Genomic DNA, 72,089 nt, shown 5'->3' on the forward strand with positions numbered 1-72,089 from the left:
ACGTGGCTTCAGCGGAGGGAAGATGGAAAAGGATCGCTTCTGAAGTTTGTTTTTAAAAAACTAAAAGCACATCAATACTGACCACTGCTCACAAGTGAAAGCACATCTTTAGATGTGCTAAGTCTCTGGGGATCGTTTCATCTTAGGTCACCTTAGGAAGCCTTCCTGAAATGTTGGGTCCGGATGAGAACGAGGCCAGAAAGACCTACAATACTTCAGGACCAATCCCTGGCCGAGACAGTATCTTATTTCCAATTTTCTTTTTCTTTTTTTTTTTTTTTCAAGGCAGCAACCTAAAGACATAGACTCGCTGCCATCTGCCTGCACCCCACTCCTCCCACCCAGGCTTCACCTTTCTTATAAGAGATGCAAAGTCTTTAAGGTTCATACCCAGATGTCTCAATTCCCCTGCCACCCCCCGCCTCCCTTCTCTTAGTCTAGCCAAAAGGATCAAGGAAAAACAAAACCTCGGATCCCTGAAATATAACCCAATGGGTAGGGTCAGTTCCAGGAGTAGTGTGGAAGGGACATTACCAGGACTCACTTGGGAAATGAGAGAAGTTTTAGGGCTTTTGTATCTGAAAAGAACAGAAACCTATCCATGTGTACTGATGGGCTAGGAGAGTCCAGATCTTAGGGAGTGGCGGCCTGGACCTTATTGAGCACCTCCTTCAAGACAAAGGAATATTGGTAGGAAGACTATATGGAAAGAGGGCACTGCCATTCAAGTGGCATCCAAAAGTGACAGTGGTCTTTTCTAGAAAAATATTAATCACCAAGCTATCAGCTAGGAAAAGATATGTTTTGGTTCTCATAGGTAAATAATAATAATGAGACATGACATCTGGCCACTAAATTGTGACTATTTCTTCCATTGTACAAGAATACACTTGAATTTTATACAAAACTGTTTCGAATTCTCTCTCAAATATTTTCCAGGTGAATTTAAATGTAAAGATATTTTTACATATTAATTCTATAAATGCTATAAAATTATTTCCAAATTACCATCTCATAGATTTCTGTTGTTTTCAAGAAAATGTTGGTATAGGTAGGGAAGGCTAATAAGGAAAAAAGGAGTGAAACTTTTAAAAATTGTGTTTATCTTTATAAAGTCTGAAAGCATGCGAAAGAAGTAAAATATACAGGAGAATAAGATGCGATGGTAAAATATGAAATCTCAGAAACATCCTACTGGATGTATTAGATGGAATGTTAGCTAGGGAAATGCAAATAGTTTTTCACATTAATTTACTACAGGTGTCAACTGCTCAAAATACGATAAATATTTTAGACATGAGAAAATAAAAATATGTAAGAAGATGAGACTTTAGGGTTCTAAGAAATTCAAGTTTCAAATGTGAGAAATTATGAGGCACTGAAATATTAATTAAAGATTATTCACAAGAGAAAAGAAGCCTAAAATTAAAGCAATCAACAGTAGAGGAGGAAAAATCAGAAGCTATAATCCTGTCGTCTGTGATAAGTAACTGTTCATGTGTCATTCTATTAATTAAGACAGAGCTTTGTTAGGATTACAACTATGACAATAAGGCTTCTAATGCTCTTCCTGTTGCTAGGGACAGACTCTGGGCATGACTGAATCTCCCACTAGGTGTTAATGAGCCAAAGACCTCTGGGCTTCCCATACTCACATCAACTCTTGAGCTTGATTTTGTCTTGCGCTTCCTTCCCTTTGTTTTCTTCTCCTCGTCTGTTGCGGTTTTTCCCTGATCTGACAGCTCAGCTGATTTCCTCTCTGGTTCCTGAGAGACGGGAGATGTGGGCTCTTCCTCTTCCTCCTCGGGAGGCAGGGGCAGTGGCTCGAGGTAGTAACTTCGGGGCTTGGGCATGGGGTGTGTGTGATACAGCAGCAGGTGATGCTGTTCCTCGTACTTGATCACCTTTCGGTCCACTCGGACGGTCCCGAACCAGGCCCAGGACAGAGGAGCTGGGTTCTTCTGACCCTCAAACAAATCCCACGGGGACACCTTCTGCTTTGTAGAGACCTGAAGACCCTGTGGTTGAGATAATGCTCTATGACCTCATGTTGAGATCTTTTCCTGACTCAGAGGCCAAGCTTGGTTAAGACGTGGATGCAGAGAACATTCTGACTGGTGGTGAGGCTTAGAGTGCCCTAGCATACAGCAGACAGGTAAATGCACTGGTTCAGGGTTACACGGCTCGATCACTGGAGAGCTGCAGCTAGAATTCAGACCTTTAGGTTCAATTCTGCGGTTCTTTAGACCATATAATACTCTGTTCAGGCTGCAACACCAGATGGTTCAGTTTATTTTACTATTAATTGGTATTTTTCACTTAGGCTTTTTTTGTTTTCTTTTTAGGAAAAAAAAACTTTTTGAAATGTACTGCAATGTTGATCTTACCTTTTATTAAATTATCATAAATTACAATCTTTTGGAATCTATTTTGGTTTTTTTAAAATTTTATTGTTTTTAAGATAAAACAAAATGTCAGACTCAAGTTATAGTCAACCTCTAATTGGGCTCAAATTAACTTCAATCCAAACATGTACGGACTTGATTCAGTACAGGAATCTTTCACGTACTTAACAAGCCAATTTCTGAATAGTTAAGGAATATTACTACAGAAGTAACTTGTACCAACAGGTACAAATAAAGTCCTTTAATTTAAGCTTATCTCTACTGAGTTTAGAAGAGGAAATGTTACTCTGTTTCTGAAAATAAAGGTTTCTGACTTTTAACATTAGCTGGTGATGTCTCTTGGTACTTTGCCTGGCATACCAACTTGAAAATACTGTTGCTCAGAATGACCCCCAAAATAACTACTCAGGCATTCCATAAGCTATGAATGCTCCCGTTCATATCTACACAACTCTTCCATGGATGGATTTATCCAAAATCAAGGCTCATTTACCCTGTATAAATTGACTGTTTGCTCATACTGTCGAGCTTACACCTCCTTCCTAGGTGCAAAGACCATATAAGCAAATGGTTTCTAGATGTCTCATCCCTAGAGAGCCCAATGACACTGTAAACTCAACCTGCCCATAATGCTAGCTTTTTCTGTCTCCACAATCACACTGGTAAAAGTACTTGGGTTACTCTGAATTAATGCAGCATCGCATTTCTCCTAAGAGCCACGTTCTTTCATATCTTTGCGAAAAACTCTTCCATTGCCCTGTATCACACTCTTCCCTACTTACCAACTAACTCTTAATCCTTCAAAATAATTCAAGTGTCAATTTTTCGGGGGACCCTATTCTGACTACCTACTCCTTACCTGAGGGTGATGGCTCCTTCTCGGGGTCTCCTAACTTTGTACCATGACACAAATCTCACCACACTGTGATTGTCTGTCTACTTCTGCTTAAGGGTAAGAGTTCTGTCTTTCATCTCTGTGGTTGCTCAATGTTCATTGAAAGAATAACCACTCTTCTCGTATTTAAGGGAAACTTGTTTAATATCCTATATAAAATGTTTATTGAAATATTGTTTAACTGATGAGAAAATTAAGTACCTTCACCCTAAAAATATTTTTTACTCAAAATAGTTTACTACATGAAGACTTTATCAATCAAAATTTTCTTATCTAAACATACTGTTTCCAACTCTGAAGTAAAATCAGACCTGGTCTTTGCCTTCTTTTATTTTTACAATACATTTAAAAAAAAAACATTTTATTTATTTATTTGAGAGCATGTGTGCACACGCGAGTGAGTGGGCAGAGGGAGAGAGAGAAGTACACTCCTCACTGAACAGAGAGGCAGGAGCTGGTCTGGATCCCAGGACCCTCAGGACCCCGGGATCATGATCTGAGCTGAAGGCAGACGCTTGACCGACTGAGCCACCCAGGGTGGCCCTTAACAATACATTTTTACTTAGTTTTCCTTCAGCAAGCTTCAGAAATTCACTTAAATCCACGTAAAGTTTTAAATGAATATCTATATAATAATGCCAATGACTATTATATTTAAATGACAAGAACGTACTTCAGAAAAAAAAATGAAGAAACTGTTAAATTGAGGTGTTTCAGATACCCTATAGGAAGACATGAAAATATATACAAGAAACAAACATTTACTCTTGCCTGTTTTTTATCTATGGAGTCGAATCCAGCAATTTTGTTTCCCTTTGTGTCAATCAAGGAACCCATAGGTTCGCAAGTGATGACATCACATGTCTGTTTTGGCAAAGGTAGCAACTGTCGAACTTTGTCAATACTTTCTGATCTCTTGTCTCCTAGCTCTTTCTAAAAAAAAACAAACAAAAAAACAAAAACAGATAGAGAAGTGGGACAGAAATTACAACGAAGGCAAAAGTTGGTGAGAAGGAAGTTTCTCTATGAAACATTTCCTTTTTTATAGCCAGAATGTTCTTTAACCTTGAGCATGGTCTATGATGCAGCTTTCAATTAGAGTAGTGAGTATGTTTCATTTCTTCTATTTAAGTAGAAAATAGAACACATACAATGGGACCCTGGTTACACAACAAACATCACAGTGCTGAAATGACAGAAATCCCATGTAGTATTTGCCAGCAGAAGGCAGAAGCCGCAGCACAGAACACATTCTCAAATCCAGGGTCAGGCCTCAAGGTAATCATTGGTTATTTTATTGATAAGGTTATTTTACTGATAAGGTTTATTGATAAGATACACTGTTGTTGTTTTTTTTTTTTGCACCATTTATAGTTTATTTCAAAGACTATATTATTGGTTGGTCAAATGAACTGGGTTTAGAAATATCAATGTAAATGGTTATTTTTCAATTACAGGGGCCAGTCCAAGAATGGATTTATGGGCATTTTTGTTATATATTTGATAATAGATTTCTAAAGTTCCTTAACAAGTTAAACACTTTGTGAATATAATTTTCAGAAATAACTTCAAGCTATATGCTTATAACTTTTGAGTACTAGTAAGCTGAGGTAAAGCTAATAGCAAAATAACCACATAACACTAGCTGAATGCAATAAACAGCATCTAACTTAACACAGTAAATTAAGATAAAATGCAGTAAATAACTAATGCATAAACTATCTGAGCTCATAATATATAAGCAGGTCACAAACTTACTTTCAGTTTCTTTACTAAATTCATGTATGCACGTTTGTTCTCTTCAGATCCCCCTGGGGATGCATTTGATAGGTCTGAGGCTAACGTTCCATTGATTAAAACACCCAGCATGTCAAGAACTGTTGTGAACAATTCACTAAGAGAGAAAAAATATATAATTATTTTCACTTTAAAGCAAAACCAAGACACTCTTAACTAATAGCGTTTTTATTTAGGGCACAGAACTCTTGATGGTAACTAAGAGACTAAACTGTGACAGTTTGTCGTCAGCCTATCAAAGCTTCTACCATGCACGTGTGCAGCATACTGAACGTGAAGTAAGAACATACTTGTTAGTGTGCATGTCAACAGTTCCAGAAGTAATGATCTGGAGGAGGAGGAGGGCCCAGTCTGTCGTCCATTGGGTGCTCCTCTGCACAGTGTCGAACATTCCACCCACCTGGCACGAAAAAAATGCAACAAAACATTATTACAAAGAAAATACCAACCCCATCACTTTATGTAGCCAATTTTGATTAAAAAAAAAAAACAACACAACAACAATAACAAGACTTTAGTTTATGGGTTATCATATCTTCTCTCTTACCTACCTACCTATTTGTCACTATTTCTTGGTTCCTTCAGCACAGGAATTTGGTCATTCCAAAAAAAAAAGGAGAGAGGGTGGGAGGAGAAAGGGAAGCTGAGCGTGGGCACAACATCAGTATGAATTAAATAACAGGGGAATTAACTTTCTTTTGTTCCTAATCTTTCACAATACCCAGTTTTGCAATATAACTTTCGTCCAATCTGAATAGGTCAAAACCAGGTAAGTTGATTATCTACAACTTTGTGTTATTCAATTACTATTGAATCTAAGCCTGTTGTCAAACTGACACTTGGAAACATCCAGTAACACTGAAGACTGAGGAGTAGGAGGCCTGGCCCCCAGGTCTACTCATTCATGTGCGGGAATTAAGTTACGAACAACTGCCAAATATCAGGCAAGCCCTGTCCAGAGTAGCCTTCATTGAGGCTTATCGAATAGGAAAAGAAAATTTCAAAGACATGTGCAATGTGTGAGAAATTTTAAATGTCTGTATAGCCTCCCTGTTGAATTTGTTTTTATGACCAATCTGATGGAAAATCTGACAAAACTTCATCTTACGGCACATTTTTATATGGGTCTTTAAATGAGTATAATAAAAGCTAATTCATCTCAAAGCAGTAGCCTTTTCAGACCTACTCTTAGCACAAACTGAGAAGAAGGAGAGATTCCCTGGGGCAGGAGGTGCAGAAAGCAAACCAATGCCCAAAATACCTATGCCCTCTAGAAGTCAGACCAGACAGGAAGGTCAGCAGCAAGGAGGACAGACACGTGAGAGACAGGGAAGTTGTTAGAGCAAACAGTGGAAGTCCTCACACATTGTAATGAAGAGCATGACCATAGAAGAAGTGGGAAACTGGAGTTATTTTCACATTTAGATAAGCATAATGGAGGGAAAACACTAGAAATGCCCCTTACCAAATTTAGGCGAAGTTGCAGTGCTTCATGCATCATCTGCCGGGCTTTTATGTCATCTTGGTATCGTTCTTCTCTCCAATTACTTAAAATCTAAATCAGCAAATAGATGGAAGAACCCAAAACTTATTTTCCCTATTAAAATGGATCTTTTTCCTTAAAGTTATATTGAACTTCTTACTGACAGTCAAAAATAACTTCTTACTTTAACGAATTAATAAACAAAGCAAAATAAATTTTAGCTTTCCTCCCCTTTTTCCATGCAGACGGAAATCTGGCTACTTTTTATTTATTGACTTTATAGGTTGAAGAATTCTTATCTATTTACCATCCTGTTAGTAAGTCTTAGAAAATGCTTTAAAGGAAGATGAAGTTAAAGATAAGCAAACCAACAAAAAAGATTTTTTAAATATATTATTTCACTGGTCTTATAGAGTAAATATTGGAATAGACAGAACTACATTTTTATATCTAGGGACCTTCTATGAACCCTAGCAAATGTATTATTTTGATGTTTTATTGAAGGGATGGGACTTGCTACCTTACACTCTTGCCTTCGTTGATAAAGAATGTGTATACTATTTTGAAAAATATGACAACTTTGACATCAGTGGAGTGGTGGATTGTTCTACAAAGTGAGTGCTTTCACTGATTCAGACTAATGTGAGCAAAGGGAAGGTTTGCTTAGGAAAGGCAAACCACAAGTGGGCAACACCCTAGAATCAGTCAGATGGCAAGGGCAAAGTCCCTCCCACCATTGCCATGCTCTGAAGTATGGTAACTACTAAGAATCATCTTATGAGTTAAAATGAGTCATAAGGGGAAGTAACGCTGCCTAACAGATGAGCTGTAAGTTTATGGCATGGTGAGAGGAAAGCATTTCTCAAACCTCATCAAGAGAGTCCTCTCCCAAGTCTGACGTGAGGGTACAAGACAGTGAACACAAAGCTGCACCAGAGCTTTCATTCTAGCAACAGGACAAATAAAAATAAGTCAAATGTAACGAGTTGTATGAACCAGGGCAAGGGTTCAAAAATGACCACGGTCCTATTTTTGGAAAGTAATCAGGGAGGGTCTCCATGAAGTGGTGACACGTGAGCACAGATCTGAAGAAGTGGGGGAGGACCCTCTTATTATCTGGGAGGAAAGCCTTCCACGTAAAGGGAAAAAACGATGCAAAGGTGCTGCAATGAGAATCTGCTTGCCAAGTTCAAAGGATAGCAGGGCACCTGAGTGGCTCAGTCAGTTCAACATCTGACTCTTGATTTCGGCTCAGGCCATGATCTCAGGGTTGTGGGATGGAGCGCCGCGTTTGGCTCCACGCTCAGTGAGGAGTCTGCTTCTTTCCCTCTCTCCGTCCCTCTGCCCTTCCCCCCAATCACGCTAGCTTGCTCTCTAAAATATATAAATAATAATAAAAAAAAAAAGGATAGCAATGGAGTCAGTGTGAAGAGTGGAGTGAGCAAGGCATCACTGGTAGGAAACAAGGCAGAAGTGGGAGCCAGTGCCCAATCATGTAGGCCTCTATAAGCTCAGACTTTGCATTTTTATTCTAGGCACAATAAGAAACATTGGAGAATCTTGGGCACCAGAGGGCCCAAGGAAACGGAGGGCCACAGGAGGGTTCCATTTGGCTCTGTAGCAGGATAAAACATCCCACATGACCCATCTACCTTCTTGGCTCAATTCCACACTTTCCAATTTCTGGTTTCATCACCTGGCTTCCCTGAAGTACACAGAATGCAAATGCCCCAAAGAGTGACCAGGAGAACTGTGGTTGGTGGAAAGCCAGAATTCAAATTCTTTGTAAACGAATCAATGCCTTCTGACTTTGAAATCAGTACTTTACACTCAACTGGCACTGGTTTGGTTCTGGCAGGAAAATAAAACTGAGTTTCTGAACCAAGACAGCTCAAGCTGAGATCCTTCAGATAGGTGGGGGCCGGGCTGGCAAAGCTGGAGAGAGGGTCCGCTGCCTCAGCACCACGCCTGCAACACACATTACTCCAGGACCTCTCCCATGACGCAGGGTCAGGAGACGAGCAGATATGTCAAAGTGGTATGCAGTGTAAAAAACATTACTTTTATAGGACACTGCATAATTACTGTTACAAAATTGTGAATCTAATGGTGCCTACAACACCAGGTAGGGGAATACAGAATAGATTGTGTCTCCTTGCAGCTAATCAAAATATGTTGTCATCTTATGAGTTTAATCTCAGTATTTGAAAGGAGAGCAAATTAATGCCATTAGAAAAATACTTGCCTGGCTTAATATTCTCGTATTATACTTTACCTGATTAACTTGATTCTGAAGAGATGTCAGGAGGCCTTCCCGTTGTTCATCTTGTCCCTTAAGGCAGGTAAGGACCAGTGAGAGGAAAGGTTGTTGACTCAAAAGAGACATACTACAAAGGAAGTAGTAACAGCAGATCTCGTTAGAAAGGATGGATTACTTCCTGTGCAACATAGATCTCCTGCCCTTCGGTTATTGGCTCTTATTTATTTTACTACTAGAAAGGGGAAGGGAGTAGTAAATAGCCAAAGCCTACTTGAAAAGTTAAATCATAGCTCTACTAATAAGATTAAAAGCCACTGCGATGCTTCTAAATAATTTCATATGCTCTCCTGCCCTTGAAGGCATTCCCAAACTAGCATAAATTCATACTGCAGGAGCATGCTGGGGGCGTGCAGTGAGAAGAGAATTTCTGCTTTGTAACAGTAAGCTGAACTGAAAGAGGCACATCAGCAGGAATATCACTTTATACACAGAATAAGATGAAAAATTTAAAAATTTGTCACTCAAAACTCTTAAGAGTCAAGGAAACAGGCCTACGTGATTGTTGCGCTTATGTTATTTTTTTAGCACGCTTAAGACCACGTGGGGTGGGAATTGAGAGAAGTAAGATCAGCACCTAGGCCTGAGGATCCAAAAGCAGTGAGCTCGTTAGTGACCCACCATACCCCGTAGCCTCGTCTTAAGGGGTGTGAAGGCATCTGAGTAAAAAAATCTATTTTAAATTGTCCTTTTATTAATATTTCTTCAATTATCGGAGAACCAACAAATCCTATTGACAAACTAAGTGCTATGTTGGAAAAAAAAAAACTTTTTCAAAGGAGATCGAGACCCAAATATTTCAATGTGCTTCATCCTTACCAGCAGAGCTGAGACTGACTGACTTGGGAAGAGTCATCCTTCAACTCTGCCATACCACCTGTGTCCCCCTGTAGGGACAATGTACATACAATGTACAAACAACCATCCATCAGCAAATGAACTTCCAGAATTAAAACGGAGTCATATGGTTGGTTGGCTGACCCTCGCAAAGGTGACCCAAACAACCAGGTAACAAACAAAACACATGTAAAACTAGGTCTCCACCAAAATGCACGTTAGTTAAAGAGCACGGTCTCAGACGCCAGATGACCTGGGTTCAAACTCCAGCGTTAAGACTCCTTAGCTGTATGTCCTTGAGGAATTAACTTTTCCGTGCCTCCCTTTCTTCATCTTAAGAAGGGTATGATGAGAGCACCCACCACATAGGATTGCTGTGATGATTTAAAAGTTCATGTATGTGTGTGATGAGTTTTATACAATGGCATTTCTATGAAAGCTCAACGAATGGTAGCTACTAAAATATTATTGACTAGGGGATAAGAACTATACATGTTCGGAGTTTTTGGTTTTGTTTTTTTTTTTTAATGGAAGAAATCGTCATTATTTCCCTTCACTCCTGAGGTGCTAAATTCATAGCTTCACATTAGAGTGCAGCTCTGTTCTTTCTCAGTAACAGCTTGCAAATTTAATTATTTGAAATCTTTTCTAGGGCCTAAAATAAATGAATTAAAGATTAAACATAGTGGCTTACAAATTTTAGTATTTAGTTTAGAACAAGAGCCCTAAATGTTAAAAATATTACTATCTTAGGGCCCAACAGGACAGAATGATAAATAATTCTATGTCTTTTAAACATAAACAATTAAAAGAATGAGAAGTAATTAAATGTAGAATATAGGGACTAAATGGATATCCAGATCTAATTCAACAGGTCTGAAGTGAGGCTAGCTAAGAAGTCGGTGTTTTTAATGGCTTAGCAGTGATTTGGGTACACAGGCAGAACAGAGAACTGGTGTACTAAATATAATAACCTTGAACTTTTTAGGATCAGAGCTTTACCTAACAGAGTATTTTCATTTCCACTTAAAAATGTTAATTTCGGTGCACTCTGGGTACAATGACAATGTATGTCTGCAAGATGCTACTCATTCTCAATCATTCCTTAAGCCCTTATACAGAGACACACCTTGCAGCCGTACCTTTTCTGTTTTTGTCTGTCTCTTTCCTTTTTTGAAGAGGAGCCCAAGTGCTGTCCCTTCTCCAGCTCCTCTCCGGCAGCTTTTAGTACCCTTCCTTGCACAGAGGTCGGCAGCCTGGCAATTAGGGGGGCCACCAGCCACACACCCCTGCGTTCAGAGGAACTAAAATCAGAAACAGGTGTTATCCCCAAGGAGGTGTCCTTTTCCTCTGCTCTCACAGTTATAATGGAAACTCCAGGGCAAAACTTTCATGCATAAGAAGCACCAACTATCCTAAAATTTCCCTCTTATCTCTGTACTACTTTTCTTCTTGCCAAATACCAGATAGTTGAACATACTTTTCCACTCGCTAGGGAAAGCAATAAAATGTGGGGTTCTGGGAGAATACTGTCACTAAACTTTTTAAATCTATGCAAGTGTTCTTCTATGATTCTAGCTCTCTGATTAGCAACAGCCCTTTTATACAACAAGCAACACACTTTACTGTCGTGGCTAAGAAAAGAAATGTTCTGAGGATGTGTAAGCATTTTAATAACCAATGTTTAAGGTTTTAAAATTCACTAGTTATACTTTACACCCAAATGATGAAATGTAAATCAACCCGCCTATCATGGTTATCATTCGTGCAACACTACCAATTAATAAAGATGGCAGAAAAAATGTTTCCTATATAATGAATTCTACGGAACAGAGTAGTCTTAAGGAGGCAATAAAGAAATTAATCCCTTCTGCATGGAATAGGTAGTTCCAAAGAGTCTGGATGAGGTAAATACTGAGACATCATTCATCATCATGCCCTTTATTATACTATTAAATAATAATAACTGACATGAATAATTTCACATTTCTGCAGCTTTATGAAAAGTAACTGCATCAAGCAAATAAAAATATACCATTACATGTGAAAAAGGAATCACAGCCCAATCAAACTGCAGAAAAAAATACCTTAGAAATGTCTTTATTCCATTCTGCCTCGTGCTACTTGTATCAGTATTTCCAATCCCGTTTGGGTTGAAGAGGCCCATTCCAGAATTAGAAGAATTATTGTTCAAGTCAGCAGACTGTTGGAACACCTCTATTGTTGCCTTTGCAATATTATCCAGCAAGTTGTTCATTTCAGCCACTGAACCAGAGCCCTGGAGTTACACATAAGAAAACTAGCATGCATATGTTTTACTTCATCCTCCAACATCAACGTGTTCTCGCTGTTCTTAAAATTCTGTGTACATAATACATGCTTCCAATATATACTCACAGGGTCCTTCAAACACTGTTTGATCATTAACTGAAGTTCTAGCCAGGACTGCCTTAGTGTCCACTGCTCAAGATTCTGGGAAAAAATGGAAAGAATGAACACATCATGGATACTGAATGTGTCTTAAAATATAATAATTCCTTGCAATATTCCCTCTCTCAAGAAAGAATAGAATAATCATACAGATTTTGTATGATTACAGGAATCTGTAGGGATCAAAGGGTTTCCAGGTCCATTACATATACTCACTGTAGACACGAAGGAAAAAAAACAAGAAAAAACATTAAAATAACGCATATCTGGGGTACCTGGGTTGGCTCAGTTGGTTAAGCGTCTGCCTTGGGCTCAGGTCATGATCCTGGAGTCCCAGGATCAGGCTCTGCATTGGGCTCCCTGCTCAGCGGGAAGCCTGCTTCTCCCTCTCTGTCTGCCCCTCCCCCTGCCTGTGTGCTCTCGCTTGCTCGCTCACTAATAAATAAAATCTTTAAAATAAAATAATGCACATCACTCAGCCAGGCACCGGAAATAAGACAGGGATTTCTTCTCCCAAAATCTAGTCATCTAAGCAATCCCATTCCAAAATAATTTCAATACTTTTTGAATAATGTAAGACTATCCCTTCAGAAAGCTTGTCTCATCTAAATACAGTAGATTTAAATATCAATGTTTATACTATGATTGTATAGCATTTGTAATATCAATATTTACCTAGCAATGAAGTGCGGCAATTGCACGGAAAAGAAAATTGGGAGAATAAAAATCAGAATTGAAGTGAAGAATTGGTTAGTGCTGAGCAAAAAAAGAAAAAAAAGGGAAAAAAAAAGGTGTTACATGACAGAAACACAATCTTTAGACTCCAGTCACTCACCTGAAGAATACGCTTAATGTGCTGTCTTTGCAAGTTGTCACCCTCTGTGCATTCTTTAATACCATGAGGATAACAGATAAGCTGCAGTAATTTCTGTGCTTGCATATTTGAAAGCACAGGGTCCAATATAAGCTCTTTGTCTGTGCATAATCTTTCAGGTTCTTTCAAGCAATGTTCTCCAACCCACTCCTTAAAAAAAAAAAAAATCAGCTGTTAGATTGACAGGGAGAGACTTTCTATATGTGAATGTAATGTGCACTAAATCAGGGTGTAAAATAGAATATAAAACAGAAATCTTCCAATTTAAAAACAGTTACTATGAAAAAAGTGGGCGGAAAAATTTTTGAAAATAAAATTCCTGGTATTTTGACTTCCAAAAAATACAAACTGGGACACTGGTTTAATAAAAAGTTTGAAAAACAGATTAAAAAAAAAAAGGAACGAAAAGAAAGCTAAAGAAACTAAAGAAAACAGTGGTGTATAATGGTAATGATTCTGTATTATCACGTCTTCATTTTATGTGACACATACTATATTCCACTGAATAGAAAGAGCAGAGAAAAACATTTAGAAAACTGTCTTCGTTTTTTATATTATAAATGCTACTATTATAAATATTTGTGCACATCTACTTTCTATACAATTATTTTCTTAGAATAATTTCATAAAAGCACAACTGTTGGGTCAAGGAGTATACCAAAATTTAAAACTATTGATACATAGAGCCAATTGCCATCCAGAGAGTTTCTACCAATCTAAACCCCTATCACCTTTTCTATATCATTGCAAACTCTTATACTATAGAAGAAATCATTAACATAGCCCAATTTGAACCCAGATCTGTTTCAGATGTGGCCTGTTTCTTAACTACACCAGGAGCCCAATGCTGAGTATCTGTTAAAGTCACCTGGGGAACTTGCTCAGATTCCAATGCCCAGGCCCCATTCAATAAATATCTGATAGTGGGACCCAGACATCAGTAATATTTTTCAGGGATTAAAACTGTTTGACTCTTGGTGCTTCTGGCTGGGAACCAATACACCAACTGCCTCTCATTATCTATACGACCATTTCACAAACTTTTACCATAGTTACAATATGCCCTAAAAAAACATGGCCCTGCTAACATAATGTCTCCATCAAAATGGAAAATAGTATATATGGTATGCCATGTTTTCTTTTTTTAAAAGAGTAATTAAAAGAAAAAAAAGGAAGATAAATCAAAAAGTAATAGAACTGATCACCAAGGGCAGGAAAAAACACAGGATGGAGGAGACAAGGGACAGAGAACACATCTCAGTACCCCTTTTTGTGCAGTTGACTTGTAGAAGCATGCTAGTCTAAAGCAGAGCTGAGGTGGGGAGCAAGAAAAAGGGAATCTAAACTGAATCCAAACAGAAACAAATGAAATCAATTCTATTTCAAATGAATAACATCCATACTGAAGGAGAAAGTTCAAAAAAATTTTAAACACAATACTACAAGCCTTTAGGGAAATAAGAATTATAAACTAATCTTCCAACTCCTTTTCGTTTTTTCCTAGTGGTATAGGTGTAGCAATTCTGAAAACTATTTCAGGTGTAGTACAGAATTAAGTAAATGAGCAAATGGTTGATGTTACTGGGAGCCAGGATTCTTGCTATGGAAAACAGTATTAATATGGACCAGGGGAATACAAAGAAGAACTAAGTGGAGTTAATAGAAGTGGATGTATCAGTAGGAGCTCATGAATATACACAGACATTTATGTATATGGATGTATTTTTTCTTACCTCTATCTGCTGAAAGGGCTTAGAGTCAAAGAACACCCACTGACCACAGTAATGAGCACCACAATACCCATATCTTGGTTTCTATATACCGTCCTCTACTAACTAGAACCAGAGTTCCTTGGAAGAATGAGTGATTCATTCCAGGTTTGGAACAGGGAAAGTACAAGGTGGGCCAAGAACTAAGAAAATACTTGGGGGGAAAAAAAGGATGGAGATATGTCAAAATAACTTAAGAGCCAGGAAGAAAAGGTTCCCACTGGACAACTCTGGGACAATTTGAACATGAAAATAACGAAGGATAGTATGTTATAATCCATATGGATAACAAATAAATAAGAATAAGAGAAAAATTAATAAGGGTAGGGTCTCCTTAGAGGACAATGCAAATTGTTAACTGTAGAGGAGTCGGGTGGGGGGGGGGACACCATTTTGCAACCTCATATAAAGACTAGTTTGGACAAGAATCAAAATGAATGCTATATGTATGGGTGGTGGAGTTTGATAAAGGACAGGACGTCTATCTGCACTGTCTCAAAATGTCTCCCCAGAAACTATTTACTGATTACAAGGGGAAAGAATGGTAACTATACAGCAGCGAAATCTTGAAACCATACAATGGAGACACTTTGATCAAAATGATCATCGCCAGGGAGGTACAGATGGACACCATGTGCCTTCAGGTGTGACCACCCTAGAAGAACACAACATTACTTCCGCAGCGTCTTGGCCAAGAATGCATAATTGGAAGCTAATCTACGGGAAATTTCCGACAAAACCAACATTATTGGGACAACTGACAAAACTGAATGTGGCCTGCAGGGGAGAAAAAATTACTGTACCAAGGCTAAATTTCTTGATTTTTGATAACTGCATTTGTTTATGTTAATAAGTAAACACTAAGGTATTAAAAAGTAAAGATTCATAATGTATGCCATCTACTCTCAAAAGCTTCAGCAACAAATTAAAAATACATGCATCCACATTCACACACAAATAGAACCATACAGCAATGCGGCAAAACGTAAAAACTGGTGAATCTGCATAATGGGCATACACACTGGAGTTCTTTATTATTTATTATTGCAACTTTTCAACAAACTTGAATTTATTTCCAAATAAAATTAGCAGGAAGAAAAGGACCCCCAATGTGCAAATTTCCTACAACAGTGAGCATTTCTCTCAGAAGAACAATTATACACTCAAAGTTAAAGGAAAATTAAATCTGAAAAATACCTGTTGACAGATAGTCCTCAGTACATATCTAGCATATTCTCTTAAGTTGGCAGTTTCTATGGAAATGCTTTTCCCACAGGATTTTGAATTTTGTGAGGCAGTCCAGATATCATCGGCATTNTCGTAAACCCCTCATGGTGAAGTCATCATTCTTTAAAGAGCTGACATTGTTATTGCCAATTTTGGCATCTCCTAAATAATAGAACCACAAAAGCAAAATCACGGAAGTTCAAAATATTGCCAAATCCTTGAGAAGTAAATGAAGCAAGCCTTCAGGGATTTAAAATATGTGAATGGCATCATTATGGCATAGCCCGTTGTTCAGCAAGAGAGAGAATGGATCAAGAGAATAATTGCAAGAACCCAGAGAAGTTTCACTGGACATGGAAAAAAAAAAGCATATTCAAGACTTATTCCTTATTTTGTTTACAGAATTAAGTATGTGTTCACTGAACTTGGAAAGGCCATTATGAATCATACTTAATAATCAGAGAACATTGATTTCACCAATAGTTCAAGGACAAATGTATTCAATATTCAAATTCATTTCACTTATAGACAAGGAAAAAATGGGTTACTCACCCTTCTAGATGTCCCTTTTCCATTTCTTCTCTTACAATGACTTATTTTCTATCCATAGGTCAAGAGAAAAGTTTTGCCTTAGCCCACCTTACTATCAACTTCTTGACAAGAGAGATTTATTTCCCTGGGAATGGAAAAGGGCAATGCATACTAAGGAAGCCCTAAAACATAGGGCATTCATTGAATAACCCAAGTCTCTCACTTTCCTCTCTGTAAACATCCAAATTAGAAAACCTCACCAGATCAACCTCTAATACACTGAGTCAAATGAAACTAAAGAAAGGGTTTCCCTCATAATCAAGTTATTGGGAGCAGAATGTCTGAATAGCTGGAAATAAGAAATCCTCTCCAGCTGTGAAAGACCAATCACTATCATCTTTTAAAAGTGAGAGAATATAATTTGATTATAAAGACTGCCAAATGACAACAGAGCCTCTAAACTTTTGCCTGTTTACCCACAGGATTATAAGCCTTGAACAAGAAAATTTCTTGGAATCAACAAATGAATTTAGATGAGGCCCCTCACTGCCCACTATGGGTAAAAAAACAAAACAAACAAACAAAAAAAAACAAAAACCAAGCCCAGGTCAGTGCAAAAACCCTTTTAAAACCCACAGGTCAACCAAGAAAATGTTTTGACTCTGCTGGAAAATTTGAAAAATCAGAATGGCTTAGTGAATATTTATTTACAAAATTGTAAGAGGAGGGCAGGAATAAACAATACTTTTCAAGTCACCAGTATCTTATTATATATTATCATACATTCCTCACTAAAATACACAATAGAAAAAAGTACCAATTTCACTTCACCCACAAGAGTTTATTTAGTTCAACAGAGCTCTTTGGGAGCTGAAAGATATGTACCAAAATTTAGCATACTTTCTCCCCACCTCTGGGGACATAAATGACTATTTCTATGACCTTAAAACTACTACATAAATTAAAAACCAATTTCTATAGAACAGTTTTATCTCCCAAATTCAAAATAGATCCTGGTGGACAAGACTTGAGAGAACATTGGTAAGGACAGGGTAAGGCAGAGAAACTAAAACTTCTGTAAAAAAAAAAAAAAAAAAAAAAAAAAAAAAAAAAAAAACAATATCAGAGAAACAAACACCTCTGCCTAGGAAATCCTCATTCAGAGTCTCATTTAGTTTAGATGTTAGGATGACAGAGAAGGTACAGGAGACTGTGCCAGAACCTTCTGTAACTGTAGAAATAACAGAACAAATAGAAACGAGTGTTCAGTGACTGCCTAGTCCAAGGCTCTGCTCAAATCCAAATGACCTGATCCTGACTTCTCAGACTTGAAGTGTCCTCTATCTACAAAGAACTGAGGAGAATTAAAAAGGTCAAGGAAAGCCAACCAAAGATAAATATACTGGTTATTACGCACGGATATTAAAATACAAGTATGTGACTCTTTAAAGAGGCTGGCAAATTTTAGTTGGAACTGGACCAGTCCTCCAAATGAAGGGGTAAGTGCCTAGATGGCGCTCATCGTGCTTTCTGCCATTCAGTGTCTATCCCCTTCTGTAATCACAAGTCTAACATTAGTTTGTTGAAAAGCTACTTTCCAAAACCTACTTTCTAGTTTCTCTGATGGGCATTAGATATATCAGAGAAAAAAAAAAAAAAAAAAAAAAAAAAAAAGACCCTGACTTCATGGTCCCTACATTTCTTTATTAAGTAGATTGACCAGCCATTTTCTTCTCAAACACCATCAGAGAAGAGAAATTTTACTTACTGAAATGAGCATTCAATGTTGGTTGTATAATAATACAAGCTCCTAAGCTCAGAAGAGAGGTTATGACCCTCTACATGGCTCTACCTTTCCGTTTTACTGCAAAATTCATAGGCATTTCCAAGGGCATCCCTTTGATATATCTATAAAATGAATGTATACATGTTTTCTCCAAACTTTAAACTACTGCAAAAATTAGAAACCATGTATATGTATATGTGTGTGTATATATATTCTTTTCTTAAGATTAACTTTTAATAATTTTTTTAATGAAAATCCTGTTATCCTTCTTCGTCACCAAATAACATTCAAACAGGAGTATAATGTTCTTTAAGACTCCTCTAAAATATTTCCTATCTACTCAGTAGTTTCTATTCTAATCAAAGAGAGCTCCTTCAGAACATAAGGCAGAACTTTAATGTAAGGCCAAAAGAGGGTTCCCACAGTTGGAATTAGGCAGTGTGGACTCAAGAATTCCTATTCATTCAAATACTGAACAATTTATAGAATAAAAATGTCTTAAAGCATTACGCTATCAATGAACAGAAAATGCAGTACTACTACTCCAGGAGTATATATGCCAATAGGAGTATAAAGGAAATCTTGGACCTTATGGATTAAATTTTTAAAAATTCTGGTATCTAATATTATCAATAATATCGACATCATTACAATTATTATCTGATTCATGAAAAACCTAAGGCAGAAGTTTACATACTAGTTCAGGGTCACAACAGAAGTAGAAACGCTAAGATTAAAACCCAGATTTTCTGGTGTCCTGCTCCTAATATATAATATGAAATTTAAATATATAATATGAAATTTAAACCTTCAGTCAGATCACCATCCATCCATCACAAAGTGTGACTTATAAGCCAACAAATAAAAACAAAACCACTCTGTGGGTCTGAGAATCTATATTATATCAAAATGAAATATCCTGTAGTTAAAATGCCATCCAAAAAAAAAAAAAAAGTATTATACTTAAATTCCCCCAGAATTGTAGGTAAGGAGCAGACATCTCAAGTCCAACTGATCTTGGACTTGGAGAAAGCCAACTAATTTTGCCAAGAGAACAAAACCAAACCAAACCATGTTTCTAGTAATATGAATTAGAGTTGAACCTGAATACAAATTATTTTTCTTCTGTTTCTGGTGATTAACCAAGTTTAGTGCTAGGATAATCTTACCAAGCATCATAATTGCTTTTAAGACAGCAAACACGGCTCCCACTTCAATGCTGTTGTGAGCAGCGGCTAAGAGGTGTCTATCACAAGACGATCTTATTCCAGGGAAAGGTTTGCCTATGAGAACAACAGCAAACCTTTAATGGTCTCATCACCATCATTAACAATCTCTTCTAACCATTTACAATCAGCAGAGCTTTTCACTTTTAGACTGTGGGTCCTTAACTGTCATCAGCTAGCTTTAATCGATGCTTCATAGATTCTCTAAGAAACACTGTCAGTATTCCTTTCTTAATCTTTTCTTTCTAATTATTAAAACAATGTCTGTGCTCCTTAGAGAGATGTCTCAAAAAATATAAGAACTTTCATCTACTTATGCTGATTGTCACACATACACCCTTGTATGGAAATGATCTGTAGAAACACACTTCAATAACACCCCTTATTCCTTTTACCTCAGTAAAAGAATGACTCATCATTGCCCTAAGCTGCTATGATGTGGTTCATAACTGACATACATAGTGTGTGTGAGAGGATCAAGCTGCCCACCAGCATGGCTTGGCCTAAGAGCAAAAGTATTTTTATTGTTTATTACCTCCTGATTTGAGTTTCTCAATACATCCTGATATTGCATAAATAAAAGGTGCTGACAGCCCTCTCGATGGCATTACTGCACTCCTTCCTCACCTGCACAGCAAGCTCACCAGTATCAGGAAGGAAATGACAGAATGGACAGCCTGCTTGGTCACTTTAGCATCTACACCTCCAAATGAAAATGCCATTTGGGCTTTTGCAGCTGTCAGCTCACCGGTTGCTTGAGGTAATACGCAGGCCTGGGGAGCCCGGAAAAGATGCAGCAGGAGTCGGCATGTCATCCTCGCGCCCGGCTCGGCATCCGCATCTCCACACGCTGGGAAAGATTGTGAAAGCACGTTTTCTAATTTACTCAAGGACATGTCTTCAGGTTTGCTATGAAGCTAACTTTTCTGGAATAATTTAAATATAAATGCTCCTTACAGTAAGAAGTAAGGCACTAAGCTATGCTTTTTCAGGAAACCAGAGGGCTTCCTTAAAAACCACCTTTTCCATAGGGATCCATTTGACGTTATGTAGAACACCACTGACCATTGTACAATCTTTACCTTAACACCACACCACTGCCCGAGGCATGGACCCTTCAATAGCACATTTACTGGGCTGTAATAGCTAGAAACCACCCCAAGACAGCCATCAAGTAACAAGGGCCAGTCTGGATGTGCCGTACCTGCTGCTAGGAGAGAGGGAAGCGCGACGTGCTGCACGACGTCCTCCAGGGAGAAACACTGTCGTGCTATCAGAATAGCAATGAAAGTAGCTAATGAATCATGGAATGAAAGGTCACTCACCTTCAAGAAAAACATTGACATGTTTTAATACCTAACACCCTTTCAGGTAATATCTAAGATTAATATCTAAGAGAATGTAGGCAATACAAGTAAGATTTCAAATCCCAAAATGACCCAATAGGGTGAAATGTTAACACGTCAGGCTTATTATCCTCTAAGGACTATCTCTACTTTGTAAGACAAAGAATGAGGTTTACCTACATTCCAATGCTATCAGGAGATACTGAGCTTTACCGAGAGTACATGTAATTGAGCAAACCAAAAACAAAATCAAGAAATTCCTAAAAGATGTAGCATAAATAAAAATCTTTAGCAGAATAAGGCATCATCTGTCATTTAAGGGTAAGATCGATCATTAAGGAGCAAGGGACAAACAAGTAAGTTCCTCTAATTGAAAAATAAGCCTTATTAATGTTTTAGAGTTCTTTTCAGGGAGAACTATGAATAATTCTGTAACATAATTAAATTAGTTTTAAAAATGACTCTGAAAATTTCCAACTGAATCCTAAACTTGAAAGAGAATAAGAGAGAGAGAAGGAGGGAGAGAAGGAGGGAGAGAGGGAGAGGGGGAGAGAGAGAGAGAGAGAGAGAGATTGTGAAAAAAAGAAGGAAAATTAATTCATTCAGAATAAAACCTCTACCTATACTGACCTCACAAGACTTTGGAAGAGAACAATAACAAAAACAATCATAACAGCAGCCTTCATAGTAAGTTGTACTATATGCCAATAACTATGGTTAATGATTTACAAAAATCACCTCATTTAATAGCACACCACCATGAGGCTCATACTATTATTAATTCTGATTTTGCAGATGAAGGAACAAAGTGGAGATAAAGTATAATAGAAAACATCCAAGAGGTTAAGGAATTATGTTAAAGATAAAAACTGGGATCTCTTCTGTCTGGAAAAGTGGGTAACAGATATGAGTTTGTACTTAAATGTATATATACATACATACACATGTGTATATATATAAAAAAAAACTTTGGGTACCTAACAGAATCGAGTAGAATTATCTATCTAGCCCTGAGATACCAGAACTAGAAAGTAAACCTCTAACTGGAAGGTGGTTTGTAAAATACATAAATATCTTTTACACAGAAGAAACACCAACATGTAACTCCAAAAAGTGACAGGAAAAACAGACTCATGACAGATTTTTAAGAAATTTACACATCATGGATGCAACAGGACATGCGAAGGAGATGAGTGATATATACCGGGAGTCTCTATCAACTTCCAGACACAATCACTAAGAAAGACTGAACACGCCAATGAATCTGGGCCTGGACACTCTTGGGCAACACGATGAAAGCTATATTCCTAGAATGCACCTTGATCGTTACAAAACAAAGTGGTTCTCTTCAAAGTGTAAACTGCTTTAGGTAAATTATGTCTTATACCATGAGGAGCCCAAGGCACGTGTTAAACAATATGGACCGACAGCTCTGAAGAGAACATTCTATATAAAAATCTCAGTTAAAAAGAGGGAAACTCTTGGCATCTCTGCTATAGATTAAGCTATTGTATTTCTTTCTTTTTTTTTTTTTTCATTTATGTAATCCTTGGCAACCACATTCTCATTTATTGCTTTTGGGCAGAGAATGAAAAAATATTTTATATTTCAGGTAAGGGCTAAGTCAATTAAAAAGAATTACTAACTAAATATTTAATTGCACAGATGAGTTTTTAAATGAAAAAGAAAACTTACATCTACAGTGCAAAGTACATCATTAAACCCCCACACATGATTTGAAGAACAACAAAGAGCCTTCAGAACTCCCAGCCATTCTGAACTAAGAACAGTGCAGCAAGCTGTCAGCTCCGAAGAGAAATTGGCAATGTCGTTAATCCTAGGAAGAGGAAAAAGGACATAGTAGAAAGTAGCAAGAGAGAAACAGGCACATGCGATACACTTAATGAACACACACATACCTCACTAGCATCAAACAAGTCATCCCTTTCTAAGATGCAAAGATTTATTAAATGCCCACTTGTTAAATAACCTAGTAGAACCTGGAACCAATAATAAAAATAAGTGGCTTCAAATGTTTTCTAATATTTAATGCTGTTAAGCAATCAGGACAGATGCCAATTAACATATTTTTGTTCTGAGAACAAATCTGACTTACAAATTTACATTTTTAGGGGTATCAAAAAAGTTAAAGACACTATGCAATTTAGGTAGGCCAAAACAGGGTGTTTTAAAATAGAGGTATTTTTTTAAGACTCTATTTATTTATTTGGAAAGAAAGAGCAAGCAGAAGCAGGGGGAGGGGCAGAATGAGAGGGAGGGAGAGACTCTCAAGCAGATTCCACGCAGAGCACAGACCCGATGCAGGGCTCGATCCCACAACCCTGAGATCATGACCTGAGCCGAAATCAAGAGTCAGAGGCCAAACCCACTGAGCCACCCAGGCCCCCCCATAGAGCACTTTTTTTGTGTGTCCTTGTATTATATGTTTTTATAAGTGGATAGGTAACTTGTAGTTTATATCTAAAGCATCTCATGCCAGAGCAATCAGCCCGAATAGCCTGACAGGCTAAGGCAATCACAGTATAAAGCAGGGATAAATTCAGGAATAAATGGGGGGAACAAAAAGCCAACAACTCCAAATGTCAGCCCAGGCAATCACTAACGACATTAGCTTAAAAGTAACACCAAGGCAATGACTAGGTCGTCAGATGTGAATTCCAGGGTAACCCAGCTCACCTTCCAGCATCCTGATGGCCCATACATACATTCATGAGCGTATTACAGACGAAGCTGTAGCGGTTGGCCGCATTGTCACTAAGGATCTTGCCCAGCATTGAGTAATTGATGCTACGAGCTGAAGGATTCTCAATAAAATCCATCATGAAGTCCGGATCCCATCGCAAGTTAGAATTTGCAGGCATCACATTATTATATATGGTTTGCTTAACTTTTGAACAGGCACTACTGAGGTTACAAGGAGAAAAGTTAAAAAAACAAAACTAGAATAACTAGAAAGCTATTTCGTTTAAGGACAGATTCGATGGCAGCAAATATAAATAATGTATTCCTAGAGAAGAGTCACATAAGGAGGTTTTCATTCCAACTTCTTAACAGTCTAGCAGATAACCAATCTAGCAGACAGGACTAAAGCCACCCACTAAATGACAGTAATTACAGCCTTCTCCACTCCTTCTCGGCAGACAATTTATATAAAAAGGTGTCAGCTGTCCCTGAAGGAGGTAAGCTTGCAACCTGAAGTATGACCTGTTCAAAATGATGAACATTTCACAGTCCTCAGTGCTTTTAAACATCTCCCGTATTCCTGCCTTAACCCTTGCCACCCTTTCTACTCAACATTTCATTTCATTCATTCACTTAGTAAGAGTTCTTAATTTGTTTCACTTTCTTTCTAAAAATGAAACAAAAACAAACTTTGTTCCTTGCTGGTTCCTTCCACCTCTCCATACCGAGAGTCATTTTAATGAAACGCACTTCAGCAAATAGTAAAGCATTGCCTCTTTTCCTACTTAATTCTACCAATCTATTCATGTCTGTCTTAAAAACCAAAAGAATCCTGCTTTACTCTCTCAATTTTTATAAGATTCATCGCCCACTTTTCTTTCTGTCTAGAGACTCCTCTCGAGTAGACTCTCGGCTACCTCCAATCTGTATTACATAATTTTTCTGATATCTGTGGCTCGTGGTGAGGTCTCCTTACTCTTCATTTCTAGGCTTTCTGTTTCATTTATTACACTCTTTGCAGATGAGCTTCCATGCTTTAATAAAACGTTAGCTGCTTTCTAGGTCACTCCCAAATTCTTACCACTCTCCGTTGCAGACATATATGGAATTAAAGAAACAAGTGAGACATTTTCCTTCTGAAATTTCCTGTACCTGAAAAACCTGACAGAGTAATAAAAGCAACACTATGCTCTAACGCCAAAATGACTTAGGTGCAAATCCAGGCTTCATCATGTATTAGCTTATGATGAGGAATAATCACTTGTTGATAGGAACAGTCATTTCTACTTCCTGAGGTTGTGGGGAGGAGTAAAGATCTTGATGGAAAGAGCCCAGCACAGTGCTCGGCACACGGCAGCAGCACGATCCGTGCAAGGTGTATTTCCCCCCTCACACAACTTTAGAGATGCTCCTTCAGTTCTAATTATTAAAGCTGTTTTATTAGCATACTAACAGAAAGCTCTCTGAGTAGCTAGGCTTTTGTTTGAACATTCTTCTTAATCTTGATTGACAAATAATGCCCGACTTCAGGGTTTCCTGAGAGCTGCGCTGGCCTTCCAGGTCTTTAGTCGAGGAAACATGAGTGAGGGCCACTCCCTGTGATGCGACACCGTACTAACCCTCAGCTCACTGTTGGTCTCCTAAACCTCCACATGCCCAGGGTACATTACTTGAATTCACTTACTGAACACACTTGCACTACCGGGCAGGAGCACTAGGGGTCAAACAGGGTACTGGGGCTTTCTTGGGAAGTTCACTATTCGGTTTCAAGAACCAAATCATGTATGAGAAAGCTCTCCGAAAACCATAAACTGAAAATGAAAGCTGTCTGAATATGGGGTATTACTATTATTACATCATTTCTGTGGAAACATGTTTCCTAAGACCCACTCGAATGTTCTACAAGGGATTATGTGGAAACTTAGCTCATTTCATGATGACACACTCTCCTATTTTTTCCCCTATTGATACCATTAAAAACATTATGGTGGTTTTTTTGGATGTAGCTTTCATTCAGCAGGTTTTTTGCAGTGCCTGCTAGGAGACGAACGCTCCTCCAGGTCCAAGGATGCGGCAGTGAAGAAAATAAAAGTCCCTCCTTTCATGAAGCTTACATACTAGGAGGAAGCCAGACCATAAATACATATAAAATTCAGCCAGTGGCAGTAAGTGCTAAGGTTCAGAGAATGACAGAGAGTAGGGCAAGAGGCTGCTATTTAAAACAGGACAGGCAGGGAGGTAGAGTAGTGAATGTACTGTGGGCTTGACCATGTAAGAGAGGGGAAAGACTACATGAACGGGAGCAGCGAATGCCAAAGCCCCAAGACAGGAGTGTGCTTTGAGTGTGTGAAGACCAGGAAGGAGGTCCGTATGGTTAGCGTGGAGTAGACAGTGGAGAAGAGGGAGAAGAGGAGATTGGATTCAGTAGATCCTGAAGGCTAGGTTAGGACCTTGAATTTTATTCTGTGTAGATAAGAAGCCACCAGAAAACGTCAAGTTATTCTTGTTTTAAAAGGATGACTTTAGTAGGTATGCTGACATTATGCTAAAGAGAGTCAGGGGTCCGAGCAGAGAAACCGGTTAGGACCCTGTAATAGTCCAACCGAGAGATGGTGGTAGTAACAGAGCAATGGCGAGCAGTCACGCTCTACACAAACCTGGAGCACGAAGCTCACCGAATTTACAGAGAACCGTAACTAATGGCTCTTTCCTTATTTCCTTCTAGATGACAAATTTACTTTGCAGCTATTATCTTCCCCTTTGTACCCCCGCCTACAATTAATAATCAAAATTTCCTCAAAATAACATTAAGTATGTATTTTCTAGCACCTATCTACTTGTGTGGGTCATAGCAAGCGCTAAGATGCAGAGAATGACACCCACTCAGGGACACCATCTGAAATAGGATGGTCAAGGAAGCAGAGAAGCAAAGGCGGTGAGAAAGTAAGCATGCAGACCAGCAGGGAAATGACATTCCAAGTGAGGTACCAGCAAGTGCAAAATACAGCATATGTCCTCTCGAGTTTATCTCAGAATTGCAATCATAGCTAAACATGCATAGTAATTGGTAGTAGAAGGTTAAAGTGACAATGAAAGGTAATTCAATATGAATTCTGGCAGATATAATTATGATTAATTTTCATTATTAAAAAGTATGACAATATCGGTTGGGTCACTACCAAGTACAGGCATAATGCTATTCCTGTTGACTTTCTTCTACCCACCTGAAGAGGTCTCCAAATTTACTTCTGAGGTGGCTACATGACACATAGAGATCATAGAGGTAGGCTAAGATGCATCTCTCCGGGGAGGAACATTCTGAGGGATTCACAACATGCTTTACCACACCACATAACCTGAGGAGAACAATATATGAAGAAATGAGACACATATTTTGCTAATGTATCTTATTGTTTGAATCTTCTAGAGTGAGAATATGTGCGTGTATTAAGAAAAAAAGGTATCAGGTTTTTAATACTAATGATTGTAGCAATAATACATAATTGCATAAAATATCATTTTTCTATTAGGGTATTGAAATACTAGATGATTTTTAAAAAGACTTGGGAAATACCACTAACAACAAGAAATGAAAGAAATTCCTCCATACAGAAGGTATGTATGGAGGAATCCATCAATGAATTTGCTGTGACTAGAACACTAGAGGAAAGCTGTCATAGTGAATCTCTCTTCAGGAAAAAGACTCATAAATTCAGGCTGTTTGCAAAGATTCTTAAGTCCACTGCTTTGGAAAAGAGCAAGTCTCTAAACCAGTAAATCTGGGAAATTCATTTTCAGGATCATGAGCTGGTTCTGGCAAAAACTTGATGAATTCATGATCTGAGGTCACATTCTCCTTGTTTATCCAAACTAGACACAAATTTTACTTTACCTTACGTAAGAAATTAAGCCCCCTCCCTTTTTTTCTTTAGTGACATTCTCTAGAAGTCTTTGAACAAAGAAGTACTGCTACTATTCCACTTTGGTGCCCTTTTCCACATACCAGAAGGATAGTCCCTTTGGCCATAGTTCATTCAACACAAAGCTTCATACAACACACAAGTAAACACTGGGGGTCCATCCACCTATTTGTAAGTCTGATTCCACTACAGGGTTCAGTAATATCACAATAGTGTCATCAATGACTCAGATTATTAAAGCTGAAAAGGGCTTTTGAAATCATGATTCACCTTCCTCATTTTATAAAGAGGGAGCTGAGGCTCAGACAGGTGAAATACCCTGCCCACAGGCAAAAGACTAGTTCACGGTACACCCAAGAGGAGAGCTGAGGTCTCCACACTCCCAATTCTCAGCTCTCTCCACTATTCAGGGGGTGAAGGAAGCCAGAGATCTAGGCTATAAAGGCCAAGGAGGACACTACAATCACAAATACCAGAGGTGGAAATGACAAGACAATAAAAAAATGACAATGTTGCCTTCCAAACCCTGTGAATTGATACCAGCAGACAGAGCCACCAGACAGCTGATAAAAGCTGTCAATTACAGCAAAAGTATCCTGCACTTAAGAAGCAAAGTAGAGGATTCGATCTGTTAAGTATACTAACAAAAATTCCAGACGTACTCTAAAAAGCAAGAAATTATGTTTTGATTAAAGTAAACATTTATAGAGAGCTTAGTAGGCATCCATATCATAGCAGTCAGTGTTTCCTTTATTTTTTTTTTCACTTGTTAGAGATAAGAAAAACATTTTACACTGGGATCCAGTATATGCATATCAGTACAAAATAAGAGCTTTCGGGAAATATTTATCCTTAGTATGAATAACAAAATAAAAATATAATATCAAATATGATTTTATGAACATTTAATAGATAATGCACTTAAAATGTCAAAATAAATGATTCTAAAATAAATTTCAAAATAACAAAAGTGAAATGTGTCAAAACCTATAATAATATTCATTTCATGACTAAGTAATGGGTTTCCAAACAGTTTAGAAAGCACAGTATAAATCAAGGAGCATAGTATAAATCTAAGCTCCTACTTAGAATAACTTTAAGCAATCTGGGAGATTTATTAGCTATGCAACGTTAAGTACATCGCTTCACCAAACATTTCATTTAAAAGACCCGAGTCTCAGTTTCCTGATTTGTAAATGGTACTAATTATGCAATTTTTTTTTTTTTAAGATTTTATTTATTTATTTGACAGAGATAGAGACAGCCAGCGAGAGAGGGAACACAAGCAGGGGGAGTGGGAGAGGAAGAAGCAGGCTCATAGCAGAAGAGCCTCATGTGGGGCTCAATCCCAGAACGCCGGGATCACGCCCTGAGCCGAAGGCAGACGCTTAACCGCTGTGCCACCCAGGCGCCCCTAATTATGCAATTTTATAGGGTAGTTGAGGGCAATTAGGTAGTCCCATATTTCCTGAACTCTAAAATGTTTATTTTCAAACTTTTAAAAATATCTGGAATGTTTGAGATTTCATTTAATAGTCTAAGTGTACTATTAATGTGGTAGCATTTCCTTTTCCAAAGAAAGCTTCTGTTAAATGGATGGCACTCTAGAATAGATTATAAATTGATTGCATGTGCTAGATTACCAAAAAAAAAAAAAAAAAGTACCATGGAACCAAAGAACCCCATGTTTTAAATCCAGGAAGAAAATGTCAGAAAAAGAGGTGTTTTTTGCTGTTGTTGTTTTAATATATATAAAGCCCTAGAGAAAGACGTCTGCAGTAGACAGACAGGAGATCCACACGAGTGTTTCGTCACTACATTCCACTTGTCCCTGTAACCTCAGCCTCTAATGCTTGGTCCAACTTCATGAGTGACAGTGAAGAAAACTTCACCCCGCAGTTCAAACAAACCAGAAACAGACTAAGAAACAAGAAAGTCATTTGTTCTAGATTAACTTCTGTCAAGATGTATTTAGTTTCTAAAACAAATGAAATTGAAGAAGCCAATATCGAAAATAACAATGCGTGCACAGCTCATTTGGTCTTGAATATAAACTGAAATTACAACAACGAAGCGGCTGTCACTTGCTCATCATTCATAATAAGCCATGGTTTGGGGCAGCAAATGACACAGTGTTGTAAATGACTGGCTCATATTCCTAGAAAAGAGGGGCAGGAAAGGAAGGCCCCTCTATTAAGAGAACACAGTTTTCATGCTTACATCTCCTTCTCTGATAAATATTTTCTGGCAAAAGTAGCCTTTAACTCTATCTTTTAAATTGAAACAAACACCTGTACTATTTTTCCTCTTAAAACCATTATGATATTCTATCACAAATTAATCATAGAAAACACTAATGGGAAAAACAAACATGATGTTTTATATACCAACCCTTCAAACACCTGGGCTGTCTGATCGGGATTCAGGATGAGACAGCTATGGTACCGCCTGAGAACAGCCACAATGCACACACACAGTCCCGTCGTGTAACTGCCTGCCAGGCTGGACGATTTCAGGAGCAGTTCGGCTTCCACAACACTCAGTTCATTTAGCAGCTACAATGGAAGAAAAGAGTGAATAAACATGTAGCTGCCAAAATGAATAGGAAAAACATTTATTTTCACAGGCCACAGATACACTGAGTCATTCTAATACCATTTTATCTCACCCATTATCCTGTCCCAGGACCGTATGCACACACAACTACAGTGTGAGAAAACAAGCCCCAGTGAGTTAAACTGGTTTTTATTTTTAGTCCCTTGCCAAGTTCTACAGTTTTTGCTCTGTCTAGACATCAGGGTACATACAATCAGAAAGTATTCAACACTCAAACAGCTACCAAAACTTGATGGCAGCCCAAAGTTCTAGACCAGATGATTTCAGAGAACATCCCCACCTCTCAGTTTTTCCTCTCTTCCCTTCTCAAGAAGACAGAAGTCATTTGTCATTACTTTCTTGTTATTAATGAAACATCTTCAATAATAGAAAACAAGTTTTATTTCTATTCACTAAAAGCAAGATAATAAATGAACTCAAGTATGTGTATAAGAAATTTAATGGGACAAATCAAATTGTAAGGTTTTGCTTTTTTTCCTCTTAACCTAAAATATACTCTATAATAAATAATAAATAAGCTTTCACCTTGCCTTATACAAAAGACAAAAATAAATCCTCAAAACCCTCACATTTTTAAAGGACTAATACATATCTTAGCGCCAATTATAATTATTTAATTGAAAACTATGAACACGGCTGAAATTAAAATACTAGTTGGATACTATTGATTCAGAATGTCTCTACTATTAAAAAATGCACTGGGTTGCTCATTTTGAACTATATGATGCCTAGCAGGTTTGCTTTCCTAAAAACGAGAGAAACACCTGTATTGCGAAGTCAATTAGTCCATTGATGTTCAGCGCTGGCTCCATAAGATCAAAGATAAGCTGAATATGGTGAGCCAAAGGGAGATGATAGGATGTTCCTGAAGCAAAGCTTGTGATTTGTTCCAGCACATTGTTAGAGATCTGGGCAACCAAAAACAAACAAACAAAATTGAAAATAATCGTAAGATCAATATTCAAAATTATTTTAATTTTTTAAGCAAGAAATTTGAATTTATATATTCTACTTAGAAGAAAGTTAAACATATTTCCACAGAAACCAAAACTATATACAAATCCAGTAACTTCCTTACTACAACTATAATTTGAAGGAATAAGCCAAGCGGTCATTAAGATCTTAACCTATCTTAATGGTAGAACAACTACGAATGCTCATTAATTTCTAGAGAACAGCTGAGTATCAGTGGATTTGTAAAACAACACAGATCTGGTTTTTTTCTCATTTAGAGAGTATTTTATCTTAGTCATCAACAGATTTACCCCTCACCATAGCAATGTAGGACCAAAATGTAATAATGTAAATATTTTATTAGGGAGCATTTGATACAGTGTTGACTATTATCGTAAGGTGTAAGTATCTGTGATAAAAATTAATTTCTCTGAAGAAGGTAACCTGACACTTAAAACTGAACTACTCAATAGTATGAGATGATTCCAAATATGTTTTAAAACTTATCTATGCAAACAAATAACGCCCAAAACATATATTGCATAAAAGAAATTTGTAAGTAAATATGAATATTCCAAATGCATAACACACAGCTTTGAACAGCTACCTGAGACGTCACTTGATGCTGATCAAAATATGAAAGGAGCTGAAGTTTTGTGAACACGGTCTCCAGTGTCGGAAATGCTTCCTGTTTGTTCTTCCTGGCCTTTGGTCCTTCATCTCCAACTAAATATACAGTGGATATATTACTTTGCATTTAATAGAAGCTCTTGACTTTTTCAGGGGATACTTTTTATTGAAGTATGGCACATATGGAGAAGTGCACAAACTATGAATTTCTACAAAGTAAACTCATGTAATGAGACTCAAATCACAAAATCACATACCAGAAACCTAGATACCTCCTCGGGCTCCTCCTTGTCACCTCTCTGCCCCAGGGGATCAAGATCCTGACTTCTTCTAAAGGCTTGGATAAGTACTGCCCACTTTGGAACCACAGGAGACATACTTTTCACACCCAGCAGCTTTCACTCAACAATATGCGTCTGAGAATTGATCCATACCATTGAGGCAATTTTAACTTGTTCTAAAAATGAGTAATTCCCATTCATGGATAGTATACTAATGTGTGATATACCACCATTCATTTATTTATCCTAGTGAGTAGTTTCCAGATTTTGGCTATTAATGGAAGTACCTCTATAAACACTTCTCTTAAAATAAAATGAAAACAAGGAAAGGGGGAAAAAAAATCACCCAGGGTCACACTGACATAATAGAAACTTTACTGGCATCTTGTTAGGACATTTACCATGATATTTCTCGCAAACAGTTAAATATGTTTAAAAAAAAAAAAAAAGGAAATTTATCCAATTTTAAATTCTTTCAGGGGTAGCAAGGAATTAAATCAATCCACATAATGGGAAAGTGCTGCATTTATCAATTTAGCATAAAGAAGTTTAAAGAAAATTAAAAAAAAAAATTGTGAGCACTACGTATCCCAGGGGGACTCTTGTTCTTCTCCACAGTTCTAAGGATAAGATCCAAAAAGAATCAGATCCTACCTTAAATATATGAATTTATAAAGACAAATCTAAAAAAACCCAGAAAGGTCGGATTATATGATCTGTGTGATCATTTCTAATACCATGATTCTAAGTAGTCTAAGGCTACTGAGACGGGAGCTTCACTACTCCTATCTTCTTATTTGGGAAAGTTTACTTTCAGAGAGCAAGGGTCACTTTACAGATTTTTCTATTAAAGACACGGGGATTTCACTGAATGCAAAAAGATTTTGCTGAAGGCAAACATAGTGGCTTTAGAAAATAACATGAGAAGAGATTTTCTTTCAAATACAAGTAAGTGTAGTTTATAGGTGTACGCACAGGCATGCACACACCATGGTGTTTTATTTCCTAAAGCGAACAAACCCTGATAGCAGAGCACACAGAATTAAAAGGTGATGAGTAACAGAAGGTACAAGACTGTGCCACTTTTGTTAAACAACACCAAATCTAATGCAAAGAGTAAGTCCATTCAACCTTTTTGATTTTCAATATCTATTCTCAAATTAAGTGTGGTCGTTTGCCTTCTATATAGCTGCCCACGTGTAATAAGGAGGCTTAAAATATTCAAGTTTTGAATTTTTCATGAGCTAACATCATTGATCTAAGGCTGAAAACTCACATGAATGGTCTCGGGTACAATATGCGATAGAAGTGAAGTGAACATATTTAATCAGTCCTTCCTGGGACCAAAAAAAATAAACGAGCAAAAATAACACACTTGTGGAAGAACAGCCAGCATGAGAATTCACAAATGCATTTTTTTTTGGTTTATACTAAATAGGCTCTATTTTACTTACATGTAGCTAACTTTTTTTTTTTTTTTTTAAGATTTTATTTGTTTGACAGAGAGAGACAGCAAGAGAGGGAACACATGCAAGGGGAGTGGGAGAGGGAGAAGCAGGCTTCCCGCCAAGCAGGGAGCCCAATGCAGGGCTCGATCCCAGGACCCTGGGATCATGACCCGAGCCAAAGGCAGATGCTTAACAGCTGAGCCACCCAGGTGCCGCCTGTAGCTAACTTCTTAAAACCTCATACAATTGGGTTCTTGGCAATTTAGATTCTTTTTTTTTTAACTTAAGAAATTAGTGGTGGCTGGGGCGCCTGGGTGGCACAGCGGTTAAGCGTCTGCCTTCGGCTCAGGGCGTGATCCCGGCGTTATGGGATCGAGCCCCACATCAGGCTTCTCCGCTGTGAGCCTGCTGCTTCCTCTCCGACTCCCCCTGCTTGTGTTCCCTCTCTCGCTGGCTGTCTCTATCTCTGTCGAATAAATAAATAAAATCTTTAAAAAAAAAAAAAAAAGAAATTAGTGGTGGTTCTCAATGGACTACTTTATTTTAATGATATTTACACAAATAACAATGTAGTCATAATCCATGGTTTCTCCTTATCTCTTTTATGTTAATTTGCCTTCATAATACATTTTATTGCTCTTGCTTATTTTTGGTTTTCCTTTTTAAAAAAAAAATCTTTAAATCCTGGAAATTTTGGCCTTTCCTGTCATTGTAAACTTCATTAATGTTAAAAAAAAAAAACAAAAACAAAACAACACTGACGACCAACGATGACTAGCCAATGTAAATGGAAAATGAAGACTGACCATACTCAACTGGGAAGTGTTATTTGAACTCCCATAGAAGGCCTGGCTGATGTGAGAACACTTCTAATCAGTTCCTCAGAACCATACTTTTCTATGTAGCCAGAAATCAAATACACACTAACAAAGCTCTGTTTTCCTGCCTTACCAGTTCTCCTCTTTGCTGAAACAGTGGGCAAATCACCATTAATCAGAGGTACAGCTAGCTAGCTTCTGGTGAGCATACCAGGCTTTAAGTTGTGACCTCAACTATCAGAAGACAGTTCACTATAGCCCAAATTAACATATTTCTGATTGAGGAATTTCATCTAAAATGAGGGAAAGAGAGGGGCACCAGGGTGACTCAGTGGGCTGAGCATCTGACTCTTGGTTTCGGCTCAGGTCATGATCTAGTGGTTGTGGGATCGAGCCCCTGGGTGGGCTTCCCACTCAGGGTGGAGTCTGCTTGAGTTTCTCTCCCTCTGCTCTTCCCCCCACCCCGCTCCTGCATACTCTCTCACTCTCCAAAATAAATAAATCTTTAGAAAATTAAAAATAAAATGAGGGAAAGACAAACATCCCCATTGCAAATCTCTCTCCACAGTGATGGTTTGACTGCTCATATCTCAAAAAGTAGCATGAAACAACAATGATTTTCCTCTTTGTGAGTCCATAAGCAAGAACTGCCTATTTCAGAGACTGGTACAAAGATAGGATAGACTGTATGTAGTCTGGCATTAAACATTCATCGTGAAGGAAGGAAGTAGGCTCAACAAAAAAGGACACCGCATTGTTTCCTTCCCCTCCCGACTCCTCTCAGCCCTCAAAGCCCAAAAATGCCATAAGATCAGGGAAGACTCTCTAAAATTAATTTTGATGAAACATGTATTACTGACCCTTCTAAAGAAGACAGTGGCCACCCGATTTCCAAGTACACAAAAAGAAGTTTCAAATCTCTTCGCTAGCTATAGTGCTTCTAAATTCAACCTTCTACATGCAATCCATTTCCTCTTTTTTTCTAACAGAGAGAAACAGCAAAACAACAGATCAACAGTTTTTCTTAGAGCAGGTTCTTTGTTTCTGGGTTTTTGTTTGTTTTTTTAAAACCAAGCTTGAGAATGACAGGCCAATAACAACAAGGTTTCATTTCCCATCCACAACTCTTGGTTGTTCCCTCACAGGGCCAGTTGGTACAAGATCCTTCAGTGGCCTTGGAAGGGAGGGGAGTCAGGGAACTGTTGTACATCACCTGAAGTAACTCTTCCATTATGTTCTAAAGACGATTACCTCAAACAACAGACACCTGCAACACCACATTCACACTGAAAAACACGTGGCCTTCATACCTCGTTTGTGCATGTGCTCCGCTACCGATGGAGAGGACACAGAGCTATTTGCATTAGTTCTATCTGCACTTTTCTCTAGCAAAGATCTAGTATGGGCGAGCTCTAGTAAATCACCTGGTTAGAGTCTAAAGAGTAGAGGCCCTGTGAAGAGGTTCATAAAAACATATGTATTTTGCACTGGCCAACAAACAGGGTTCCTAGAGCAGTTTATGCCATGTGAAGGAAGAACACTGTTTGCATAGGGAAAATCCAAACTTTTTTTTCTTTGTTTATTTACATAATAAAGAAATAAACACCAGTAATAGTAGTGAAGTATATATAATGATATCATATTTTAAATCTTATGACTGTCTGATAAAATAAACAATCCTTAAAAAGAGTGATTAGGCAAATGTGAAGTGGATAATTACAGAATTCCAATTATGCAATGTGGTGACATAATATAAAGGCATAGCTTCACTGTAAAAAACTATGTCAAGAGCATGGGAAAAGACTATTCCAAGTAAAGAAAGCGTTATAGAGCAAAGACCCAATTTTCTTCATTAGTCGAAATCATTTGGTGTTATGGGTTGCCACCACTACCTATTACAATTACTCATCTGAATAATGTAAAACAAGATCACCAACTACACTGCCATGATTTTCAATTACCGTGCCAATGTGAGTACACAGGCAACCTATGAGCTTAAATAAGGATGGTAAAGGGGCGCCTTGGGTGGCTCAGTTAAGCATCTGCCTTCGGCTCAGGTGATGATCCCAGGGTCCTGGGATCAAGCCCCACATTGGGCTCCCTGCTCATCAGGGAGCCTGCTTCTCCCTCCATCTGTACTCTCTCTCTCTCTGTCAAATAAATAAAAATCTTAAAAAAAAAAAAAAAAAAGGATGGTAAAGAATTGAAGAAATGGAACTTTTCCAGACTAAGGGTTATCCAAATCCTTCTTTAGTACTTCACTTATGCTTACTGTAGAAAATTTGGGAAGAATGAAAAAAAAAAGAGAGAAGAAAATTAAAATTACCTATATCTATCTATACAACATGGTATTTTAATAAAAGGAATACTATAAATGGAACCAAGGCCTTAAAATTTCAATGTGCTTATTCATATTTCAATATGACAGTCATTCAGGAGAGGAAACACTCTGGTGACAGTGCCATGTAGGACTCTGATAAAGACTGTGCTAAGAGGAAGGGCAAAAGACAGCACAATGGGAGCAAATGCATTAAGGCTCTTTACCCCCTGTCTCTGTGGTGCTCTTCTTATTTAGGATTTTCAAAATATCTTTGGTAATCTTCTTCAACTGATGCCTCGCTTCGTCACGCTCTTTGCCCACTCCATAAAGAAGGATTGTGCGCTGGTTACATTCATGACTTGAAGATTCATCCTGAAAAACAGAAAAAAACATTTTGAAACCCTTGTTTGCAGGGGTGGGGTTGCATTTCACATCCATGAAATGCACTAACCACAGCATCTCCATGCTGGCTTGCGCTGGTGGCATCCCGCCCACCTTTCAATTCACCTCAACCTCCACTGGCAACACCCTTGTTTTTCCAGTTTGGAACTTGCTAAAGTTTAAAAAAAAAAGTGTCAACTGACCTGAAGTCTTAATAGAAGCATTTGATGTGGGCGTACCCTACAGAGTAAGTTTTGACTCTTGAAAACTTTTCATTGTTTAAAATTTGACATGGTAATAATTTCACATCATATTACATATTATCTAGTCATACGTCTTCCTTACGGAAAATGTTATTTCTTAGCAAGCTTGGTTTTCTATATATGGCATCATTAAATATTTTATATTTTTTTAAAAAATGATCTTGCTAGGACCCTCAGGTACTTTGAGGGAAAAAAAAATGTTCCATTGGCTTCCAAAATGACTGTGTGAGGTGTATGTATATTTATTTCCAAATGACAAAACGGTAAAGAAGGTAGGTCTCATTAGGTGTGAGGCAAATAACTGGAAATGCACACATGTTCTGCACCACCTTCCTCTACTGGACCACCTCCGCCCCTGCCCCACAGACACAGTAAATTCAAGCACTATTTTTCCCACAAGGGAAAAGAAATAACTTAGAGACAGCATAACAAAAACACATACATACCACTGAACACATCCTATACTCTTCCATTTTCTTCATAAAATTCCAAGCTCTGTCTCAGTACAACCCCTTTTCATAGTTTTTTGTACATGTTTGCCCATGTTAGGCACTTATCCTTCCTAACAGTATCTAATTCTAAGGAGCTTGCATGAGCAAAGACTATTTCCGAGGGAAGATTAACTGTACTGTGTTCAGAATGGCTACAAAAAAGAGCAAAAGCCTTGAGACTCGGAGTATTCTAAGCTTCGCTTGACTTATTTAAAAAATAAAACAAAACAAAAACTCTGCACTCTGCACAAAGTTGCAGCTTGCTTCTGTCCTCTTGAAATAAGAGCCTGTTTTCTCTCTCAGCTTCTGTCACTTTCCATCAGGTCACCACTTTTCTTTGCATTGATTCCTCTTCTATTACACACTCCTAGAAACACGAATTTGTAAACCCTGATGATCCATCTTGCTACCCTGTGCAGGAATAATCAGTAATGTTTCAGGTGTTCAAATTTGCTTCTTTAAAAAAAAAAAAAAAAAAGAGCTAGGAGCAGGTATCTTCTAGAAGTTGTTATTATTTTGTATTCTGAATATCCAAATCTCCTCCGAGGTTTTAAAAGACAGATCTAATCACAGGATAAAGTCAAAACAGATAGTGATTCCCACATTTCATTGCACACCTGAATGATCTGAGCTGCTTAGTAATCTCCAATTTTTGTTGTCATTACAGAGCATTACTGATATCTTTCTTTTTTTTGTCTGGTGGGATGTGTACATATGAGCCCTGGAAGGGAACAGGAGGAGATGGAGAAAACTGTACAAAACTCAGGCAGGGGAGGCACCTGGGTAGCTCAGTCAGTTAAGCACCTGTCTTCAGCTCAGGTCATGATCTGGGTGTTCTGGAACCCAGCCCCACGTCTGGCTCCCTGCTCAGTGGGGAGTCTGCTTCTCCCTCTCCCTCTACCCTTTCCCCTGCTGGTGCGTTCCCCCTCTCTCCCCATCCCTCAGATAAAAAATAAAATCTTATTAAAAAAAAAACAAAAAAAACCCACAACCCTCAGACAGTGCCAGTCATGTGTCCTGGCAATTGTTTTCAGTCAAACAGTTCTAATGTAAACTTCTGTGTGATGAGTGATGGAAAGAAGTCAGCAAGGTTACTGAACAACTGCTTTTAGAGTACCTACTTATGGGAAGACAAGATGCTAGGAACCCTGAGAAACGACAAATGGTCCCTGTCCAGGAGGAGCACAGATTCAGTGTCACGAAAGTAGCATTTGCAGAGCTCGTCACAGACACATCAATACTATGGCTTCACCTGTACCAGTAACAGGTAGGAGAGAGCTCAGGGTAGGACAGAGCTGTGACTCAATTCAGGTTGTGCCATTTGTGAACTCCATGGTCCTTTGAGGCTTTCTGTCCTAATAAGCCTTTCTGGGCCTCAGATTCTTCCCCTGAAAAATGGGCTAATGCCACCCTTTTAAGATTTTTGTAAGAATAACTGAGATGATGTAAAACGCTTAGCAGCATTATCAGACAGACGCCACTGCCCCACTGCTGTCCATTCAGATTTCTACAGTTCCACTTCTCACTTGCATGCACCCCAGTTCCACACTGGACTGCGTTACTCAACATTTCCTCAAGACACTGAGGGTACTTCCTTCCTTTGCTGTTGCTCCTCCTGCCACCTAAAATACTCTCGACAGGCTGCCCCTCAACGCACTAAGTGCTGTGCACAATTACAGCCTCAGGTCCCTCACTGTCACCTCAGTTAGTGAAAGCCCTCAGCACAGGAGGAGTGGGGAAGGGAGGAGAGCCTTTGGAGCACTTGCCACAGGGTAATTCACTTTTGATCTACTAGTTTAATGTCCCTCCCTGCTAGACTGTCAGTTTGTGAGGGAGAATCCCAGGTCTGTTTTATTCACATTATATTCTCCTTAGAAGGCACTAATTAGGTACTTAATATATGCTGTTAGGGATAAGAGCAATATGTTCTCTTTGGGAGGGAGGGAAGAACCAAGAGAGCAGAGATATGAAGGAGATAAATGAGCCATCAGATGACGCACACATACTCTCCATAATTAATAAGATGAATGGACAAGTGAAAGTCACAGAAGTCAGGGGACATTTAACATTGGGGGCCATCAACAGTGTCAAATGCAGTAAGAAATTACAATGGATGTTGCCTCTCTGACTTGAGTACTAAAAAAAAAAAAAAAAAAAAAAAAAAAAAAAAAAACTACTTACGAGCCTCAAAAGAGAAGTTTCTCTAGAGTAGTAGGGGACAGAAAGCCGGAAACAGGGTTGTAGTAAGAGTAGATGGTGAAATGGTAAAGGTGAGGGAAGTAACCCACACTTACTAGTAGTTGGGCATGAAGCTTGAAAGGTGGGGGAGGAAAGATATATTAGGATAACCAACGATGTTTCAGAGAAAGGAATCTCCATGAAGGAAATCCAGTTTGGGGGGCGGGGGTAGATAACTCATAATGAAGGTAGAAAACAATGGCTGCATGTTTGGATTAACGTGGAAAGAAGACAGGGACAACTTTCGACTTACACACAGAGGAAAAAGAAAACTGGTGAGAATAATACAGGGAAATTTGGAGATAAAGAAATAAGGAAACTGAAGAATCTTGTATCAGTTCATTGGCCCTCATCTGCTCCGGGAGTTGGGCCAGAAGCAGAGCGAAGAGTTGAGAGTGAGTGGAAGAAATTAAAAAGCAAGAGCAACATGGCTTTAGCTGCAAAAGAACCACCATCAGCCTCTACATGGGGCCTGAAGACCATATTTGTGTCTGATATTAATATTTTTAGGTATATCATGATAGCTGTTACTGGTCTTCAAAGAGGAAAGGCAGAGATAGTTTAAAAGCAACTGTTTTTCACTGGCTTACAAAATTTATATCAACTTTTTGTACTTGTCAAAAATATGTCTTCAAGTAGCAATTCATACTACATGAGAACAAGGTCAACCTTAGAAAATGGACCAAATATTTCCAAAGGTATCAATGAGTTCTGCTCCTTCAACTAGGTATTAAAACCCCTCAAGCTGCATAGTTGTAAGTAATATCAATGACTGGAGATCAGTACCAAAGAATTACTCTCTTATTTATACCCTGAAGGACAGACTTGTTGGGCAGAAAAGAGAATCAACTGGACAGTCCATAGAAGTCTAGCCACCCCTCTCATGCCAGCCCGCTGTTGTGCTTAGGTTGGACAGGTCATCTCACCTATAAACTAACTTCTGAAAATTGCATCCCCAGGATCAATTTCTCTTTTTCTCCAGAAAATATCTGACACTCACAAAGACTAGTGATCAAGAAACTAGGGGGATACATGTCCAAAAAGCCCTAGAAGGCTTGTAGTACTACAGAAATTAAAATAGATCTCTTGAGCCAAATACCCTTAGAAGGAAGAACTGGAGTTAACTGAATGAAATGAAATCTCTTCTAAGTCATCACCAAAACATAAGTGATTAGAAATGTTGCCAAAACATGCGTGTGTTCATAAGATGTGATAACAGATATGAGATAATCAGAGATGTTTATTCTCCTTTTACCTCATTCATACTTCCTGGTATTTCTACAGTGCCCCAATAATCACGGAATTTCAAAATTAATAAATTAATGTTCTTTTTAAAAAGAGATTTAAAAAGGAATCCCACTCTAGATGTGCTTCCTTTTCTTCCAAACACTAAGACAAAATAGATGAAGTGAATGCAATGGTCCTCCGAATAAAACAAAATACAGCATTTCATACTTCCCAACACTCTGTAAATAAAGTGCACAGAGTACCCCACCCCAACTCCCAGAAAAGTAGTAAAAACCACATTTTAAGGGATCCCTGGGAGGCGCTGTTCGTTAAGCATCCGAATCTCAGATTTTGGCTCAGGTCGTGATCTCAAAATCATGAGATGGAGCCCCGTGTCTGGCTCCACACTCAGCACAGAGTACGCTTAAGACTCTCTCCCCGCCCCTCCCCACCGCCAGGATGTACAGGCTCTCTCAAAAAAAAAATAAATAAATCTTAAAAACAAAATACTTTTTAAAAACAACAGAGTGATTGACATAAAAATTGTGCTTTAGTTCATCTATTTTTCATATAAAAATTGTGCTTTAACCTATTTAAATGAAAACTGTTAAGAGGCCTAAAAAATTTCTTTTAGCTTAGTCTTTCAATATGTCACTTTATTCTGTTTAGAATGAATTAACTTCAAATAAATGTTACATGAGTGATAAGCCTTGGGCAGGGGTGTAAGAAGGGAGTGACATGCATGGGGAGGCTGTGTCAGAGGAACAAGAAATTAGCAGCGTCTTCTCATTCATTACCTAAAATGGAGTAACTTCTTTAAATTCAGAAAATAGGAGACTCCTTTTATTAGATTTATATAGGAAACTTTTTTTCTACAATAGCTTATAGCCCATGGTATGGCTGAAATGACAGCTTTATCCAACAGGCTCAATGTATCCTAGGAGCACAATGCAATGAATGTCAGTGGGGTTGACCACACACACACACACACACACACACACACACACACACACACACAAAGTTCTCTGCTTTCAAAAGCAAAACAATCAAGCCAGGGATGACAAATAATTGGATCAACATAGCATTAACTTTTACTAACTACCCCAAACCCAGGACTCCTTACTTGTGGCATCTAATATATAACCTAAATTTCTATACTCTTAATAGGTGAAACCACTCGATTATGTAAGAACTGCCTTAAAATGCATGTATTGAAACACAACATCAACTAATGTCAAAATGACCACATTCTGAAACCATAAAATGTTACAACTAAAACAGCCTGAGACCTAATCAAATGTCTCAATTACATCTCCGTCCTCTGGCGCTAATCTGGTTCCACAAGGACCACCGGGTCCTACCAGTTCAAGACATGGCTCTCTTGAGTTCAGAGTAATCCCAGCTGAAGTAAATATTTTTCAGATGAGCAGACTACCATTAACAGATGTGGCAAAATAAGTAAACCAATTAAACCACTTACATGTAAAAATTCTGGGGTATAAATTCATTTTTCTAAGTCATCTCAATCACAGAAATAAACCAAATCAAAATTAGTCCTCTCCAATGGTAACACAGACAATTACAAACTGCACATGCTGTTCTTATTAATGAGACTGAAGTGCACAACTTGATCTACTTCAATTGGTAGGATAATATACTTGACCCTTGAAAAATACAGGTTTGAATTTTGTGGGTCCACTTACGTGCAGATTTTATCAATAAATACAGTAAGTACTATAAATGTATTTTCTCTTAAGATATTCTTAATAACATTTTTCTCTAGCTTATTTTATTGTAATACAGTATATAACACATATAACATACAAAATACATGTTAATCAACTGCTTACATTATCAGTAAGGCTTCCACCAACAATGGGCTACTAATAGGTTTTTGGAAAAGTCAAAAGTTATATGCATATATCAACGAAACATCAATTTCAAACTTAAAAAAAAAATTAAGTTCTGTGCAAATTTTCAACTACTATAGCCCCTAACCCCCATGTTGTTCAAGGGTTAACAGTGTACTTTTATAATCTGAAAGGCTTCTCACCTAAAGATTTTAGTCACTTTCAGAGTCAAGTGGCCTACAGATAGGTATGGTTCTAAATGAAAGTCAAAGGCAAGTTCATTTAGACCAAGAGCTGGAAGCTTTCATTCACCCCTCAAATCCCTAGTCATAGCCTTCTAGGAATTTGGAAACAAATTCTTCAGAAAGTAGTACGATTTCTGTATCCTAAAGTAGTGTTCATTTATATGGCATATTAATCTGTTGAAATCAATCATGATTTTTTTTTTCACAAGCCTTGTTTCATATGAAATCTTAAAAATACTTCATAAACATCCTTTAGACTAAAGTTTACAATTTGCTGTACCGGCAAGTATGACTTCTATTTTCTTGAAAAACATACGACTATTCCATTCATGACATTTACCTCTCGCTCCTGGGCCTCAGGGCGGGGAGAGGGGGGCTTGTGCAGACTGTGAGATGAGGAGGATTTCTACAGCACAATGGTTACAAATGTAGGCTCTGAGATCAGACGTCATGGGTTAGCATGGGGTCTCTAACTTCACTGCTCTGCTCCTCAGTTTCCATCATGCAGAGAATGGAAATAGTATGAAATAATACTCTTCAGAGAGTAACTGAGATCATAAAATAAGTCATGACAATATAAGGGGTCAAATGTTGGCTATTATTATTCTGAAGTGTACATAGGCATAAAAGTGTTTTCCAAAAGTATAATTTTGTGTCTCCAAACCAACTAACAACTATTAAAATTTGTTAACTGCAATAAATTTCAAAACAAAAATAACTTAAAACTACCCACTTTTCCAGGGCACCTGGGTGGCTCAGTCAATTGAGCAATCTACTCTGGTTTTGGCTCAGGTCACGAGATCAAACCCAACAGCTGGCTCCATGTTCAGCATGGACTCCGCTTGAGATTCTCTCTCCCTCTGCCCTGCCCCTGCGTGCTCTCTCTCTCTTGCTCTAAATAAATAAATAGATAAAATCTTTTAAAAAAAGAAAAAAGAAGAATATCCACTTTTCCAAGAGTTTAATATCAACCTCTAGATGACTAACAGATCGGGATCATTATGTGACTGAATGTCTGACTGAAATTACTCAAATTTATAGCTTAACTACAAACTCTCAATGCCAACAAAATTCTCAGGGCAGTGTAAATCCATAATCTTCAAACTTCACTGTGCATGAGCTTCACTTGGAAGTTGGATTTCATTAAAGTATAGCTAAGAGGTACACCCCGAGTTTCTGAGTCACTGGAGCCAGGTTCATGCCCAAGAATGTGCATTTGTCACAACTTCTTAGCCGATGCTGAGCTGCTATTCTGCTCTTTGAAAATTGGTATCAAAGATGATTTAAACACATGCAGCGACAGACAGACTCAAAACTCCAAAGAAAGAAGTAACCAAAATCCAGTAGATTCACCCAAGTGGATCTACTAGAAACAAAAGAACATTATAGTTTGAAATACTGTATGTGTCTGTGTGAGCACCAAAAACAGTATTTACATAAAGGCATTAATGAAACAGGGATCCCTTTATTTAATGATATATTCCCCCCAAACCAAAGCAAGGTTACAAAAAAATTGTTTATATTTAAATCCTATTTAAGAAAAGCACGAAAGACACTTTATATAATAAGTCTGGCAAAGGAGACAACTGTTTTTCTTTTTTAATGTAATTTTGGAATCTTAAAATTTATAATGAGAGGAAACTGTTTCACGTACAAAGACTTGATCAAACACAGATTTAAAATAATAACATTATTAACCAGGAAAAAAACAAGGAGCAAGAGACTTAACATCCGTAACAAGCACACATTTCGAGTTAATGTAATTACCTGTTATAAGGCAATATATCACCCAGCTTTAGCACAGTATGTTTTCAGGTAAATAATCATCTGAGAAAGCAAGCCTGCAACCTCTCCAGGAAGCAGACTTCAAAAAGCTTGATCTCAACATGGATTTATCATGTGCATGAACAATAACGAAAAGAACTCATAAAGCATCAAAGTCTATGGCAGGTTTCAGCAAAAAGCAGCAAGATTTTAAAATTGCTTCTTAAAAGATGAATTCTTACCCACCCTGCCCCACATTTCCCGGGGAAATAAAAGCAGAAGTCCTAAAAGGGGCCAGACGGAAATACAGTGTCTGCACAGCTTTGAGTCCAGGGCATTGGAAGGTAATTTCTGACTGTGAAGTCCTCTCTTCCTCTCTTTCTCTCTAGAACACTCAAGATTTACTGATGAAAACTCAGCAGATACTCGATCATAAGGAGTTATAACAACTAAACTAAGACATTGAAAGGAAAATACCAGATGCCACTCTGCAGGACATATTAAACGCCACTTAATGGATACATTTAAATCCTCCTGAATCAACAGAGTAACCAGGTAACTTTATATCTAAAAGTATTTGACAAATCTGTGTGTTTACAGGATGATAGGTGTGTACATGTTTGTCAAGTTTTCTTAAAATTAGAAACCTTTAATAATAATTGATACCAATTCATGTACTTATTTGGAATAAAATTTAAAATACAAGCTGTATTAATGCTGTTAGAGACAACCACTAACTTCTTCATTAAATACAAACACACACAAAACATGGAAATAAAATATAAATGGTCTTATTTTACCTCAAGTGGAAAGTGAGCCTTAAATATAGACAGATGGAGGTGATACTCTTGATATCAAGACTACTCATTAAATAAGATACAGTCCATGCAAAATTAGCATTCCCAACGCATCATTTCCAAAAATATCAGAGAATGCACAAAATAGAGTAAACCGCAGTAGCAAGGAAGCTTAAAATCTACCATCTTATCTCAATCTGATACTGAATTTTCTTTAGTATTTGTTTTTTAACTTAAACTGGGGAGGAGGTGTTGAAATTGAAGTCACAATTGTGACATGAATCTTTTATTTTCAATAATTAGACAATGAAATATTACATTTGTGGGGATTTAGTATTATCTTTACTTGCCATACTTTAGTCTTTCATGTGGACTTTAAAAAAAATATTTGGGTATGTATGGGGGCGCCTGGGTGGCACAGCGGTTAAGCGTCTGCCTTCGGCTCAGGGCGTGATCCCGGCATTATGGGATCGAGCCCCACATGAGGCTCCTCCACCATGAACCTGCTTCTTCCTCTCCCACTCCCCCTGCTTGTGTTCCCTCTCTCGCTGGCTGTCTCTATCTCTGTTGAATAAATAAATAAAATCTTTTAAATAAATAAATAAATAAATAATAAAAAAAAAATAAAAAATTTGGGTATGTATGAACATCACCAGGTCTTATATTTAGGAATAATACTGATACAGAATCAATTCCATTTGCCATCGATGAAATAAAAACATTACAAATTTCATTTTAAATTTCAAAACTTAGATGCAAGATAATGTATTCAAGTAAAGTGTTAGTTTTCTTTTATAGCCACCGGTTGTGGTATAATAACCTAGGGAACCAGACACGGATGTGGTTTTCATATTTTATTTTAGCTATGATTATATACTCTATATACCTGGAAAGTATGCCCCGGCTGTTTTGAAGAACACCACTTGATGACCACTTCATTTTGTTTACTGTTTTTTTTTTTAATTGAATGATATTCAACAAAATGTATGTAAAAACTTCAAATATATGTGCAAAGTCAGAAGTAAGATATATGTGGGTTAAAGTATTTGAGCTAAAGAATGAGTCTGAGGCTGACTGGATAACTGAGCAATATGCAGGCAGAAATATCTTCCAATTATAAAGTTTTATATCTGATTTAATATTTAACAAAAATTCTCTACAAGTGATTTTATACAAATTTCTTCCCACTTTTTAATAGCCAATTATGAGTCACTTCTCCTTAGAACACTTTGATGGTATCAGAGCAAATGAAGGCCGGGAATAATGAGAATGCAGGGAAAGTGACTGTGAATAGAAACAAAAAAGCTCAATGGCATGGAAATGAAGCTGGAAAGGAATAAAAGCACAGTCCATGTTTCTCTTCCCATTTCTATACACTGTGCTCATTTGCCTAACAAAACGTCCTTTAAGAGGCAAACATTTAGCAAATGAGAAATACAAAGTATCTATACCTTCATACAACATACTTCAGGCCATTTTATTTGGTATTTGCCACAATTAAGTATGCTGAGATTCAATTTTCTGTATTCTTACTGTCACAATAAGGATCAGAAACTTCAATTTTTAGAGAAGACTGTCCAGAAAAGTTACACAGAGAGCACCTGGGTAGCTCGGTAGGTTAAGCATCTGCCTTGGGCTCGCATTGGGCTCCCTGCTCAGTGGGGAGTCTGCTTCTCCCTCTGCCCCTCCCCTTGCCCTTATGCTCCCCCTCCAGCTCTCTTGCTCTCTCTCAAATAAATATATAACATTTAAAAAAAAAAAAAGTTACACAAAATCAACAGTCTGGGACTGAAAATAACAATCCTTACTCTCCTCCCTTAGGCAGCAAAGAAGAAACACAAGCCATGGACAACCTCACCTCTGTGGCTGGGAATGGCAGCCTGTGCGCCAGAGATTACAAGATCACCCAGGTCCTCTTCCCGCTCCTCTACACTGTCCTGTTTTTTGTTGGACTCATCACAAACAGCCTGGCAATGAGGATTTTCTTTCAAATCCGCAGTAAATCCAACTTTATTATTTTTCTTAAGAACACAGTCATTTCTGATCTTCTCATGATTCTGACTTTTCCATTCAAAATTCTCAGTGACGCCAAACTGGGAACAGGACCACTGAGAACCTTTGTGTGCCAAGTGACCTCTGTCATATTTTATTTCACAATGTACATCAGTATTTCATTCCTAGGACTCATAACTATTGATCGCTACCAGAAAACCACCAGGCCATTTAAGATGTCCAACCCCAACAATCTCTTGGGGGCTAAAATTCTCTCCGTTGTAATTTGGGCATTCATGTTCTTACTCTCTTTGCCCAACATGATTCTGACCAACAGGAGGCCGAGAGACAAAAATGTGAAGAAATGCTCTTTCCTCAAATCAGAGTTTGGTCTGGTCTGGCATGAAATAGTCAATTACATCTGTCAAGTGATTTTCTGGATTAATTTTTTAATTGTCATTGTATGTTATACACTCATTACAAAAGAACTGTACAGGTCATATGTGAGAACGAGGGGCGTAGGCAAAGTCCCCAAGAAAAAGGTAAACATCAAAGTTTTCATTATCATCGCTGTATTTTTTATTTGCTTTGTTCCTTTCCATTTTGCCCGCATTCCCTACACCCTGAGCCAAACCCGGGATGTCTTTGACTGCTCTGCTGAAAATACTCTGTTTTATGTTAAAGAGAGCACACTTTGGTTAACTTCCTTAAATGCATGCCTGGATCCATTCATCTACTTTTTCCTTTGCAAGTCCTTCAAAAATTCCTTGGTGAGTATGCTGAGGTGCACCGATTCTGCCACATCTCCATCCCAACAAAACAGGAAAAAAGAACAGGATGGTGGTGACCCAAGCGAAGAGACTCCGATGTAAACCACCTGAGGTAATATTTCAATCTATTAGTGTTTGGAACATCGAAAAGGAGAGCTCTGTGTAAAAATACTGACTAATTGTAAGTGGCGTAACAGTGACTCTCTGAACAAGTAGCAGAAAACAACAGAATTGTCATTTACTTGTCCGGTATTAAAAGCTATCTTAAAATGCAGAAAAAGAAACCTACCATGTAGATGTGTAGCAAAACAAACTGTATCTAATCATGGTGACAAGCCAAGCTGCGCAGAAGTCATGATGTAGAGTGCTGGCAAAGTGGATGACCATACAATACCTACTGTAATTTAACTACGTTATTGAACACAATGTAATTATCAAGTTAGAACCAACTAAGGAAGAATGATAAACCTGATAAAAATCGTCTGACTGAAAATTATACTAAGATGTACATACACCCCAGCCCCTAAATGCTGATCTACTGTGATACTCATTATAAAAATTTAAGTGGGACACCTTACAAAGAATATTAACTACTAACTTACTATCAGCAAAAGCCTAAGAAATTTAAACTAACTGAAATGGTAATTCGACTGAATGTTTTTAACTTTCATTAAAAAGACAGAAGTTTAAAAATACTTTTCCAATAAAAAGAACACAAATAGCAGTTATTAAGTTATTTTTATGACATTCTAATACCAAAAAACTGAGTATTTCCTTGATGCTAGAGAAACCAGTTTTATTAATGGTACAATGCCATCATTGCCACTTACCTTTATTAACTAGCTTCCAGAAACTACCTGCTACTTTGTTAATGAATATTTGCTTCAGTGAGAACAACAAATGTGATTATGTGGTTGCAAAGCATAACTATTAACAGAAAAGTGGTTAAAGTGTTTGTAATTACTGGTTTGTCACTTGTGTGTAATACAAAAAAAATGTATATTAAACTCTAAATCACACTTTGTTGGAATTTCTTTGTTCAAAGACATTAGATACCATGACTCATCTTTTATATACTCCTATGTTAAACATCAAACCCATTTAATAAAGGATAACTGTAAAAACTGTTTTATGACATGTTATTGGGCAAAGTCTCTATTGAGGGTGACATAACACATCAATTAGTTCATAAGTAAATGATAATGATGTATGATTCTACACAAGCCATAGTCACTATTTTTAATATAAACAAAATGTATAACACACTTAGAAGGTGACATTATTTATCTCAATTATTTATGATCCCCAGAGGTGATTCTCAAATGTAAGGCATGGATACCAATATCAAAATATGATGAGAAGGGGGGAAAAAGGGGATGAGTTGCAATATAAGGAAGTTCACTGAACTTCAGTATTAATTGATTTTTATCTAAATCCTCCACAATTTCTGCTGACCTAAATATCAGTGCAAAGTTGAACTCACTCAACTTTCTAAATGATATCTATTCTCGAGTGGCTGCATTTACTTCCCTGGCACTTCTACAAGCAAGCAATGAATGCTAGTGGCAATGCACAAAGAGGAATGCATCAAAAAAGATGCATATTCAACATACTGCTAGTCTAATTCTTGCCACGTAGACTAATGCCATTCACCCTAACATCACGCGTGTAAGTGTGCACATTCTGTAAGAACAGCAGGATAGTTAAGATGGAAGAAAACTAGAGATCAATGCATCTGATCTTATTTTGCATATGAGAAAAATGAAGGGCAGATCCACCCCTCAACCCATCCCGGTCAGGAGGTAGAGAGTGGGTTAAAACTGACACCACGATGCCATGACCACATGAATTGCTGGGAGACTGCAGAGTGGGCAAAGACTTTCCCAAATAATCTCTCCCTTTGGATTAAATTAATTCACTGCAAGGACAATTACCTTAAGACAAAGAAAAAAACCAGAAATGCCAATGGTATTACAGTATTTTTGTAAAACAATTGTAAAGTGTTTAGAATTACCTATGTTTTTATATATAATATGAAAATTTTACATTAAACTCTAAATCTCACTTTGTTGGGAATTCCTTATTCAAAGACATTAGACAGCATACACTACTGTATCAAAAATCAAATTGAATCCACTCAAGACGGACTGAGACATCAGTATTTACAGAGTACTCATGATACCCAGAGTATGTCACTATTTCCAGGTTTAAGAACTTTAATACACATAGTAAATTCCAGATTTCACAATTAAAAAAAAAAAAGTGAAGCCAAATTCGGTTGACTCAGGTACAGAAGTTGAAAAGTTCGAAGGTGAGACAAACAAAATGTAGTCTTGCCAACAGCCTTAGTAGCTAACAAGTCCTAAGGCTGCTGGTTAGTGACAGGTTTTTGCAGTGGTTTTTATAGAAACAGTCTAAAACAGGTGGGGCAAACTATCATCTGCAAGCCAAACCTTGTCCAGCCCCTGTTTTTGTATAGCCTGTGACCTAAGAATGGTTTTTACATTTTCAAATGTAACAGGAAAAATATTAGAATAAAATTACATGTTGTATTAAAGTTATATGAAATTCCAGTTTCAGGGTCCATAGTAAGGTTTATTAGAACTCAGCCACACGCACTCAGGTTTTATCCATGATTGGTTACCTGCTCCAGCAATAGGGTTGAGCCGTTGTGTTGTGATGAAGACTGCACGGCTGCGAAACCTAAATATTTACTAAAGTGGCTCTTTAGAAAAGAAGATTGACAACCTCTGGACCAGAACCCTAAAAACAAGGAGAAAATATCCAGAAAAAGAACCCACTATTCATACATCTAGGTGTTTCAGCAGTTTTACACTGAAAACTAGAGATTCCAGATCTAGGCGATCATTGCTGACTGGTGATTCCCAAAGTGAGATGACAATATGCCAGTTGGAACTAAACATGTAGAAATGCACTTAAAAGTCAGTAAATAAAGAGAAACAGCCTGATTTTTTTAAATGGGAAAAGGACATAAAATATCAATTTCCAAGGGAAATACAGATGGACAATAAAAATATGAAAAAATATATACTCTAAAAAGCAAATACATTTACATTTAAATTACATGGACTTTTTTCACCTGTAAGCTTAGAACTGCTTTAGAAGATTTTTATAACAGTGTTGGAAGGAAGAATCCCACTCAGTGAGACTGTAAATTGGTACAATCTTTCCGGAAAGCTATCTGAAAATATCATTCCACATTTTGCTGCACAGCTTTGGTCCAGCAATCCCACTTCCAGGAAATTTTCTACAAATATGTTGAAACAACTATGCAAAAATATATGGACATATATGTGCCCTACAGTACTGCTTTTAATAGAGAAAAACTTGGAAAAAAGAAAAAACACGAAATGCCAATCAGTAATGGCTTAACCAAACTTTATATAATGGTAACTTTATATAACCTTTTTAAAAAAATAGGTAAATATTCATGGACTGACATGAAAAGGAAACAAAGATCTGATATGTCAATAAATGTAAATATATATATTTGCTGACAATTGGTAAGCATCTGTAAGGGGAGATTAACTTTCACTTTCTACTATACACATGTTTATATTTGAATTCTTCAAACTTGTTTTCCTTTTATAATAAAAAGATGAAACTAGATAATAATATGTTTCAGGTAATACTATGACTTCATTGCCTGTTTCCACTCACATGTAGAGAGATTTTCTAATACTGATTCTACTTATAGACACTTCTATATGTAATGTTAAACTACATAACTTATTTTAACTTATTATTATTTCCACTTTCAGTTAATCCAGTGTGGAATTTTTTTAAACAATTTCATATCATCTGAGAAAGTACCGTGCTATGATCTGATGGGAAGTAAAAGGCTCTTTTTGTAGGAGTTCCCACTATGACTTTCATTCCAAATCAAGACAAATACTTCCTCATCTTTTCAGATATTATTTAGATGGTACTGGTTAGCCACATCAACAGGAACCTTTGGACTGTTAATTCTGATCCAAAGGAAAATCCCAAAAGAGACTGCAAATGGAAAAAATCGTTTATTGCCATTTGGCAGGCTTCTAATTTCTATGAGCTTTCAATGTATCTTCTTTAATTCTCTTGGGATCATACCACTTGGAACCATTTTATATTTTCAACCACAAACTTCACCTTAAGGAAAAAAGTTTCACAAATCCATTAAACTTTAAAGTTGATTGTTACTCCTCACTCATCAATCAGTAATACAAAGCTCAGAAACTCTAGAATCTAGTAAACAATTTCAGTTCACCCTATCTGTGGTTTCTCAAAGTTGGGAGCATGACGTAATGAGCATGAGTATGGCCTCTGAACCAGACTATGAGGGTTTGAAGTTGGCCTGCTTAACTGCTGTGCCTCAATTTTCTTATCTGTAAAATGGGATCATCTCTGAGGATTTTTGTTTAGAAAAGTAAATAAGATCATATTATCATGTAAAGCAGTATAGTCACTAGCTATACTGATTTTATTGGTTTTGACTATATATAGGATTTAAAATTTGGTTTCTTCCCATTTGGCAAGCTTCTAGTTTCTGGGATCTTTCATTTCATCTTTGATTTTTCCCCACCCGACTTTTGTGAGCTATCCCCAAAGGTATACATGGTATCCCAGTTTTCTTCTAACTTCATTCAATAAGAAACATACTAACACCTGTCACGTGACATGCATTAGTCTACGCACTTGGTAAATCTTCACTCATTTCATTTCCTTAACAACACAACAAAGTAGATATTATTATTTATTTTCATTGTAAGGAGAAGGCAACAGTTTCCCAGAAAATATAAGTAACTTGCCCAAGGTCACAAGAAAATAAGAGCTGCAACAAGAAACTGAACCCAGGCACTCTGGCTCCTGAGACAGTGCTCCTATCTGCTCCGCTGGGCAGCCTCTCAGACATGCCAACAAGGGCAAAAGATACCACCCCCCTCGAGGCGGGGGTGGGACAAGCATTGCTGTCAATCAAGGGAAAGTCAACTAATACATGTTAAGCACATGGACATACAGGAATGTGTGGTCTGTTGGGTATTTAGTATGGTCAAACATTTTGAAACTTGCCACATTTAAAAGAACACATTCCATAACTTTAGAAATGGGCACCGTTAAGTCAGTTCCTCTTTTGAAAGTTTCCCACACTTGGACATTTTGAAAGTTGACCAAAATGTGATTTCCAGTTTTCATATTATGAAATTATCTTGTACAGCATTTCCTTATTTAAACTGAAACTATTCCAAACCTCCATCTAGATAATGGTTTTGGAGATTTCAGGAAATTTATACTTAATTATGTAGGTCAAATACTTCTACTTAAAAAGCAAAAATGGTTTGTTATTTTTCCTCTACTGAAGCAAGGAGATATATGTTTAAATTACATTCCATCACATTAATGAAATCCAGAATCTGTATTTCCAAGAAACAAGTTATTTGAATCAAACACAGATTTTTTAAACTTTGCCACATTGGGTAGTTCCAACAAAATTATCAGGCATCCTATTGCCTCATATTTTAAACATCCATTGGGACATGAAACTTTCCTTCTCAGAATCCCAAACCAAGCCATCCCAAAATTCTCCATCAACCTAACCCCACAGTCTGGTCCAACTCCGTGGTGAAACATGCAGCAAAAACCGTGAAGTGAAACTCACCATGGAGAACTGCACATTCCCCTCATAAGGCCTCCTCATTTCCTCTTCCCTTTACCTATCGGGCAGGGAAACATTTCTTTCAAGGACAACCACCCTCTCTACACAAAGCAGCAATCACACCCTTTCAAACTTGAAGAGATTTAAAGGATACATTTTATGGACTTCGGCCCAAGGCTGACTGATGAAATTCCTGAGTCTTTAGCACTTCGCATACAACATTAAATACAGAGAGATTTCCAAAAATGGTTTCTTTTTTTTTTTAAAGTTTTTTTATTATATTATGTTAGTCACCATACAGTACATCCCTAGTTTTTGATGTAAAGTTCCATGATTCCTTACTGGCGTATAACACCCAATGCACCCTCCTTACTACCCATCACTGCCCTATCCCATTCCCCCACCCCCCTCCCCTCTGAAGCCCTCAGTTTGTTTCTCAGAGTCCATAGTCTCTCATGCTTCATTCCCCCTTCTGATTACCCCCCTTTCTTTATTCCTTTCTTCTCCTACCGATCTTCCTAGTTCTTATGTTCCATAGATGAGAGAAATCATATGATAATTGTCTTTCTCTGCTTGACTTATTTCACTTAGCATTATCTCCTCCAGTGCCGTCCATGTTGCAGCAAATGTTGAGAACTTGTTACAAAAATGGTTTCTAATGAGTGAAATTATCTATGTTGAAATCTGCAGTTCACTCACCACTGCACTAAGGGATGAACGTTTTTTAGTGCTTTATATATACCCAGCACTATTCTAGACACTCTTTTTGTCTTCTCAATAACGTTATGAGGTATATACTATTGTTAAACCCACTATATAGATGAGGAAACTGAGGCAGAGAGCTCCTAAAGCATTTGTCTATGATCTAGCACCCAATAATTGTTGGATCTGGGATTCTAACCCCCCAAATCTGTGTCTAACAGCCCCGAACTTTTAGAAAATATGTCAATCGCTCTGAGATAAAAGACCAAAAGACTAAGATAAATGTAAAAATAAAGAGGTCAGCCTACTGAACACAGATTTCTGGACAAGGCAGTCTACAAGAGGGCAGATGATGATTCTGATTTTAGAGTCAACTCTTACTCTCTCCTATGTGGTTGTAATTTGGGGCTAATTTCTTTATTTTTCTGCCACCTATTGTTTATATACAAGAGGCACTCAAAATTTTCTTTGTATAGATGGAAAAGATAAACTGCCAAAAGTTATTAGATGAGAAAACGTAAAGATATTCAAGTCGCACTAGATTAACAGTACCTAAGCTTGAAATAAAAGAGGCTTCTTATTAGAAAATCTGCAAAGGTTTGAATATGAAGACATTCTAATTGATCACATTACGCACGTGAAAATGAGGAAGGAAACCCGGTATAAGAAAGCAGAACAACACTTGCTTCACATGCTCTCCATGGGCTGAACTAATAACTGCCTCAATCAGAAGACACTGAGCTCAGGATCCTCCCGAACAAAGGTGAATTTCAACTTTTATTATGAGTGGGCTTGCTTGTAAGAGAAAGTAAATGTTCAAGGGGGAAAAAAAATCCGCTTTAAGGTAGACATTCTAGAAACCATAGATTATGAGCATAAGGAACTACACAGCGTGCAGCAATCTGACGTGAATTAGGACTTCTTAAATGGGTCTTGTTTTACTGCCATGTTAAAAGTAGCACTTACGAATGAGGTCAAACCTGTTATTTGGGTTTCGTAAGGGTGTAAAAGCAATGGTAATATTACAAGTACCAAAAATGTAGTACATGTTTAAAAAAGTTCTAGCTAGAAACCACGTGTGCCTTTGCAACTCATGCACTGCCTGTGATGAGTAAACGTAAGGTGTTAGTGCGCTACACCCCTAAGTCGGCTTTCAAAAGTAGTTCTTCGCAACTGTGAAATGCTTGTTTGCCTTTGCGTGTGTGTTTATCTGTAACAGCTGACACTGGAGACCATGAACACCACCGTGATAACGGGCGTCAATGGGTCTGAGCGGTGCCCCAGGGACACGCGGGTAGCACAGCTGGTGTTCCCAGTCATCTACACTGTCGTGTTCTGCATCGGCATCCTGCTGAACACTCTGGCCTTGTGGGTGTTCCTTCACATCCCCAGCTCCTCCACCTTCATCGTCTACCTCAAAAATACTTTGGTGGCCGACCTGATAATGACGCTCATGCTTCCGTTTAAAATCCTCTCTGACTCACACCTCGGACCCTGGCAACTCAGGGCCTTTGTGTGTCGCTTCTCTGCCGTCATCTTTTATGAGACCATGTATGTGGGCATCATTCTGCTGGGCTTCATAGCCTTTGACAGATTCCTCAAGATCATCAGGCCTTTCGGAAAATTTTTCGTACAAAAACCTGCTTTTGCAAACATGGTCTCGACCCTCATCTGGCTCCTTTTGTTCCTGATCTCTCTGCCAAATATGATCTTGAGCAACAAGGAAGCAACGCCGTCATCTGTGAAAAAGTGTGCCTCTTTGAAGGGCCCCCTGGGGCTGAAATGGCATCAGGTGGTGAACTACATATGCCAGTTCATTTTCTGGACGGTTTTTGTTCTAATGCTTCTGTTTTATGTGGTGATTGCAAAAAAAGTATACAGCTCTTATAAAAAGTCCAGAAGTAAGGACCGCAAACACAACACAAAGCTGGAAGGTAAAGTATTCGTTGTGGTGGCTGTATTCTTTGTGTGTTTTGCTCCGTTTCATTTTGCCAGAGTTCCATACACTCACAGTCAAACCAACAGCAAAACTGACTGCAGGTTGCAAAATCAACTGTTTATAGCTAAAGAAACAACTCTCTTTTTGGCAGCAGCTAACATTTGCATGGATCCCTTAATATACATATTCTTATGTAAAAAATTCACAGAGCGCCTGCCTTGTATGAGAGGGAGAAAGACCACAGGATCGACCCAAGAAAATCAAACTACTCAGACAGACAATATAACTCTAAGCTGATAACTTTATCATGGCCACCTTCTTTTTAATTGGAAAGACTTCAAAAGATAATTGATATTGAAATCAAGCTTAAGCAATGAAAGGAAAACAGATGGGACAAATGTTTTCTTACATGTTATTACCCTGGTTTACAGAAAGTATTATATAAATTTTAATTCCACGTAGATTAACTGATGAGCAGAATGAAGTGTTGGTCAGAGAATGCAACAGAAAGCAAGTGGCCACTAGAGGTCATCTTTTTGAAAGCATTTTGGAAAACAGTATAGATAAATGTAAATTACTAAGAACCTCCCTTCCAAAACACCTTCTCACATTCTTTTACATACATAATTCAAACAACACTACTGCTTTGGTGCCCCACAACTGTTGATACTTGCTGATTTAAAAACAAAAAAACTTGAAAATCCTTTGACAAAAGCTGAAGCTAGTGGTTGAAAGGGATGCTAGATATGAAACATCTGGGGAGTTGAAATAGGGTCAGAAAACCCTGAGAAAGCCTGAGTGAAGGAATTTCTCATTATAAAGAGCCTACTACCAAGAGTAGTGACATTATTTCAGTACCCCATATGAGGCATAGACCATTATTAAGCCACATAAAATACTGTACTATAGTACTTTGCTTATGTCTTAAGTGTGTACAATTTAAGGGCAAGAATACAGGACTCATATTCTCTGGAATTCTCCCTCTGCCCAGCAAATACTCTAATGGCAGTTGACTACGCATGCCACCAACTCAGCAAAGCCTTTCTAGGCCACAACCCCTATCCTCCTGCTTCACATCTCTGGTGGAAAATAACTACTTCTCCCACTGTTTGGGTATGTGTTAGGGCGCTCGTGGCAAATTTCCCTTCGCTAGTTAGCGATATTCCTGACTGCATCCCCAAAAGATGGCTAGCATTCTTTAAGAAAGACAACATGTTTTAAAGACAGAAACCATGTCATGTTTTCTTGATACCTCCCACAATATTCCTTGCAGACCATGAATTACAAATGTTTGAAATACGATATGTCACCATTGTGTCATTCTTGGTACATTTATAGATGGAACTGCTGACCCACGACTGATAGCATCCATACCGGGAAATTTTGCAAAGGATGGTAACCTGTAGGTACTTATTTACCTCCACGTTTCTTCCTGAATCCCTTTGTGCTTCAAAAAAACTAAAATGTGGTTATCTAGAATTGTGGGCACGGATTTGTATCTTCTAGAGAAAACGCACAAAAGAGCAGTCATGCTCTGTAAAGGTGCCTCTGGCTCCAACATGATCACCATAGGTGAAACCCAGGCCTCTTCCCATGTTCTCCAAGGCCCTGAAGGCCCTGGAACTTACCCACTTTTCTGGCCTTATCTCCTAACTGCTCTTCCATACCTGGACCATTACACTCATTACACATCTGTAACTGTAAGAACATGTCTTGCTCCTTTTTGCCCCTGGACCACTCACTGCACACGTAAATCTCCCTCTAACCCATCCATGAAACCCTAAGATGCCATCACTTGGTCCATGAAATCTCATCTGGCCAACCTCCCATCACCATCTCAAACCCAATCACCCCCTCCATCACTCTGCTGTCACACCTCCATTATGGTGCGTATCACGCTGCTTTGTAATTACTTGCCCACACATGTTATCTATTCTTTTAATAATCTATGTATATTTTTGAGAGCAGAGACTGTGTCTCATTGTGAATCAATAAATATTTGATAAAATAATCCAAGATGGCTTTATTTTTACATACTAGAAAAACAAAGAGGAAGCCAATTCTCACTCATGTTTTTATTATCAAAAGTGATATAAATTCATTGAAAATGCAAGCTCTTTTTAGTTGTCTTCCTATATAGCACGTACCCAGGGGCCTGGAAATTGGGGGTGTTCCTGGGTTTGCTAGTAAATGAACATGAAGAAAGCAGTATTACTAAACAGTACATGTAGAGCTTTGGGGTTAATGTCTATCAACATTTCAGTTTTAAAACTACAGACAAAAGGCTTTAACTATGTGCTTTGGTTTTGGTTAAGTAAAATCTGTAACAGTAGCATATTATAATGTCCAAAAGTCTTCTAGAAAATATTCTTAACATCTGATTTTCATTCTCTGAAATAAAAGAATTAAATCATGGTAACTGTTAGAGAGGCCACTAAATCCACACTGCCTTTACTCAGTTCATTAAACAATCATATGTAGACTCCAATTCTGTATATAAGTAACTGCATCTTGATAATAGACACAATTTTTTTAAAAAGATCTTTCAAGGGGCACCTGGATGGCTCAGTGGGTTAAGCGTCTGCCTCTGGCTCGGGTCATGATCCCAGGGTCCTGGGGTCGAGCTCCACATCGGGCTCCCTGCTCAGCGGAGAGCCTGCTTCTTCCTCTGCCTCTACCCCTCCCCCTGCCCGTGCTCACTCGATCTTTTTTTTCTCTCTATCTCTCTCAAATAGAAGTTTTTAAAAAGATCTTTAAAGATAAAATTTCCAAAATTATGCCCACCCTAAACACAAATATTTAATTCTATTATAGTATCATTACAGTCAAATGCTGAGTACCTGCTGTACAGAGTGAAATAATCAATGAAGAACTTAGGGAATGGGCATATTAGAGCCACTTTAAAATCACGGTCACAGAATGCAAAGCAACTATTTGAAAAGAACTTTCCAAACTAGCCATCACAAATACTAAATTCTACAATGCTTATGGAATAAAATGCTATACCAGAGTCGTTAATAATAGGAACAAGGGTAAAAAGGAAAAAAAAAAAAGTTAGCTTTGATATAATCTGTGATCTCAGAACACAAATAAGGGCTTTTGTAAAAAGCTGAACGTAATTATTTTACTGGATGTAAGCAATATGAATGTAGAACACGTGTGAAATCAGTAGTTAGCAAACTGCAATAGGGATCGAACAAGCCACCGGGAGTCTTAACGCACAGATTGCTAGGCCCACTCCCAGAGTTTCTGATTCAGGAGGTCTGGGGTGAGGCCTGAGAGTACGTTTCCAGAGGATACTGATGCTATTGTTCTGGACCACACGTTAAGAACTAACACCAAGTGCTAACTGCTCCTTGAGATTCACAGCACAGCCTTCTTGGACATGAATGCACAGGAGTGGATTCTGCCAACAGATTAACAGACAAAACTGTTAAAAGAGAATAGGGCAGATGTAAGGTGACAGGCAATGGCGAGCGCCTGGCGACCTGGAAGTTCATGCCCAACTTATGGAGGTTTCTACTGCTCCCGGCCAACTGTGGGCGCCAGAGGGATTGGGGGCCGAGGGTTGCTGGCTAGTAGCAACAGCAGAAGAACTGACCGGGTGAGAACAGACGCAGCGCACACTACTTACTCTTTACTAGTGCACCAAGCAGCTTTCAATAGGCAAGTGTACCAAGAGCTTTCAATAGCTTGCCCCAGTTAATAATCCCAGGAAGCAATGAAGTGCTATTGTGATCTCCATTTTAGAGATAAAGAAGTTGAGAAACAGAGAAGTTAAGCAACTTGCATGGGGATCACACGGCATAGACACAGCAGAACCAGTGTAATTCAGACTCTGACTTCTGAGCCCATATTCGTAATCACCTATTCGTAATCATCATATTCGTAACCACCTCAGATATTCTAATGTTCTCAAGAGAAATCATAAATCCTGTCTCCTATATTTCCTGTTCTTTTCAAAACTCCTGTAGGCACCTCCACACTCCTTGACCCCACAAAAACAATACGTTCATGTGTGGGCCATAACTAGCCCAGGTGCTGCCAGGTAATTAGCTCTGACCTAGAAGTGAACGAGAACCTCCCAGGACCTTATACACGCAGCGTGCAGTCATTACTGAATGCCTGCTATGTGCCAGGCACCATGCTGTGTGTCTACAAGGACTACCACATCTCTGTTGCTCACTTCAACCCTATGAGATGGATACCACAGGGTTTCCTGTTGAGGGCAACAGAAAAAGAAAACTGAGACACGAAGCAAAAAGATATCTTGCCCATGATGCACACATGACCTGCCAGCAAGCAGAGGCAGAGCTGGGGCTGAAACTCAGGCAGGGGGCCTCAGGTCCAATGCTTCTGTGGCTCTGCTACACCACTGGGACAAGTTCCTCAAGGGTTGACATCACACCCCAGCCGTGAGGATGGTAAGGAGGTGGTTTGTGAAGAGGAAGGGAGAGGTCTCAGTACAAACGAGGTCTGCAACCTCAGGGGTTTGAGTGGTTCAGCCCCATGAACACCTCCGGCACTCGAGAGGTCTTGAGAGACACAAAATTCCAAAGGGTGGGCTCACTGATTCACTTAGTCAGTCATGCCTTCAGTGCAGGGCCCTTTGCCTCTCTGGAAGCACACAATAGTCAGACACAGATCCCATTATGAATCCAATTGTGGAAGCAGTATGAGAGACATAATTCACCCACTGTGAATTCCTCAACTGAGAGGAAAAGGTAGCTATCTCCAAATGGAGAAAAGGAGGAAGGGCTTGCAGGAGATGACAACATGAGCTGGACCCTGAGGGAGGACACAGAGCATGTGAAAGGGAACGCTGCCAGGCCATGAGCAGTTTGGATGAAGGCTCGGCTAGGGGTGGGGAAGTGCTATGGCCGGAGCACAAGGTGCTATGGGGGCCACAGTCTGCAGGGCATGGACGCAGAAGATGAGCCCGGGAACGGAGCATGGGAGCCTGCAGCAGAACACTCTGGTGTTGTGTTGGATTGTACAGACTTCTTAATGAGCCATGGAAGGTTTCTGAAGTGAAGAACTACATGCTCTTTGCTTGTGCTTTAGGAAAATCAATCTGCCAGTAATAGGATGATTATGATTATGGATTGAAGGAAGAGCCACTGAGGACTGGAGATCAATTCAAGAAGGCTTCCATCTATGCAGGCAAGAGCCAAGAGAAAAAACTGACATAGACCTTACAGGCATTTTCAGAGACAGAGGTTTTGAGTCCAAAACCACTGGAGAGTAGGGGATTATATGTAAAATGTATGTAATTAATATGCAAAATGTACTCTCAATGAGGTCCATAATCCCCACCCTACCCCTTTATAGTTGGGATTCACGGCTCTGAAGATTGTTAGATTGAGTGTTCTGGATCATGAAGGAAGGCCAAGAAGCAGATTCTGGGTATGATTAAAATCTCAGAGATCTGGGTCACTAAATCTAGTCAGTGGAGACAAAATATGGATCCAGGGCTCTGAAGACAGGGTTAAGTTAGATGGCTAAGGGATAATTTTTCTGAGACACTGAGAGAAGGAATGAGCTGAGCACCCCAGAGTCCATACCACACAAATGTCCTGGACAGAACAGACAGAAGAGATGCCTAGAATGTGGAGTTTAGGGGATGGAAGGTGGGGGTTGAATTAAAAGGAGCAACAGGAGATCTGGTATCCTGGAAACTAAGGGGGAAGTAATAGCCAAAATCAAACACTCTAGAAAGGTTAAATGTGATGAATCTACAAGTATGAGTTCAGTGGTAACGCTGAGGAGAAGGTGGGGTAGAACCCGATTTGTAATGGGAAGTGAGGGACTATGAGCAACTCTCATCTTGCCACAAATGACAAATCACTTCACAAGAGTTCCAAGAAGAAAACAACAACCGCTGTTATATTACCTTAGCTTTTTCCAAGGGTTTCTAAGAACAGATACAGTGGCCCCTTCCTATGCAGTGCAGAGTGAGTATGCTCCACGTGAAACAGCAAACAGAGCATTAGTGCAAACACGTGGTAGGTATAACCGCACGACCAAGAAAATCCAGCTGCAGCCAGAAAATAGGTATGCCAACATTTCAGACACTAGTATTACCTGGGTTTCTGATACCTAGCCCAACCTCCCCACACCCCAGCTATTCCAGTATAAAGTATTTGTAGGGAAAAAGGGGTTGGGGGGGAGGGGGAGAAGATACCACGTGGTAGGGATGGGAGTTGAGAACACAGGGAAAAGTTATAAAAGAGGAAAGAATAGAGAAGAGAAAGGAAATTGAATTTAAGACTTACAGTAAGGAGGTAAACTAATTTTTTTTAAGATTTATTGCGAGATCATGACCTGAGCTGAAACCAAGAGCCTGACGCTCGACCAACTGAGCCACTTTTGAAAAAAAAATTCCATATCTAACTCAGCATGTAAATTTTTGCCACTCCTGTAATAAAACTCAAATTGACAAATGTGATATCTCAAGACACGATAATTAAAATGCCTACCTTTATTTTAAAAACCAACTTAAACACCAGATGCTTGTATGTGACTGTACTTAGTGGTTTGATCTTGAATAATTTTACCTAATGCTGCATATCTGAATACTTACATAGCTTTTTAACTATATTGGGTTTGTGCATTAAATTTATATCATATAGCCATACCATATCATCAACACTTTCTTCCCCTTTTTACTCTACTTAACTCTGTAACTGAAATTTCCTACAATCAAAAATGCCTGAACTACAAGTAAATGAAGCATTAACTTCTATGAGGTGAACCTTCTGAGACCAACTCTCTTCTCCCCCTACATACCCTGCTCTTAGCTTCTACACTTTCCCACCATGTCAGAATAAGCTACTCTAATTCCCTCCTTTTCAGAAGGGAAAGCTGTCAAGAAAGAATATAAAAAGCATTTAAAGTAATCATCAGTTCATCACTGTAGAAAAACGGGGGGTTTTCAAGGGCAACTAAAATATTATGGACTTACTCTGACTTCTAAGTTGAGGAAAGTTTTCACTTTTTCATCATTCCAAATTCACATTCAGACACCCCCACTCATTCACTTAGTCACTCTGCCTTCAGGAGGAAGAAGAGGGGAGCAAGGGGGAAGGAAGGAGGGAGGGAGGGAGGGAGGGATGGAAGGGAAGGAGAGCTAGAGAAGCTACTGTTCACTAAGCACCAACCCCTTCTAAACACTGTAGGAACTGTCCTGTAGATTATCTCATTTAAACTTTACGATATTACAAGGCAGTCATCCCCAAACTTATTTTCCAGAAGAAGAAACAGATTCAGCTATATTAATGATTTGTCCAAGTTTAAAAAAGGGGGGGGGGCTATGAATCGGGGGGGCTGAAATCTACGTTGGCGTCTGTCTAACCCCACAGTTACAAGGCTCTTGTCATGGCCTGGCACTGCCTCAAGCAAAATTTCCAAAGTGAGGACACGGACAAAGCAGCACAGCAAAAGACGGAGTATCAATAGGAGGTCAGGAGTCATATGCAGGCATATCTCCAGACTCAATCTCCAAACCATCCCTTCCCTCTTATCAACCATTACACATGACGTTCTCATACCAGAAAAAGGTAAGTGCTTTATTTAAAGCAGACCTAATAGATACAAATCATTTCAAATGACAGATTAAACACAGTAATTCAAGCATAGGGACCTAAAGATACCAATCTCAGCAAGGGAACATTAAAGGGTTGGTAGTAATTATACTCAGCACAAATTCTCAGCTACTGGATGTGAGCCACAATTAGGGTGACTTTTGTGTACAGAGATACAGTAAGATGTAATGAAGATTTTACTACAATCCTTGCTGCATGTTCTGACTCTGTGCAAAAGACATGGGCACTGAAGACAGATCCATTGAGCTATTAGTCTCTGCTTGTCTTTGTTTTGTAGTGAGTTAGTGTATTACAAAAGACCAGCACGGGGGCGCCTGGGTGGCTCAGTCAATTAAGTGTCTGCCTTCAGCTGAGGTCATGATACCAAGGTCCTGGGATTGAGCCCTACATGGCGCTCCCTGCTCAGTGGGGAGTCTGCTTCTCCTTCTGCCTCTCCCCCTGGCTTGTGCTCTCGCTCTCGCTCTCACTCTCACTCTGTCAAAAAAATAAATAAAATATTTAAAAAAAAAGAAACCCACTAGCTGGCCCTTTGTATGCAAGGGGATATCATATGCAAGGGAAAAAGGACTAGAAAACCAAGACAAGCCTTGGTAATGCATTTGCCAATGTCTCATGCTAAAAAGGTGGGAGGTGGGAATAGGGTAAAGGGTTCTTTCTAGGTTTTAGGAAGACTTATCAATAATGACACCCAATTTTTATTCCAAGATCCTAGAAACACATTCTGAGTGCTTCTGTCTCTTTAAGACCATATTTTGAAAAATCAATAAGGTTATGGGACTTCTCATCTAAAATTTTGTAATTAAATCAGAATCTTCCTTTCATAGAACAATGAAACCAAGAAAAGCTGAGTAAGTTATCCAGTGTCTGGATCTACTGACTCTGTGATGTATAATCATGAACCAGGTCTTTTTCCAAGCAAGATTACAGATATTCCTACTTGACTTCAAAATCCCAAACTCTAATATAGATTTCAGGCTAATACGTCCAAAGTGCCTCAAAAACATGTTGAGGCACCCCCTACTGCATATCCGACAGAATGGACCCTAGCAAATACTGGGCAAACCGATTTTCAAAAACCAAGGGGACTTTTTTTAAAAAGTAAGAAAGGAAGAGAGATTATTCTAAAGATTAAGAGGCAAAAAAGACAGTAAAACCAAATGCAATGTGTGACCAGTGATTGAATGCCACATTAAAAAATTAAAAGGGTATTATTGGAAAATTGCAAAATTTTAATACAGACTGAATATTTTAAAATATTACTGCTTCAACATTAATCTTGACTGATAACAGTAATCAGGTAAGAGAATATCCTTGCTTTTAGGAAACACATGCTGAAGGAGTTAGAAGAAAAAAAATCACCTTTAATAAAAAATGAAAAAAAAAATTTTTTTTTAAATATTGTGGTGGTCCAGAATCGTAAACACATATCCCAGGATGTTGTCTTGTATTCAAAATAAACTTGAGGTTTGTAATGGCTAAAGCAATGTTATTAAAAGAGCTTCCCTGCATTTAATAGGATCTTCCAATGAAGCAGCAAGATAATTATTGTTATAAAGTCTCCTGTGGCTTTTATGAAATGTGAGACTTGCTATAAAAATCAGCAGAAAAAAAATATGCAGGTTAACCTTTCAGTGATTTGAACAATAATAATGTTATGGGCAGTTTTTCAGCTGCTCTTTTCATCAAAGCATTACACTCTTTTTCGTGACTAAACGTGTACTACTTCCCTTTTTGAATGTTAAGTAAGACCGGCTTGAACAAGTCCTAACTTGAGACTGGCATGCTATGCTTCAAGACAAATGCATAAAGGCTGCCTCATGCTAACTTTTTCATTCCTAGACTTAATTTGCATCACCGGCCAAAGCTTTTAAATACGACAATCTGACTACTATGTTCCTAAGGAAGGGAAAACACTATTCCAACCCCAGCCCACCTCCAGGAAGAGGGAGAGCCCCTGATGCACTGCATGGACAAGGGGACAGTAGCTTCTTTCCTTCTCTGTGAGAAACCAATACGTACACAGTCAATCAAGGTGCTTCACTCTACAGGAAAAACCTGAGGTCCTTACACAGGACAGGGATTTTCTTTAACTTAAAAAATTAATATTAGTTGGCCCTAACAGGACAAAGTCAACCCAGGTCCTTAATATGATTTCACACACATGACTGGAAATTTGGGAGGACAATCCTCAGAAGGTGCAGGGAAGGCCTTTGTCCAATACACTTTTAAGGAGGCTACAAGGAATGTTCTCTCTTTGAATTGACACTTTTAAGACTTGGCAGTTGGTTACTTTGACAGGTTGATTTCACATCATTTATTACTTATGGATCACAGTGACAAATGGCTATCAGCTCAACTCAAAAAGGACAAGTTTCAAACTAAGGTCTGCAAGGCACAGCCTTCCTTCGCAGGATGCAATAAACTGGCTTCAAATGTTAAAAGCAAAATCCAAGGGGAAGAAGTATAAAATGGTATAAAGCAGAGTCAAATCTAAATGAAGAACTGTTTGTAAATCTGGCAAATTCTTGAAAGATTGAACCACTATTAAGTTACCTAATTTTTGTCCTGAGACTTTCATTAGGGCTGTATACCTATAACTTAACCCACCCTGAACAGAATGGAATGGAGAACCATTAAAATTGTAGCTGTTTGTTTAGGAACAAGCAATAGAAGAAACATAATTTTGTTATTCAACTATTAGTATTTAAATTAATACATATTTGTTTTTCTCTACTAACACAGAAAGAAAACCAATGTGTGTGTGTGTGTGTGTGTGTGTGTGTGTGTGTGTGTAATTTCCTTAAGGCATAAGTAAACACTGAGTAATTCCTATTAAGGATTTATAACTTCAAAAAAGATTCTACCTTTATTATTTTCATTTATTTTCACCCATGATAGTAACAGGTTTTGACTGAATTTGGTGAAATTTTATTTATATACTTGTTTTGAATGTTGCAAAATCTTGCAAATCTTTTGGAGATTTTTATCTGCAGTTCTAAAATTAATCACAAATAAGAAAAAGTGATTTGATTATATAAATTTATCATTATGGGATGATTTTTTAAAAAGAATAAAAGTTATTTTGTTTTTGTTTTTTTTTTTAAAGATTTTATTTATTTATTTGAGCGAGGGAGAGCACAAGCACGGAGAGTGGCAGGCAGAAGGAGAGGGAGAAGCAAACTCCCCACTGAGCAGGGAGCCCAATGCAGGGCTCGATCCCAGAACCCTGGGACTGTGACCCCACCCGAAGGCAGATGCTTAACTAACTGAGCCACCCAGTCACCCGTTATTTTGCCTTTAAAAATGGAATTCAAGGGATTAGGTGAGAACTCATCCCCAAAATAAATTTATTTAAAATATTTTGAATACTGACATTTGTGTATATGTAAAAATAGGTCTACAGATCTCATCAGATTCTTGAATAAGACCACAGGTTTCCAATGTTATCAATCACAAGTATAAACACATTTTAATTTTAGTTTTTAAACAATAAGTAGAATAATATCTTAAACTATATTCTGATTCCTTTTAATCCAAGCTTTAATCAGTAGGAAGTTTGTATCCGTATTTTCTAATTAGCAGTAGGAAGCTCCTCCACTCTCACCAAAAAAAAAAAAAAAAGAAAAGAAAAGAAAAGAAGGAAAGAAACAAAGAAATGCCCTAAACATTGGGACTGACTTAGTAGGGGCCAACCCCGACCTGAGACTTCATCTCCTCCTCCTTAAACAGTGCTCTGGCATTCTGAGCTCCAGCCCTCCGTGTTCCCTTCAGGTGAATCACCGTCTGATTCCTGCAGGTTCAGGAAATGCTCTTCCCCAGTCTACAAATCTCACCTACTCTCAGATGTGAGTCACTTACAAGAGCAAGAGAGCAAGTTGCTCCAGTTGTTCCGAGCAGGACAATCTGAAAGGGTGCCTCAAAGGACACTCTCAAAGGGCCCAGGGGAGAACCCACTTTCTCCGACAGGGGAGAAAAATGCTTACTTTTCATGCTGTGCCAGAAAACCCACTTCTCTGTCAACCATAGTTTCAAGGCTTATTCTTAATTAGAGTTGAGAAGCCTGTTTCAACTTGAAGACACCGTATCAGGTGAATGGACACCCAGACACCGCAATGAAAGGTAAATCAAAAATTTTTTTTAAATTTTCTTAAAAGCTGTGGTTGATAGGACACAGCACTAAGACTGTAATTATCCTTTTGCTTAAATCTGAGGTCTGAAGAAAAAGTAGAAACGAGAATACTAACTGAGTAATATAATGTAAGTTCTTTTTCTCTGGGAGGCACCACATTCCAAAAACAGGGGCCATATGTTCTTCATGGAGCTTCACCGTTTGCAGCTTGGGCGGGCGGAAAATGTAAATTGTGTATTGTGCCTTCAAACGTGGAAACAAGGACTTGAAAATCGCTTATATTTAAGCTAAAAAAATTTTTTTTATCACACTTACTGTTTTCAATAAGTAAAATCCATAGTCTCTTGTAATTGTTTCTCAAGACCTAAAAGGTACATTTGTTTCATAATCTTTCATTCACTTTTTTTTTTTAAAAAAGGAGAGACCAAAACAAAAAAGATGATTTTCTGTCCAAATTGCTTCATTTTGATAAAAGAATCTCAATCTTTTCATTGTACCACAACGAACAGGGCGATCCTCATTCCAGTTCCTTCAGAGATCATGTTAAAACACGTCCGGAAAGGCACTGAGAAAACCTCCGGCTACCAACAAAGGGTTCCAACACTTTAGTGCTGCCTCACATTCAAACTGTAGGGAAGTTTTTGCTTCACTGAGGAAAACAGAAAGCAAGCATAGAGATTTGAACTTGTCAAATTTAGAATATAAAGACTTGAAAAGATAGGTGAGCTGCAAGTAGGGTGACTTTTGATTCATTCGGTTAACATTGATCTACTAAGGAACTTTAAATTACCCAAACTGTATGGGGCAGGGAGAGCCACACACTGTTCATATTTTATACCATTAGTATCTCTGCCAGTGTGCAGTTAACAAAAGTCTTCCTTTCTTGAAATTAGGAATCAAGGAGAGTCTCTTAGTCCTTCAGCAAAAACCTTTGCTAAGACTATCATTTCCGACACCTACTTGAAAAGCGTTTTGGCATACGTGGGTGAAGGCAGAGTGGCTGGAGGGATAGTTAGATGCCTGAATACCGTATTTAAGGATGTAGGCCAGGGGTGGAGGAGAGGGGGAGTAATTAGTCAGAAAATCATAACTTTCATGAAGAGGCTAAGGGGAAATTTCCTAGCCAGAGACAGTGCGCTGAGAGGGATTACTGCACTCAGGGAAGGGGGTGGGTGAAGGGAGACTAAACGAGAATTGATGTTTTTATTTAGGTTACCAGCATGCATACCCTTTCCTGAGTCTGCCTGCCTTCCTTCATATCTTAGGGTTTCACTTCCTTCAAGAACAAAAAATATTTCATGCTTTGCCTTGTACTCAGAAAATGCCACAGAAATTTAACATAGAGGAGACAAGAATGGTCATTTGTTCTTTGTATGCCTCTAAACAGGAAAATTAGAAAAACCCACAAAACTCCCTCAAAGCCTGTCCTGGTGAGGGCAAGACGGAAGTGAGGTAAAATCTAGGTAAAAGCACCTGGGAGTAGTCCAAAGTCTCCGGGACAGATGCTCTATGCACAGGCAAGGGACAGCAGTTTGCTTTAGGGCAGAAAATCCAGGACTCCCAGCAAAGTGACCAGGGTTTGGGTGAAGACTGTGCCAAAAGTTATCAGAGTGAGTTGGGCAAGGCTCTTACTTCCTCAGGAGCTCGATGCCATCCCTCACAGTAAAATGAGGGGATCGGACTGGATGGTCATTAGAGGGCCCCTGCACTTCCAGATTCCTATAATCCAGGTGATATGCTGAGGTACGAGGACTGGTTATCAAGAACCAAGGCTTGGATCAAACCAAGGAATGCTGGAGGGCACACTGGGTGGAGCCAAACATGATTAAGGAGGACTGATCCTCTCCACTTCTGTCCCAGCCAAACACGTAATGCTAATCAAATCCCAACCTCTTTAGGTTCCAGATTCTCTCTCTCCAAGATGGAGATGAATACAGTTTGCTCCCACTTCCTAGGGTAGAAAGCTGTGCATTAATACAAACACAGGGCCACCTGCAGTTCTCATAGTCGTGACCATAGAAAGAGAGGGGAGAGCAGAGGCAACCATGATCTTGTGATTAGAAAGTAGATGAGATGGGTGGGGGGGAAAGAAAGGGGGGAAAAAAACATAACAATAAAATTTTAACAACAGAGAACAAACTGAGGGTTGATGGAAAGAGGTGGGTGGAGGATAGGCTAGATGGGTGACAGGCATTATGGAGGGCACTTGTTATGATGAGCACTGGGGGTTGTATGTAAGTGATGAACCACTGAATTCTACTCCTGAAACAATTATTGTGCTATGTGTTAACTAGAATTTAAATAAAAATTAAAATAAATAAATTAGTTTACAACTAAAAAAATAAACATTAAAAAAAAAAAAGTAGTTGAGATGAACCAATTGGAAAACAACAGGGTGAACAAGAAACAAGACTCAAAACATTCCGCTTCGGGCCAATGGTCAAAGCCAAGCTCCTTTCTGATGTGGTGACAAATTTTTTTTCCCTTTAAGTAGGCTCCACACTGAGTGTTGAGCCCAACGTGGGGGGGGGGGGGGGGACCAAACTCGACCCGGAAATCAAGACCTGAGCCGAGACCAAGAGTCAGATACTTATCTGACTGAACCACCCAGGCGTCTCTGACCTGGTGACAATTTCTAACTCTTCCTCCTTATGTGGCAAAAATGGGCAGAATAGAGTTTGTTCTCCATCTTATACCTAAGTAGTATATTTTATCTTTTATTAACATTTTTATTAACCAAAGATGAAAAAATTTACACTAAAATGCATTTGAAGAAGAGCACTAAGTTTCCCTTGTTGTAAGACGTCACATTAAGTCATTCATATCAGTGACTCTTCAATAAGGCAATTTCTGACAATAATGTCCATCATTCTGGAAAGAGAAGGTACCTCCTTAAATGACTTTCTCCAATGTACTAGATAAAACTCATATGACACAAACTGCCCTTCTAGCCTTAATGCTAAAACAACAATCATAACATACATTGATAGCTTAATATATGCCCAAGACCACTGCATATTTTAATCCATATTTTAAAAAAGAAACAGCTTCACACACCTGTAAGGTGTGTACCGCCATTACCTCCATTTTACAGCTGAGCAAACTGAAGGTGAAAAGGCATACAAGAGAGCAGCAGAGCTGTGCCCCTGAACCGTGTCTACCTGCAGCCAACCATGTTCGTAGTCACTACTCTGCAAGTTCTGAGTAAATGCACAACTTACTGTTAGCGACCTCTCTTTTGTGCATAGTTTGTAAGCAAAATTATATAGACTTGTGATTTATTCCCTGTGCTACTTGACTGTAGGAGACAAATGACTGGGGTGCATGACAGCCTGCTACTATGGAACTACTCTACTTCCTAGTTTTCCGAAAGGAGACATCACATTATAATCAGCACGTGAACCCCCAATTCGTGTAGAAGCAACAGAACA

General features: G+C 38.4%; 2 protein-coding genes across 4 annotated transcripts; both read left to right on the forward strand.

Moving 5' to 3' along the window:
• Positions 1-4,493: 4,493 nt before the first annotated feature.
• P2RY12 (purinergic receptor P2Y12) lies at positions 4,494-49,758 on the forward strand. Of its 3 annotated transcripts, none has more exons than XM_008707111.2 (3): positions 4,494-4,578; positions 45,462-45,627; positions 47,691-49,758. In XM_008707111.2, exon 3 carries the CDS (start codon positions 47,714-47,716, stop codon positions 48,731-48,733), a length of 1,020 nt encoding a protein of 339 aa, XP_008705333.2. In that variant the 5' UTR covers positions 4,494-4,578; positions 45,462-45,627; positions 47,691-47,713; the 3' UTR covers positions 48,734-49,758. The 3 variants fall into 3 exon arrangements, with proteins under 3 accessions (XP_008705333.2, XP_008705345.2, XP_008705340.2); XM_008707118.2 differs by lacking the exon at positions 4,494-4,578 and adding an exon at positions 36,526-37,241; XM_008707123.2 differs by lacking the exon at positions 45,462-45,627 and having other exon boundaries at positions 4,539-4,578.
• A 5,887-nt stretch (positions 49,759-55,645) lies between these two features.
• Positions 55,646-58,936, forward strand: P2RY13 (purinergic receptor P2Y13). The gene is made up of 2 exons (XM_008707103.2): positions 55,646-55,749; positions 56,206-58,936. Exon 2 carries the CDS (start codon positions 56,221-56,223, stop codon positions 57,220-57,222), a length of 1,002 nt encoding a protein of 333 aa, XP_008705325.2. The 5' UTR covers positions 55,646-55,749; positions 56,206-56,220; the 3' UTR covers positions 57,223-58,936.
• The last annotated feature ends 13,153 nt before the right edge of the window (positions 58,937-72,089 follow it).

Source organism: Ursus maritimus, unplaced genomic scaffold, assembly GCF_017311325.1.
Source record: "Ursus maritimus isolate PB19 unplaced genomic scaffold, ASM1731132v1 scaffold_20, whole genome shotgun sequence".
NCBI lineage: Eukaryota > Metazoa > Chordata > Mammalia > Carnivora > Ursidae > Ursus > Ursus maritimus.

What these genes read in the sequence shown, in the direction of transcription:
- P2RY12 (XM_008707111.2), top strand. Translation starts at nt 47,714, where the DNA reads ATGGACAACCTCACCTCTGTGGCTGGGAATGGCAGCCTGTGCGCCAGA.
- P2RY13 (XM_008707103.2), top strand. Translation starts at nt 56,221, where the DNA reads ATGAACACCACCGTGATAACGGGCGTCAATGGGTCTGAGCGGTGCCCC.